The sequence below is a fragment of the Plecotus auritus genome (assembly GCF_963455305.1).
Source record: "Plecotus auritus genome assembly, chromosome: 10".
Classification (NCBI taxonomy): Eukaryota; Metazoa; Chordata; class Mammalia; order Chiroptera; family Vespertilionidae; genus Plecotus; species Plecotus auritus.
The window spans coordinates 27,528,455-27,598,812 of NC_137785.1; the positions used below are offsets into that span (position 1 = coordinate 27,528,455).

General features: G+C 54.9%; 1 protein-coding gene across 2 annotated transcripts; it reads right to left on the reverse strand.

Moving 5' to 3' along the window:
• Nucleotides 1-1,336: 1,336 nt before the first annotated feature.
• On the reverse strand, nt 1,337-58,002 carry CBFA2T3 (CBFA2/RUNX1 partner transcriptional co-repressor 3). 2 transcript variants are annotated; one of them, XM_080643881.1, is made up of 12 exons: nt 57,684-58,002; nt 23,277-23,429; nt 20,041-20,118; nt 16,794-17,035; nt 16,558-16,647; nt 11,821-12,002; nt 10,953-11,173; nt 7,262-7,347; nt 6,543-6,741; nt 5,953-6,021; nt 4,291-4,481; nt 1,337-3,062 (listed from the first exon to the last, which is right to left on the reverse strand). In XM_080643881.1, the coding sequence occupies exons 2-12, from the start codon at nt 23,395-23,397 to the stop codon at nt 2,772-2,774; spliced, it is 1,770 nt and encodes a 589-aa protein (XP_080500007.1). In that variant the 5' UTR covers nt 23,398-23,429; nt 57,684-58,002; the 3' UTR covers nt 1,337-2,771. The 2 variants fall into 2 exon arrangements, with proteins under 2 accessions (XP_080500007.1, XP_080500006.1); XM_080643880.1 differs by having other exon boundaries at nt 23,277-23,426; nt 57,684-57,804.
• Between the last annotated feature and the right edge of the window lie 12,356 nt (nt 58,003-70,358).

A 70,358-nucleotide genomic window follows, 5' to 3' on the forward strand; every position in this document is an offset into this window, starting at 1 on the left:
CTTCCCGATTGCTGGGATGGGAGGGGCTGTCCCACCTCAGGCCCTCTGCCCGTGGTTCAGACCTGGAGGTTGGTCTGACCTGGACGTTGCCAGCTGACCAACATGCTAGTGTCCCTGGCAAACTTGCTTGTCCCCAAAGTGGGGCCATGCAAGGGGAAGGGAAATAGAGGCCTTCAAGGCAAATCTGTAGGTCTCCAGGTGAGGGGCTTCTCCATCAGACCATCAGCCTCACCCCCAAGTCCAGAAGGCAGGGATGTGAGTGATTAGGGGCCTTAGCCCTCTTCCACCAGACCCCCAGTATGTCCAGGGCAGATACTCTCCAGACACCACGTTTAGCAGCAAACCTTATGGGAACAGAGTCCAAAGCGCCCACCTCCAGGGGGAAGCAAACCCATTTCACTGCACATCCGAAGCTGCCGTTTTAATAGGTGCAACGCTTAGAAGAGAGAAAGACGGCAGGCTGGAAACACGACAGCAGCCTTTGCTGTCTTGAGAGCCCAATTCCCAAACTGGTCCTTGCTTTTCTGAAATCCACAAAAGCAAACCTCTGAGAGTGTGACGGACCCACTCACCAGGCATTGGAGATAGTGGCTGGAATGGGGAACTTTCTGGAGGATAAAATAGATCTATCTTGGAATTAGGTCTATTTCAGAATTAGGTTTTCACTGTCAGGTGTTGTTCTGGGGTGGCACCTGGTCTGTGGCAACCAGATGAAATCCATCTTTTCAATACTCAAAGAATGAATTCTTACAACTCTGAAAAAAAGATAACAATAATCAAACAAACCCATTGCTCCCCGTAGAACCACAGTTCAGATTTCTTTGAAAATCGATTTCCTACACTTGACATACTTCTGCAGTTTCTCTTAATTTTTTTTATTTGGCAAACATCTCTTCTTTATTATCATCATGAATATCATTATTTGGACCTCTGCAAGGACTATATACATTCACATTAACGTACACTATTGACTTCTTGCCTCTTGGTGGGGCCCCCCAGGAACCCCGGTTTCAGTAGCTGGTCACTCTCCATATTGCACTCCAGTCCTGGGAACTTCTCACAGCGATGCAAGAAAATGCCAGATCATGGACCATGCTGCTGTTTGTTCTCCATTGAGCACAGGTGAGAATTCCTTACTCCTTTATTTCCTCCTTGAGATCGCTTGGGGGAGTTGAGTGGGGAAGGGAGGACAGAGCTAGAGTGAGGGGACATCCCCACTGATGATCAGCTGGACAGAAACGTGAGGTTATACACAGCTGACTAAGTCTCCAGAAGGCGTGGAGAGGGCAGACTGTTCTTGTTTGGAGTTTTCTTTCTTTTTCTTTTTTTTTTTTTTCTGTAAAAATGTGAAGAAAGAAGAATAGGTTCAGGGGACACTGGTGGAGGGTGGCGATGGGGCAAAGACGAGTTGGGTGGGGCAGCACTGAGGAGGGGAGAAGAGGTAGAGGAGGAAAAACGGAGAAGCAGTCGTTATTGGCGCAGTTGCTGTCTCCTCGTGCTTTGAAAAGCACTCAAGAATCAACCCGAAAGATTGTCACAGTTTTGTTTCAGAATTATGCTCTCTCTGGGAAGGTCACATTAGCACTTTTTTTCACAAGTGGAAGAAATGAAATGTGATGAAAATTCACAGAGGGCGTGAGGACAGATGGAGGCATCTTCCCCTGCACACGTGTAGTGCATGGCTAGGCATGCCCTGTGTGCACATGTAGACACACGCACGGCGGGTGGGGTGCTGAGGGCTTGAGACCCACTGCCCTGTGCCCAGCAAAGGCGTTGCCGTCGAGTCAAAAAGAAACAAAAGTCGCTTCTTGTTGGGCAAAACCCTCCAAACCCCAATATCCCAAACTCTAAAAATAGAATAAAAAGAAAAAACCAACATCTGTACAAACCCAAGAGTGGAAGAAAACAGTGAAAAGAATACTTTGGCAGTGACAAATTTTGGATTTTGACTTCTCGTGTTTGCTTTTTGGATTTCCTTTGGAGCAGAGGTGTGTGCGGCATCCTTGGCTGGCTAGCTGGCAAGGTAGTTTATAGGTATGCTTCCTTTACTTTTTTAAAAAACTTTTTGGATTTCTACTTAAAGCCAAAGAGTTTGACATTAAAGGAAAAAAAAATCTGAAACCAAAAATGCTTCTTGGGTCAGAAACGGAAGTCTTTCTTACTATCTTCACCGAATCAGCCACATACCCTTGGGGTAGTCTCGGTGACGCAGAGGCTCAGATCTCCAGCTAGAAAATAACAGTTTTCTTTTTCCCTTTTTAATTAGGAAGGGGAAACCCCCCACAGTTTTCTTTGTCCATTTCTAAGTGGCTCTTTTGCCATAAAAATCCCCCAAAATTCTTCACTGAAAATATAAGCCACCAAACAATTCGTTTTTTTTCATTAAAGAGAAAGTGTGTGAAAGTCATAAAGACAGAAAAAAAAGGGAGGGGGAGAGGGGGAAGGAGAGGTAGAGAGAGGGAGTGGGAGGGAGAGGGAGAGAGAAGGGCAGTGGACGAGTGGTGGAGCTCCAGCTGGGGTCCGCTCCGTGGTCTAAAGCCCGGGGGAGGTTCTGAGGGTGCTTGAAGAGGTTGTCGCGTGAGATCATCAGGTAGCTGAGGAGGTTGCGTTGAATGCGTTTTTGTTGGTTCTGTGTTTTCTTTTGGAGAGAAGCAGTAGCAGCAGTGACTCCAATGGTCGGGCTCCCAGGGCCGGGCGAAGTGTCCGGCAGCTGGGGCTCGGCGGGGTTGGTGGGCGCATGTCTGTGGGCCGAGCAGCGGGTCTAGAAGGGGTCAGCGGGGTGCGGCGTCCAGTGGGCCAGGGGAGCCAGGGCGAGAGGGCCCCGTGGAGCCAGCTTCACTGGGGCTGGCAGCACCCGTGGGCAGACAGGGGCCCAGGCTGGTGGTGGCGTCGGGCTGTCCTGGCACCGGGTCGGCCACCACGGCTGAGGGGCCCTGCAGGCTCTGGCCGCACACGTGGTGGTGCTTCTCCCAGTCCTTGTGCTGACAGAAGGAGCCGCAGTAGCGCGCTGCGTTGCAGCCGCTGCATGTCTCGCTGGCCTTGCGCCCACAGTTCCAGCAGCTCTGGATTGGGTGGAGGAGATGGTCAGGGTGGGCCAGGGCTGGGCCACTCCAAATCCCCAAAGTCCCCAGCCCAGCTGCAGAATGGGGAAAGATACCCTCTAAACAAATGGGCTTGGACCCAGCCAGGGTGTTAAGTGAGACCCCATAGTGCCTCAGCTGTGGTGACTGTTGGCGAACATGGCCCCTTGGGTGGGGCATGTTGGGGGGAATGGGCTCGCACTACTGCGTTGCACAACTCTAGCCCACCTACAGGGTCCTCACGAGGGCAGGGAGCCACTGCCCCTCCCCTCTCTTCCAGGAAGCCCTCCTGCCCCACCAGGGCTCCAATACAGAATATAGGGGCCCTGGAAGAACAAAGACGGCCACGCTCCAACGTGGGGTGCATGGCAGGCCTGCCTCGGTCACATCCTTCCCCTACCGCTGGGCTTCTGTGGAACAAACATAACCCCGCCCTCCCCCCAGAGCCCTCAGTTTCCATCTGTACAATGGCCATGTGAGTGAAAGGTGGGCAGGGACACTGGGGAAGGCCCCAGGCTATGTGACAGAGAAGCAAACCTGCCATGGGGACAGGCCCAGGTGCCCATTTAACCTCCAAAGCCTCTTAGATCCCAACAGCTCCTGCTGTCCCTGACTCACTCTGGCTCAGCCACATTAGTCTCCTGCAGCCCTTACTCCGCCAGATGTGCCTGGCCCCCATCTGGCCTTTGTCCCTGCTGCTCCCTCCTGGGGTGACACTTTCCCTGATTCCTGCATGCTGGCTCACTTCCTCCAGGACTGCTCAGACATCACTGCCAGGGAGCCATGACTGACACCCCACCCTCCTTCCAATATAGGTCCATAGCCTGAAATGCTGTGGGCTTCACGTCAAATACCAGCATGATGATAACCTCATACCCCTCCCGCGTGTGCACATGTGCCAGGAGCTGAGGAGGTGCTTTAGATGCCACCTGGGGTCTTTACAACCTCCTCTTGCCTCCTGCTTTACAGGTTAGAGAGAGCATGAGCTCCAGGGTCTGCAAGCCTGGCTGCAAATGAAGGCCCTGCCACTTTCCTGGGCAAGCTACCTCCCCCCAGAGCCCTCAGTTTCCATCTGTACAATGGGGACACCCACAAGACCCATCTCACCAGGATGGGTGGGGTCAAGAGGCCCTGAGAGCTCATGGGGATGCCAAGACGGCACAACAGCCCTGGACCTGGACTTGGGGTGGGGTGTGGGGTGGGCACTTACCTCACTGGAGTCCTCCTGCTGGTTGACGACAGTGAGGGCATCCTCTGAGGCCTGCCGCCTGGCCTCGGCCAGGGCCCGCTCCATCTTGGCGCGCTCTGTGCTGATGAGCTCGTGGGCCTTCCGCTCGGCATCTGACACAGCTTTCTGCAACTCAGACATTGCCTGCCGCTTCACCTCATTCACCGCCTCCTCTGCAAAGGACATGTGGCCATGGTCACATGGGCCGGCCTACCCATAACACTGGGGGCTCATAACACTGGGGGCCGGGCTTGTGCATAAGGACCACATGCATCCCTTCATGGGTGTGCAAGCATCATCATGGAGCAAATCTCCAAGCTCATCTCCTTCAGTGTTCTCAAACTCTAGCACGCAGTGCAGATTTAATGCAGGGGTCCTGGGGAGGGCCCTAGAATCTGCATTCCTAACAAGTTACAAGTGCTGCTGCTGGTGGTCTCGGCACCCACTTTGAGAACCACAGCTGTATTGTTCTGTCCCACAGACATTCTGCTTTTCCCTGTGGCCTATCTGGATGCAATCCAGGGAATGCCTGGTCTAGGGCTCTGCATTGTTATTTTCCCCCCAAACCCTGTTATCTCCCCCACATTTACTACCTCTGCCTGTTCATGTCTGAGGATTCAGTGCATTGTTCTTACTGTGGCCAGAGCGTCTGCTCAGATGGCACCCTGCCCTCCGACACTGGGAACAATATGGACCCCTCTGCCCCCACTAAGCCACCCCCATGGCCTTTCAGGCCTGCCTCAGTTTACCTGGCAGTGCTGTTCTTGCAGCATGGTATGAAGGAGGCTGGGGTGGGGTATAAGGGGCAGAGGTGGCCCTTAAGCCTTCTGTTCCAAGTGTTTGCACACTGTGTGCTGAGCTGCTGGCAATGCCAACTGCAGCTACCTGCCCCCATGTCACCACCTGAGCTGCACATGATTGCCACCAAGGGCCCCATGAGGCCCTGCTGTGGGCCAGAGGGAGGTGAAGGGGACAGCCAAGGGAAATGAGGACCCGCCTCTTCCCGTCCAGGCTGCCCCCCTGCCTCGACCTGGGCAGCTGCTGCCTGCCTGGCCCCTTAGCCTCTAACCCTCCACTCTGCTTTCAAAATTCTGAGATTGCCTCCCTCTAAATCATACTCTACGCTGAATCTACCCCATGAATCCAAATATATCGGATCCTGCCTCTTCTCTGCACTGCCACCACCCTTGAGCCCGGCTCTCTCTCTCTCTCTCTCTCTCTCTGCCCACAGGCTTCAGCTCCTGCCCAGCCTCTCCCCAAAGTCTGTTCCCATGATGCAATGAATGTCCCCCGCAGCATTCCCCTGTTGCCATGCTCAACACTACGCCCAGATTCCAGCTCTAAGTGCCTGTCTCGTATGTGTGTGTGTCTGTGCACACTCGTGTGCATGTTGGGCCCTGCTGGTTTTACTGAGCATGGTGTTCTCCGGCAGGTAAGGGTGGCAATCGTCCTACCCTGGATACTAAATGCACTGTGACCCCTCCATTAGCCCCATTTGTGAAACCCTGTGAACTTTTCCCTGAGCTTGGGGCCAGGTGAGCCCCCTATCAGACAGAAGCTCCTTGCAGAGAGGGCAAGAGGGTCTAGTCTAGGCCTGCAGGCCCCCCGCTTCCTCCTCCCTGCCCCACCCCCACCCCCACTTACCAGCCTTCCTCCAGATCTCCTCGGGCATGTAGCTGGAGAGGGTCCTAGGCATGAACTCCCGGTGCACATCTGAAACACAGGGGCCGGTGTCACACACAGGACGGGGCCACAGGGCCATGTGTGAGTGTGTTCTTGGCAGGGGTCCCGAGGTACTCATCCGTTACTGGCTGGGGGCAGGGCAGCGTCATGTAGAGGGGTGCTCAGGACCTGACTGGGAGCTGGGCCCATCCTGAGCCTCTCTTGGTTTCCACGGTCATCACCGAGGGGATGAGTGGAGACCCACAGAACTCTGAGTCTGGGCTTCCTAGTGGGTCCAGGGCTCTGCATTGTTATCTCCCCCACACGTGCCACCTCTGCCTGCTCAGTGTGTTGAGGCCACTGGGATTTGAGTCTGCTTCCTAGTGGGTCAGGCAGTGTCTTTGTACCTCTTTTTCAAATGAAACTGTTTTGGGTGGTATTATATTGTAGAGTCTGTATGTGGCCCTGCTGCCCATGGTCCTGAGCACCCCCTTCATGCACCCTGAAGCCGCTGTACCACCTGTACTGCTCTCTCCATCATTCCCTCTGTCCCCTCCACCCCCAGCACGCACCTAGCTGAGACCCCTCTGCTCCTGTCGAGCTGCTGAGAGGCCGGGCGGTGGTGGTCGAGGGGCCCTTCTTGGTGTCCTCAGCATCGCTGTAGCGCCGGACCCAGTGGTTGAGCTCCTCGCGGTCAGCCTCCTGGCACCGGCGCAGCACGGTGAGTGACCGCCGCGTCTTCTCGGCCATGTCCATGATGCAGTTCAGGAGCTGTGGGTGGTGGTCGGGCAGCCTAAGCGTGCAGGGCCCTTTTCCCACACTCCTGGGCCTTGGCTAGGCCACTGTCCATGAGGTTTGGCCATGGGGGAGCTTAAGGCTTTGTATGGGGCCCTCCTTGCAAACCTTAAGGTACAGTCTGCTCCACGGAGCAGATGTGACCAGCACCACTCTGGGACCACACTTTCTGCCTAGCTTTTCCCCCGAAAGGAAGCAGGGCCAAGGATGAACCTGGAAGTGGTGTTGAAGAGGTCCCACCCCTACACCAAGTGACCTTCCGGGAGACTCTGCACGGGCAGGGAAGGGAAGGTTCTGAGGGGCTGACTGGGAAGTGGAGGGTGGGCTGAGATGGGTGCTCCCCTTACCCCCATACTCTCAGAGCCCACCCTCCCCAAGGCCTTGCCCCATGCCCCCCAGGTGGGCACGGAGCAAAGGGGAGCCGCCTGAGCCCTGTTCCCACAGCCCCACAGGCTGGGCAGAGCTGTGGCTCCTGTGCCCTGGCCTGGACACTCACGTTGTTGAGGTGCTTCCACTCCTCAGCCCACTCGCGTTCAGTGAGCCTATGGTCGATCACTTCCTCTGGCCGTGACCCATGGACCACTGCAGGAGGAGAGTGGACACTCAGGCCCCACCCACCCCATGCTCCCAGGCCCTACCCCACACTCCCCCAAGCTCCGCCCTGTGCCAGGCCCTCTATAGGTTGTGCCCACCTGGGTAAGATGGGGAGGGTGAAGAAGAGGATCCAAGGCACTGACTCTCTGCCCACTGTCCTGAGAGGATCAGGAACAGGCCTGGCCTCTACTCCAGGCTTGAGACTAAAAGACCCATGTCCTCAATCCTTGCTCTGGCTTTGGCCACCCTTCCCCTACCACCCTACCTCTAACTCGCACTGTTCTCACTCTTTCGCCCTCTGCTGCCAACCAAGCCAGACTCAGACTTCACTTCTGGGGTCTCACCACTGCTCAGAAGCTCTCAGGGCCTCCGTGTGTCAACTGCCTGGCTTCAGCCAAGCTTTACCAGTTCCTCTCAGCCAGCTGGACTCCTATGCATCCGTCAAAGCCCAGGTTACAGGCCCTTCCTCCTCAGTAGCTCTGAGCCCTCAGAATTTCTTAAGTTCCGTGTATCTCAGGTTATTTGGTGATTGTAGGTGCTTCCTTGCTTATTCTCGGTCCTCTCCTCACCCAAACGAGCTGTGTCAGTCCGCAGGGCAGGCCTGGCATGTCTATTCTCTATCCCCCGGGCTGAGCTGTGACCCAGCAAGTGCTCCAGCTTATCTGCTGTGTCTCAAGCGAACCGGTCCAACTGTGGTCTCCCGGGAGATAGGGGGGTCAGGAAGCCAGTAGCCCTGATGATCATTCCCCACGGGACCTGGGACCCTCATTTTTCCTCTCCAGGCCTCAGTTTCCCTATCCTGCCTATCTCAGGGGGTGTGGGAAGACTTTTAGGAGGCACATTGGTGGGGAGAGCCCGGGTACAAGCAGCTCTGCGCCAAGTGCTCTACACCTTTCATCCCCGCATTGACCTTGAAGGAGGCTCTGCTGTCATTTCCAATTTACAGAGAACTGAGGGAACTGAGGCTGCTTAAGGGGACATGTTTGCTCAAGGTCACCCAAGGTCAGCCTGAGCAGAGCTGTGCCTTCAGCCACTGGCTGGTATGGCTCCAGGGACTGAAACAATTGTTCCCCCAATCAGAAACAAAACCATCGTGAGCTGTGAAAAGCGCACAAGTGCAGCAGCACCTGTCCCCACCATGGCTCCTCTCACAGTTTCTGACCTACCAAGTGCTCGCGCCCCCACTGTTTTGGGAGCCTATGTTGGGTGATGCAGTGCCCATGAATGCTTTTGGGCTAAGGTCTCTCTATTTAGGCTTTCTTCAGCTCCTAAGGGTCTTTTGGACCCACAAACTCAAAATGCCTCTCCAAATTGCCAAAGGGGTGGGAGGTGGCAGCCACAATCCGCTGTCCACAGCCCTGCCCTGTTGCCTGTGGAGCCAGAGCCTTCGCCAACGCCCCAACCAAAATAGTGGCTGAGATCTGCCCAACAGCTGGTGTCTATTTTTGCATTAGCAGAAGCGGGTGGGAATAGCACCTGCCTGACCCGGCCACATGCCCCCCAGACACTGTCACCTGCTGCCTGGGCCGGGGCCCTGGGAGCTTCTGCAGGGTGGGGGCGAAGAGACGGCCTTGTATGGAGTGAGGCCTCTGCTGACCCTGCCTCGGGGCCCCCTTTCGGTGTCCTGGGCCTCTATCTTAGAGGCTGCTGTTTCTAGGCTGTCCCCCAATACTCTGGGTAGGAGCTTGTCCTGTTCATCTCTTTGTCCCCCAAGAATGTTCATGGTCAGGCAGATGTGGCTAGAAGACTTTGGGCATGTCACTTATGATCTCTGGACCTCAGTCTCCTCATCTGTTATATGGTGTGCTGACATATCACACACATGTCATGGCCCACTTTAAGAACTGAGTTAGGGATACAATGCAAGCAAGAGGTGAGTGCTCCACCCTAGACTTTTTCCCACTATAATCAATAACAGCTGGCCACACAGCCCCCACTCTGCACTGCATTAACTCGCTTGCTCCTTACACAACCCTGAGGGTGAGACTCCTGTTAGAGCCCGCCAACAGAGGAGGAAACGGAGGCACAGAAGTCATGTGACCTGCCCAACGGTATATCATAGGGAGTCCTCGGAGCTCAGAGGAAACGCAGTCCCGAGCCCTTGCTCTCACCATGAAACCCCTGCTCCTCCCAGTGCCCATGCTCTTAAGAATTTGGTGTTTTGGTGTTCGTTTTCATACCGCTTCAAGAGCAGGATGGGCATGTGTGGTCAGTGGGCCCAGTGAGAGCTCTTGAGTCTTAGGGGGTGTCTGCTTTCCCTCAGGGTGCCCAGCCATGCCTGCGGGAGTGCCTTGGTGGCAGGGGCTGCAGCTCCTGTGACTTGGGGGCCCCACAAGCTAGAACTTCCCATAAACGGGTTCTTCTGGCTGGCCTGTGCACCGCAGGAAACAAGCAACTGGTCATTCAGATGACCAAAATATCGCTTTCATATATGGTCTTCATCCAGGGTTCCTGGCTCAGTTCCCAAACCTTTAGAATTTCCCAAGTGTAGAGAGTGATACAGGTGTCTTTTCTTAATGTTAGTGAGCTGACTTTAGAACAAGATGAGGGCTGGTTGCTCAGAGAACCAACCACGGGAGTAGAAGGCTGAACTTTTAGTCCACCCATGACCTCCAGGCTGGGGAGAGGGGTTGGAGGCTGAGTCAGTTGCCAATGGCCAGTGATTTAATCAATCGTGCCTAGGTAATGAAACCTCCATAAAACCTCCAAAGAAGGTTTGGAGAGCTTCTGGGTTGACGAACACGGAGGTTGGGAGAGGGCATGGAAACTCCTCACCCTTTCCCCATCCCTTGCCCTATGCATCTCTACCTGGCTGTTCCTGAGTTGTAACCTTCAATAATAAACAGGTAATCTAGTAAGTAAATGTTTCCCTGAGTCTGTGAGCCATTCTAGTAAATTAATTGAATGGAAGGTGGGGGTTGTGGGAACCTCTGATTTATAATCAGTTGGCCAGAAGCACAGGTGACAACCTGGACTTGTGACTGGCATCCGAAGGGGGTGGGCAGTCTTGTAGGACCGAACCCTTAGCCTATGGGACCTATACGATCTCCAGGCAGAATGTCAGAATTGAGTTCAATCGTAGGACACTATGCAGTCGTCCAAGGATTGCTTGATGTTGTGTGGGAAGCACCCCCCACGTGGAAATTGGGTCCAGGAAGCTAATTTATTGCCCTCTCTCTGCCCCAGCTGGGGGCCTCCCTTTCCTTGTCTCTATAACGAGATGACACACCTATACAGGGACCAACTGCTTGCCTCCATCCAGTCGGGGCCCCAGGACAGGCACATTCACAATCATGTCCCCTGGGAGGGAAGAAACCTTTTGGGCCCTGAAGGTGAGGATGTTGAACCACCCCCAGATGGAGGTCCGGGAAAGATGGCTCTCCCTCAGAAGCTTCCAGAACCCAGCCAGGGTGGGGATCCCCTCTGTGCCCTGGGGCCAGTTCCCCACTCGCATCCTTTCTCTACACTCATCTCTTCTGCATCTTGACATGTGCACACAGTGACTCTTGAATGCTCTCCCCACACACAGGTGCACATGTGCTCCTACTAACATGCACACCCATGCCAACCCCTGCCCCCAGAACACTGCTCACTGAGTTGCCGATGGCGCTCCCGAAGCTCCCGGGGGTCAGGGTGGCGATAGGAGTCACGGGAGTGGTGGGCCAAGGCCATGTCCTCAAGGCGGTAGTGTGGCGGCGTGGGGTGGGGCAGCCCATTGCTGGGGCTGAAGCGCTGGGCAGGGCTCAGGGTGCACGGCCGTTTGCTGAGGGGGTCAGGGTGCAGCGGGTCGCGGTCTGACCCATTCTCTTTGGTCCTGGCCAAGAGAGTGGGCAGGAGGTCAGTGGTCACAGAACGAGGAGCCGTGGATAGAAGTCCAAGCAGGAGGGGTGAGAGGGAGAGAGAGGTGGTGGGCAGAGAGAGAAAGAGTAAGGGGGAGAGATGAAACCAGTCCACTGGGGGCCCAGCCTTGATTCCTGCCCCTGGTGTACCGGCTCTGGGGCCTAGTGTCACAAGTCTGAATGTCTGTTGAGAGAACGAAGAGAGGGGGACACCCTCTCCTGGCAGCAGGACAGGCACCCATCTCTACGACCCAGCAGTGAGGGCCAGCCCATGTGCCCGGGTACCTCAGGCTCCTGGACACGGGGTCCACATCTAGCACAAAGGAAATCACCATGGAATTCCCTCCAGACTCCCCTCCTGCCTATCCCCTTGTCCTCCCAGGGGGACATCCGAGTCCTCAGGAGACCTCCCCACAGCCTGACAGGGCTGCCTCTCTGAGTCAGCCTGTGCAGTGGCCTTGCAGGTAAGGCTGAACTTGACCAGCCTGCTCACTCGCTGCGGGCAATAGCATTGACCCCAATTCTCTCAGCACTGGAACTAGGGTGCCTGGTGAGCTGTGGTACCAGAGCCAGCCGGTCCCTTCACTGTCACCCTCCCCGGCAGCAGAAAGCCCCCGAGTACCTGTCAGGTGTCCTCCTCTTGCCGTTCTCATTGACTTCCAGCAGGAGCTCCGAGGAGTCAATGGGGGAAGAGGCGTTGGCATCCAGCAGGAGCTGCTCGTGCTGGGCCAGGTACTGGGCAGGGGTCTGCTTGGCCAGGCGGGCGCAGTGTAGGAGTTCACGCTGCAGCAAGGGCAGGTTTGCCTGTGGGAGGACACAGGGTGGGCTTGGGCTCACTGACGATGGGGTCAGGGCACAAGGGTGCACAGCCTTGCTCTAATGCCAGGCACGGTGGCATCTGGAGAAGGTGAGGACAGGACCATGATGACGGTTCCTTGCCTGCGCCCGAGGAAGCAGGCACCCGGTCACCCACTGTGTGGAGAAGGAAACTAGGGCTCTGAGCGAGGAAGTGGGCAGCCTTGCACACAGCTACCTATAGAGGAAGAGCTGGGAGCAGGACTCACGTGTCTGCTCTGGACCCCCATATGTGCTGATGGGAAGCCCCTGCACAGCCTTGAATGAACCTTGGCGTTTGGGCTAGGCACATTAGTGTGCCAGCACCATTCTGAGCAGCCACACTTGTCACTGCTCGTGGCTGTACCACCCATGGTCCTTCCAACCTTCAGGGATGGACATTGTGACTGGTTCCACATTTACGGGTAAGGACACTAGGACATCGAGGGTGGAGTGATACGTGGGGATGCACAGGATTCAAATGCAGATCCTGCCTGTAGCAACTATGCCCTCCTGCCTGGGCCCTTGCCCTGGCTCTGGGGCTCCCAGAATGCCCTGCTGGGTGGCAAACGGGCTCCTCATGTGCCTTCCAAAGAGACTTCCCAGAGCCACTGTGGTGAGTGGGGGTTGTAGGGGAGGGGGTAGCAGGCTGGATGGAGGCCCAGCAGCAGGCCACTTGGGAGAGCCAGAGTTCTAAGTATTTGTAAATAATTACAATTCCCCAACTTTCTCATGGCGTTTCAAAGCTGCCACACAGCCTTCTCCTGCCTCTGCCTCCCCAGAACCCACCAGCACACCCGGACCCAATCAAGCAGCCGATGTAGTTTTGTCAAGCAGCGCCGGCTGCCAGGTCTGTTTTTCTATTTGGATAGCTGAACGCGAGCCAGCCCGCCATCTGTCCAACATGTTAGGAGCATGAGCTGGGAAAGGAGGTCCCGGGAGGTCTGAAGACGCCAAACATCCTCCTCTCCCTCGCTGGCCCCTCCTCTCCCTCGCAGCCTCCCTTTGGCTGGCCCAGCAGGGCGGGACTGCACGGGCACCGGCTGGTTGCTGTTGGGGTGGTAGAAACATCTGGATTCTTGGCCGGCTGGGGCCAGCTGGGAGCCGGGACCACGGGTGGAGGCTGGCTGGGCGGGGCAGTCTCTTCCAGCTTCTGGAAAGCCCTAGCACTCAGCCATGCACAGTGTTGAGCTCAGCAGAGGGTGCAGGGGGTCCAGGTTCCTTGGGTGGGGGAACAGGGACCCCAGCCCAGAAGAAATGGGTAGAGACTGTGGAGAGCCATGTCTGGCAGATTCCTCCAGGCAGCAGTTCCCATTGTATCCCCAGAGGCCCAGGTGCCAGGGAGGCCTTCCACTTTGGTGCTGGACAGACTAAACTGGTGGCAAAGATCTCTGGACCTCGACTCTACTGTCTGAATGAAGGTTCTGACGCTGCAGAGAAGCCTGGAACTACCCTCTTCACAGATGGGAACTCTGTTTCAGAGGGAAATCAGTGTTTGCAAAAACCACCACAATAATGGTGTCAGTTGAGCTGACATCTTCCACAAACCGCATGCCTGTGGCCAGCCCACCCTGCTTTGCCGTGTGACCTTGGGAAAGTCACTTAACTCCTTTGGCTTTTGCCTCATCTGCAACTGGAGCTATGAACAGTACCTGCTCCTTCCGTCCTGGACGTGAAGGGCTCCTGTGAGCTTCTTATGAATTAACTCCTCCATTTCAACCCCTCTGAGGTAGCAGTCACAACCCCAGTGATGGGGAGAGGACTGAGGCCAGAGCCTTTCCGAAGCCCATGGGTGGAGCTGGGGTTTGAGCCTGAGCTGCATTCTCAGCCAGAGTTCCTGCCTCTCTGCAGTACCACAGCTCCAAGCGCCCCGCTGTCAGGGGACATCACCGCTGCCCACACGGTGGGCCTAGTGCACCATCGTACCCGCGAAGGTCAAAGAGGAGGTGACACAGTGGCACTCCTGCTGGGATGCCCCACAATGCTATGAGTTCTGAAGGGGCCAGAGCTCCTACAAGGAGGATAGGGGCTGCTCCCCAGGCAGGACCATGGGGACAGGCCAGGGCCTTGTCAACAATCCCTGGAAACAGAACTGGCTGCCCCCCAGGAGTTGCATGTCAGTGAGAGGAATGGACTGTGTCCTTGACAGTCCTGTCAACCCAGGGCCCTGGGTGGGATCCCAGGCCCCAGGCCCCAGGCGCTGCAGGCAGGTTGCTCACCCTATAGAAAGAGCAATCTAGGCACAAAAGTCCTAATAGCATATGAGAACTGCTGTGGACAGAGGGGAAACTGAGGTAGAGAGATACCTCAGCAGGCAGTGCTAGGCTGGGCATGTCCTGTCCAGTGCCTCATTGGGGTGTATCAAAGGGGATGCTGGGGTGCAAGGCACAGTGGGCATTGGGCAAGGCCTGGCTGGGGCAAGCAGGGGACGCGGATGTTGGCCCTACCCCTGCTCCTCAGATAAACAAGGGCAGCTGACGCGGGCGGGCTGGACATCTGCTGTAAATATTTGATCCGACAGAATAAGCAGGCGCACTGTGTCCCCAAAGATGGGGAGTGGTGGAGTCAGCAGTAAGTTGAAAGGAGGAGAGAGAAGGGAAGGGCTCCTAATGAATTGCAAATGACTGCCAGATGGGCCCAAACCCTGCTCCATGCCAGCAGCCTCTTTGTCGCCAGCTTAGGAGTGTGAGCTCAGTGGGGTGTGGGCGGAAGGGCAGGAAGGAGAGAGGGAGGGAGGGAGTAGATGTGGGGGCACAAAGTGGGGTCCCCTTGGCAAGGGACTGCAGGGAACAAGGTGTGGGTCTGGGACATACCCTGTAAAAGCAGGGGGTGTTTGGAGTCTGATGGATCCAGGTTCCAGCCTTGGCTCCATCTCTCCACCAGCAGGGGAGACCTCAGGGCCTCAGTTTCCCCACCTGTTAATCAGGAACTATGCCTGTGCCACCCCTCCTCACAGGGATCCTGGGGACCAGCAGGGGTGGTGCTGAAGGTGTTTTGCAAAGCATGCCTTGTCTGCAAAACATTTTTAAATCCCCAGATGACAAAAGCCAATTCTTCACGTGCATTGCTTCATGCAGTCTTCCCAACGGCCTGAAAATGATTCCCATTTTACAGTTGCAGAAAATGAGGCATGGAGGAGTGGACCAGCCTGGCCCAGGCAACGGGGGCTCAGTTGCAGGGGCAGGGCTCAACCCTGGGAGTGTCTAGTCTGCTCTGTCCTCAAGACCCACCAGGGCCCGGTCATGCGGTGAGTAGGGCCCACTCTGGAAGCATCTCAGAGGCCTGGGAAATGACAGCCCCAGGGAACCCTGACCTCAGGAGGTGCACAGCAGCAACGGGTCACGGGGTCAAAGTCATTTGGGAATTGTTTCCTCTTGGCCCTCCTGGGAGGTAAGTGACCCTCGTTTAGGGGAGTGAAGACCCTGAGAAGTACTGCAGTGAAGACTCTGTTGTAACATGGCCTAGGCCTGTGCTTGTCCTTGTTGAAATGTAGGTGCTGATTCAGTGGGTCTGGGTCGAGCCCAGGAACCTGCATTGCTCATAAGACCCTGGTGCTGCCACCAGACACCAGCTATTCCCGCTGAGAGGCCTGGTCCGTTGTTTATCTTCCACGTTTGACCACACGACCTTTTTTTTTTTTTTTTTTCACATCTGACAGCATTCATTTATCTATCCACCTTTCCACCAACATACCACCCACCATCTGTCTGTCCACCCACCTGTCCCTCCATCTGTCCTCTGTCCCTTCCCCCTCACTATCCCTCAAACATAGCAGGCACACCCTTCTTCAGAGCCTTTGCACATGCTTGGAAGGCTCTGTACCCTGCTCTCTACTGGGGTCCCTCCCTCCCTTCCACAGCCCTCATCATTTGCCCCTTCCTGTGTCACACATCACAGAATTTATAGCTATTGCTGGTTGGCTGTCTCCCATCCCACCAGGCCATTGGCTCCAGAAGGGACTGTGTCTGCTTTGCTCACTGCTATCTCCCTAAGCCTTGCACAGTACCTGGCACATAATAGGTGCTCAAAAAATACTGTACAGTAGACAAGTGCCTTTAGCCAATCCTATATTATAAAAGGCTAATATGCAAATTGTCCCCTGGGGAGATCCACCAGGAGACCGGGAGTTCGTTTGCTTGCTATGATGTGCGCTGACCACCAGGGGGTGGCGTGGAACATGCTGGGCGACCAGCAGCGGTGGTGGGGTGCTGAGGGAGCAGGGGAAGGAGGAGGTGGGGAGGCCGGGAGGTGGGGAACCTAATTGGCCCTGATTGCTGGCCAGGCCTAGGGACTGTACCCATGCATGAATTTCATGCACCAGGCCTTTAGTAAATAATAACAGGACTGATTGGAGAGCTCTCTTACAGAACTGGGTTTGGTGGCTGACTAATCCGGTCTGGCAACTAGTCAGAGATGTTCCCTGAGTACTGGATGGCTGAGCATGATGCCTGGTCAGAGCTGGCAGAGAATGAACTTGGGGCTCCTGGGGGAGGCCTTGGCACGAGGGAGCAGGGTTTGCCGTTACCTTCAGGAAAGGGATGACAAATGGGCGCAGTGGGAAGTTGGTGGCCTCCTGAAGCTTGGAATGAAACTCCTCAATGGTCAGTGTAGAGTTCTGAGGGGAGAAAACCACCACGCATCAGCCCCAGCCCCATCCACCCAGCCCGAAGAGGGCAGGAGGCCCGAGGGCTGGGCACGACCCAGTGTCCCCGTATCCCCGCTCAGCAGACTCATCCTCTGTGGCCATGCTGCCCCACTCACCACAAGCCCCAGCACAAGCGTGCGGACGCGTTCCCCGATCTCTGGGGAGATGTCGCTGCCGAACTGCTGCAGGGTGGTGAGGAAGCGCTTGAGTTTGCTGAGCTGCCGTGCCCCGCAGGCTGGGGGCAGGTGTTGTGTGGACAGTGAGGCTGTGGATGAGGTGGCTGGGCCATTGCTGAAGCCATTGGGCGTGGATGGGGTGCCATTGATGGCTGTTGGCGAGTGGCTGCTGCCGTTCATTACTGTGGGGGGAGGGAGAGGGGAGTGAGGAGCACAGCAGAGTCACAGTCCCTGCCTAGAGCCACAGGGATGCCATGGGAGCCACACCCTTTACAGATGCGTAATCTTGGGCCTGGAAAGGTGGAGCCTCGCCCCAGGTCTCAGTGAGTGGGGGCTGCTTGGTCAGACCCTCCACACCCCAGGCGGACGCCAGGCATACACCTACCTCCCAGCCAGGCTGCTCAGTGTCTATTGTGAACAGACAGAGGGGCTTCTCCACTATCGGGACCTGCTGGCCCACTTCCCCTCTCCTCAGGGGAGGCCACCCTCCTCCAACCTCCTCCACCATGACAGCCCTGCGAGGTGCCCATTCCCAAACAGGTGCCATCACCCACACAAAGGCTCCAATCCCTGTGCTGATGGGACTCGGGTGGGGCAGAGGGACCCAGACACCCCAGGACAAGTGGGGTTGGATCCTGGCTGGGGAGTCCCTGGGCTGGCTGCTGTTGTGCAGGCCGCATGTGGAGAACCAGCAAGTTACCTAAGGGACCCACATGCACACACTGCAGGGGCCCCAGGAGCAGTGCTGTGCGTTACCCAGGCCCTGGGGATATCACCCAGGGTGTCCCAGGACTGGCAGAGGCCAGGGGTGCTGGGAAATGGTCCCAGGACAGGACCTCCTCCCTCAGCCTTGGGTGACAGAGCTTTTACACTGGAGGCTAGAAGCCCTCTGTGCCCGGTCACCTGCATCCCTGTCCCCTAGCCTCAGAAACCCTAGTGATGACCACCAGGGTCTAAAGAGAGGTCAGAGGTCACAGGCTCCCAGGGCCCTTGGTAAGCGTGGAGGGGGTTCGGGGTGGGGAAACTTGATATTTCTGGGAGGTCTGAGGCTCCACTGCTAAACCTGGGGGCCACTCACACCTGGCATCCTTGGCTACCGCACCAGCACCTGCTCCAGGCGGCTCACTCTTGTTCTTACACTCAACCCCTTGTATGCTCATCTGCCTGCTCCCTCGTCCTACACCTGTGGGCACTCCTGGCACGGGGGTTGGGAGTGGGCATCCTGCCTGAGGCCCTATACCACCTGCACTAGCTTATGGGGGTGAGACTTGGGGCCTGGCCTCGGTTTCTTCATATGCAAATGACCCTTGGCTGAAACCAGGGGTGGAGCTTCCCCACTTCACAGGTGCTGGGCCCCTCTGCTCCAGGCTTCCGCGGCTGAAAGAACCACGGTTGCTCTTCTACCCATGAAATGCTTGACCTTGATTGCTTTTACATGTGGGTGATCTCTTATCAATAACTGGCTCCCACTTAGCACAAGTTCAGAAACCACTGATGAGGCCAGGGTTGACACAATGCGTGTTGAAACCTGTCTGCCTCCCTGGTCTGGATGATCGTAGAAGCACCTTCTGGACCCTAGAAGTGACACCAGCTCTGGAATAGTCCCACAGGGAGGTGTGCCTTGCTCAGCCTTCCCTCTCACTCTGGGATGAAGAGAGAACTCCAAACACAGGACAGGAGAGGCCCTGTCCTTCCCCCGTCTGAGGCATCATCCAGAGGACCCTTGAACAGACCAGAAGACTCCACTGTTGTGCTAATTTTCTGTCTCACCAGCGAGCTCCAGCCAACCCCCTCGGTGGACCCTGACACACACACACACCCTGGTCAAGACTGATGACAGCCACCAGCGGTCACACCAGCCAGGCCAGGAGATGGCCCACTGCCATGGGAGACCTCTCCGCAGTGGGGGGCTCATTCCGAGTGGCAGAGTAGGGCTATCACCTGGGGTCTGGACCTTCCAGAGGCTTCTAAGATGTGTGGCTGCCATGCTTCCTGGGTTCCCACCCACGGCCCCTGGCCCAGCCTGGGCCCAGCCTCCCTGTAGCTCCCTTACCAGCCTGCCCTCGGTGCCTGGGTCCTCCCGGAGGCCTGCTTGCCCTCGCTGGCCCGTGCTCCCTCCCTCAGGCTGCCGGGCAGTCTCAGCAGCTTGCTAAAGAGACGCCGAAAATAACCCCCGGCCACAAGTGCTTTCATTCCACAACAGGTGTGTTACTAAGTTAGACCGCACACGTGTCCCCGGCTGAGGTTTGGGGGCACACACTAGCACCCCCGCAGCTCCCCAGCCCTGGGCCTGGGCGGGGGTCAGGCTGGGATGATGAACCAACAAACAGCCTCCCTGCCAGCCCCTCTCCCTGCTGCAGAAGCAGCTCTGGGGCTGGGAATCACACCGTCCTGATAGCGCCGCAGCTCGGGCGACGGCTGGACCCGAGAGTAAGGCCAGGCATCACAGAATAATGGCAAGGAGGACCACGCATCACAGCACATAAATAATGCACAATCATTATGTCACCTCCTCTTGGAGCCCGGAGCTACGCAGCAGCCACGCCTGGGCTGCGCAGCCCAACTGGCTTGTAGTGGGTGCCTGTCCTGACGCTGGCTGACAACAGTCTGAGCATCGCTCCATGAAAACTTCCTGTTATGGACATTGGCTGTGACTGAGCACTTTGATGGAAATGTCCACTAGTGACCATAATGTCCACTGAGCACCCAGTATATGCCAGGCCTCCCGCCGACTCCACCAGCAGCGTATGACGACTTCTTGGTGGGGAAACAGAGGCACGGATGGTGGTACCTGCTCAAGGTCACCCCACTGGGAAGAGGAGCTGAGATCTGACCCGGGCTGGGGTCTGCCCTTGAGATGCTAAGCCTCAGACTTGCATTGACATTCTACCTTCTCACAACTCTGGGATCGGCCATATTCACCCTGTTTTGTGGATCAGGAAAAAGGAACACAGAGGGTATCCACCTGCCTAAGGTCACACAAGTCATGAAGAGCAAGGCGGGAGGTGACTGTGGGTCTGAGGACTCCGACTGCTCTGCTCTCCTGGGCCTGTCCCTCAGACCTCACTGACATGCAGACGCAATAGTGGATTGTGTAGGCAAGTGGGATCATCGTCAAGGCCTTCCCAGGCAGAGGGTGCGGGTGAGGACCTCCTGGGAGGCCTGTGGTTTTTGTTATTTTACTTACAAAGACAGACCATAGACCATTTTAAGCAGCCATGAAAACGGCCGTGGGGCAGAGACATCGCAGGTCCGTCCTCTCGATCTGTAAGCAAAATAAGAAAAACACTCTGTGAGGAAGGGGGCCATGGGCAGGTGGCTCTGCCCTCCGTGGTGTCTCAATTGGCCCCTCCCCTCTCTGCTTTATGACAGCAGTTTTGGAGATTGTGACTGTCACCACCTTAGGCCAGTCATTCCCTTCTGTAGGTCTGTTTTCTCTGTTACATGAAGGGGCTTGATTATGGGATTTCTTAAGGATATTTCTGGTGGGACCTTCCAGGGGCCTACAAGAATTTTGGCATCTCTATCTGCATGAGTGGGGTACCTGGTTCTTAAAATGTTCTCTTCCTGGAAGGTGCCTGGTGACCCCAGTCAGCACCATCCTCAAGGGACCTGGAGCCTGAGCTGACTTGTGAATCAGGGCTGGGGTCTCCATCGACAGACAACCCAATGATGGTTCCAAAACGAAGCCCAGGACCAAACTTCCACGAGGGGAGGAAGCACCAAACAGGAAGGAAGATTTGATTTGTTTGAGCTGGAATTAGTGAGCGGAAGCCAGAAGGAGACAGGCTATGCTGCTGTAATCAGAAAGTGAGCCCCCTGTCACATGGGGTAATCAAGGGCAGGATGGAGTGTTAGCCCTTTGAGGGTCCTCCCAGTGGCAGAGTAGCTCCTTACATTCCTTCACAGAGTTCTCTCAGCCCCCCTGTCCATCTCCCTAGCCACACCACAGCTTTGACTCCCAAATGAATTTGTGCCTAGGCGGTCACTGGGCAAGAAAACCGCAGCCCTCCAGCCTGGTTCAAGGTCAGCCTCTGGTCAGCTTGGCTCACAGGCTGGTCCCAGGGAAGCTGGAGACACTCTTGGCAGGAATCCGAGGCTGAGCACAGAGGCTCCGTCCATTCAGGCTGCCACCAGCCAGGTGCATGGACATGGTTAACCACCCGCTTTCAGGGAATTCTTCGGTAGGGGACAAATCTGAGGCCACCCATACAGATGGCCCCAGCAGCCCAATGAAGCTAAAGCATCAGCTTAGAAAGGAATGACTTGTCTCTTATGACCTCTGTGCTCTAAATAGAGCCGGGACCTCGAATCCAGGAGCATGAGCCCACAGTGGTGGGGGCGCATGGGGATGGGAAGGGTGTAAGGGAAGGACCCTGAGCCACACACAGGCCTTCTGCCCACACGCACACCTGTTCACAGGCCTCCTGAAAGCACACGGGGGTGGAGTCAGCTGACCTTAGCCCTGTCCCCAACCTGAAACATCTGGTTCTCAGACCATTGCTTTCTGGAACATGGGCTCCTGGACCAAGGAGAAAAGTAGGCTGAGGGAGACCCAGCTCGGAGCCTTGGCCTGAGCGCCAAGTGTCTGTTGGCTTCCCCTGCTTGGAACCGAACACCAGGTGGTTGTCACTGTAGGTGGGGGCCCATGGCCTCTTTCCTTGGGAGCTGCTGCTGCCCTGAAGGAGTAATTCCTTTTTCTCCCTGGCTGAGGTGCAGGCTGGGAAGTTAAACACAACTCAAGCCCCCCCTTTCTACCTATGAGGCCCTGACGGGGTGGCATCTGTTGAGTAGATGGAGATGCTGCTTGCATTTCAGTCGGAGGTGAGGACTGACTCTGGCAAAAGAGAGGGCAGGGTGACCAGGCGGCCAGCGCCATGTGAGACTTGTGTGTGGGAGACAGACCCGCCTCTGGCCCCTGCCGGTGTGGCTGACAAAGGCAGACACGGACCTGTGGGCTGAGAACTGTGCAGTGAGAGCCATGCTGCCCTGGGCCCCGTCCTGGGGCAGGAGGCAGGGCTGAGGACCTGTTCCAGTCTCTGATGCACGGGGACCCTCGCTAAGACCTGGTAGAAAGGGGGAGCTGGAACCTTCTGTGCCAAGTGAAGGTGTGGGGAGAGGTGTTGGTCACCAAGTTCCTACTGTGTGCTGAGATGTCCGTTTTCAGGCTGCTACACATGGCAGCAGGTGATACCACTCCATTTATCAAACAGGCTTGGAGGGTCAGGAGACTGGCTTAAGCCAATATCCTAAAATAAGGGGCCGAGCCTGACCCCACAGCCAATGCCTTTTTCCTGAGGGAGGCTGGTCTACAAAGCTGGGGCCAGCCTTGGGTGGCAGACCCAGTGCCCTTTGGGTCTAGACACAGAGATCTAGACCGGCCTTGTGGTTCACCCCACGCTCTGGGCAGAGCTGTGGGTTCTGGCTGGAGGCAGCAGCTCTTACTTCTTAGCCCAGTGAGGACCAGGAGCCATAGGCTAAGGAGTCTGAGGCTTCATTTGGGTTTCAAAGCCTGGGGAAGGGTCCTTAGGTGTGGGGCTTCTGACCTCTGAACATAGGGGTGGGGGTGGTACACGGATTCTCTCCAATGCCCATCAGAACCCTTAGGACACACTGCTAAGGCCCTGGCCCAAACCTGAGGATTTCCTTCCCAACCGTTCAGGACCCCAAATCACTGAGTCCCCAACTTCTCTGACTCTAAGGAACAGGACTCCAGCAGTGGTGGTGGGTTCCGGAGGACTCAGAGCTGCTGTGAGTGTCGAGACACTCAACCTAAGGGTCTATTCTACCCAACCACCACACTGCTGGCAGCTGAGGCCCTGCTGACCTCAGTTTCTGGCCAACCTGCGCCCCCCACTGAGGCCTGGCTGCAGAGCCCCTGGTGTTAGAGCCAGAGCGGAGCTCCGCTGAGACCAGAGCCGCCCTGATGGGCTCTCCAGCAGGGTGCGGGCCTGACTGAATTCACCTGCACTCTAGTAACCTGCTGTCTGACGGGGGAAGTCCCTGGCCCTCCCAAGCTCCAAATATAACAGCCAACTTTGATGGAATGTTCACGATATGCCGGCCATCGGGTAGGAACTTCTATTAACTCACTTGTCTTCACAGCAGCTCAGCGAGGCGGGGGCTATAGCCAGCTCTGCTTTATAGATGAGGAATGTGAGGCCCAGAGAGGTTCTGTAGCTTGCACAAGGGCCACAGCTACGAAGTGAAAGAGTTGGGATTTGAACCTCAAAGCTTGGCCTCTGAGCCGTGATGGGCCCTCCCTTCCCAGGGCCCAACAGTGGGTGTTTAAGGGTTTAGGGCACAGGGACCGTGGCACTGGCTCTATTAGCATGAAATGAGGTTTGGCCCCTCAGCAACTTCAAGGGCCCCAGAGATCTCTCTGCTCTGCCCCATTTGGTGCCCAGCCCTGGAGTTACTCACTTGTGTGGGGTGTGAAGGAGGAGTGCCGTGTGGTGCCCTGGGACGCAGAGGGTGGAGGGGGCGGCATGCTGGGGGGCGTGGACCGGGGCTGTGTCTTCACCTCAGCGGGGGAGTCAGGCATCGCTGCAGCCTTCTTCTCCTTCCTGTCCACTGCTGTGTCGGGGGTGCAGGGAGGGAAGAAAAAGAGAACGCCAGTGAAGCAGGCTGAGAGGGGAGGGGTCAGCACCTCCCCAGCCACACCTAGTGCCTGGCCAAGCTCCCGGCCCCCAGCAGCTGGGTTTGGGGTTGTGCTGCTGGAGACCCGGGTGAGGGTTACCCAGCTGGACCCAAGGTGGCTCCGTCTCTGCCCACAAAGCCAGATCCAGTCCCAGGGCCTGGCCAATCCCAGATAAGCCCCAGGTGTGTTCACAGGTGGCTGATATCTCACCCACCTGGGGCCAGAGGGTGGGCTTGGGTCAGCCCATTTCAGGTAGGCTGCAAGAGCCCTAGGCTGGCCAGAATGGGGGCTTGGATCCTCACTGGGCTGGAGGTGGTGGGGGCTCTGGTACTGCAGACCGGGCAGTCGGGCAGCACCCACTGAGGCAGCCTCCACCAGCACTTCCTGAAGGGCCTGTTCAGAGGCACATGCCGGCCTCCCAACCCCCATTTCTGATTAAGCAGGTGTGGGGTGGGCATCTGTTTCTATCAGGGCCCCAGGTGAGGCTGCTGCAGTGGGTTGAGGCCCCATTCAGGCTGGAAAGGGGGTCTTCCAGGAGACACTGGGTGGTGGAAACTTCTTTTTAACCACCTCCTGGCCCTGGGCAACTCCTGGGAGGAGCCAGGCTGGGGACATGGTCAATTTCAGGCCGGTCTAGGTCTGACCACTCAAAGTGTGGTGTGTAGATCAAGGGTTGTGGCCCTGGAAACTGTCAAAAGTCCTATGTGGTCTGATGCCCTGCTAGGGGCCAGCTGTGTGGAGAGGGTGGAAGTGGCAAAATGGAACCTGGGAGGGGGCCTGAGCTCCCGGCCCCACAGGGCAGGACCCAGAGGAAAAGGCCTCCGAGTTACTCTGGCCAAGCACACATTCCCTGAGCCAGCAGCTGCCTGGGCATTCTTTGCAGGTGGAAGGGGGCGAACACTGGACCTCCCGCTCCATCTTAACACAGGGTCAGCCAGGGCCCGCGTTGGCCACAAAGACCTGTGCAGTGGCTGGGATTTCGGGTGGCCCAGCTGCTCAGGGCCGTGTAGGTGGACCTTCTCTACCTGTGACATAAAGAGGCACAGCCCACCCTGCCCCGAGCTCGTCTTGCTAATGCTGATGGGGTCTCCTCCCGAGCCAGGGGGATGGTGGAGCAGAACCGCTGTCAAGGCTCACTGCCCTCAGCAATCACTATGTGGCTACAGTTCTTTTCCCTCTGCTCTCCCCCCATTTGCCCCTTGCTCAGGGCAGACACATAGACATGTGTGTGGGGGGTGGCCCGCCTCTGGAGATGGTGATGAATAATGCTCACAAATGGCATTACCATTATCTCATGCTCAATGCTGTGCAAACCTCCCTTCATCTCTCCCTACCTCCTCCTCACAGAGAGGAGATGCCCACCGTCCGCAGCGCCAGGGAGGGGCTCTCACAGTCTTCCACACTCCAGGACCCCGGGGGGTGAGAGGGAAGCCCCCGCCCTGCTGGGCCCCATGGAGGGAAGCAGCCAGAATCAGCCGTCACCCAGCCTCACAGCACCTGCTGTCCACTCAGCTGCAGCCGCTGGCCTCCCTCCCGCCGGGCACCCCGCTCCCCCTTCCCCACAGCCAGCCTGTCAGGAGGCTGAAGGCTGGGCACATGTGCATTGCAGCTGTGGGGCCCGTCAACACCATGCCTGGCTGCAGGGCCGGTGGCCAGTCCCTGGTGACAACCAAAGAAGGCAAGCGTGGCTGGCCGCCGTGGGCCTTGGGCTACCCCTAAGGGTGCAGGCTGTCCTGGCCAGCCCTTCATCTGACCAGGCCACTCCAGGGCAGGCAGTGCCACCAGCATGCTTGGAAGGGTGTTTTGGATGCCAACCTGGGACAAGGGCCTGTTCTGACTTTCCAAAGCCCTTCCACACTGGGGCTTGGCGGAAGCCTTAGAGACTAAACAGAACAGAAAAGCAGATAAAGGAAAACCCCGTTGGGGAGGGCTACTCAGTGCACTGATCCTCCTTACACGGTGCTTGTTTAACAAGCACCTCAATGGTCAGAGAGAGGCGGAGGAAGGGTCCAGGCAGGACAACTCGACACGTCGCACTATCTCCACAGCCCCTGAGCGGGGGCTCTGGATACACTCATCCCACAATGCCTGCTGGGACTCGAGGATGGAGCAGGCAGAGCTCCGCTGGTACCCAGCAACTTTTGGTGAAAAGGAGAGGGAGGCAGGCACAAGGCCATCTGTTTACTTGGGAGAGGAGGCAGGTCCTGCTCTCGGCACTGGACAGTCATCCCTCCTTTTATTCTCACCAAAACCCTGTTTTGCAGGCACAGAGAGGTGCAGTAATCTGCCCAAGGGCACACAGCAAGTATGGGTGCATCCCTGCAGAGTCACATGGGTTTGCACGGTTTCGTGGTTGTCACCAATAGGCACTCTTCTCCTCTAGAAGAGGCATCAAGTTGCCCCAGCTCCTGAGCATGCTAGGGCCATAGGTGCACCATCCGGGATCTCATGAGTCTTTCTTGAATCTTGTTTGAGTCCTGGCTCTATTTCCCTCCAGGCAATGTGACCTAGGGCAAGTTGCCTCATCTCCGCTCCTCCATAAGGGGGCAGTGGTGAGCATCCGCCACAGGGCAGCTGGAGGTTCGATGAGATCAGGTGAAGGGACTGGTGCACATATGAGCACTCAGTGAAATTCGGCAAAGGTTTATAGAGCAGCTCATGTGCTGGGTCCCTCCTCTCGAGGCTGCCCGCAGCACAGACCCCGCCTCAGAAAGGAGAAAATGATGAGGGCCCTCAGTGAAGAGCAGAGGTGGTGTGGAGATGAGGAGGAACGGCACTGTGGCCAAGGAACAGAGAGCACAAAGGCCAGAGGCGAGTGTTCAGGGCCTCTAGTTGTGCAGAAAAATGGGGAAGGAAGGCCAGTCGGGGCTGGGCCGGGGAGTGTAGACTGCCTGCATGGCAGTGGGAGCCACTGAGGGCTCTGCACAGCAGCTGGGCGGGTCTTGAGTGTGCACATGGTTTCTCTGGCCTAAATCCCTCCAGTGGCTTCCATGCACATGGGGCTTCACCAGGTCTTACCCTGAGGGCAAACAGGTGCCTCTCTACATTCTAAGGAGCCACCAGACAGGGGTAAACTCTGTTCTCCCTGTGCTGGCTTCCTGCTCTGCCCCCCTTCAAGGCCTCATACTGAGACCCCCCAGACTCACTGGGAGGCTCAGACCCCCAGCAGCTCTCACACGACCTTCCTGCCCAGGGCAGCCAGCGTAGGGACGTCAGGAGGGACCCTGTGCCCATAAGGCTGTGAGAGCAGGAGCGGGCTGGGGCATGGGGGAGTGGGGAATGGGAGAGTCCAGGGGAGGGGCCCTACTGTTGGATTCTAGGTGCCAGTGAGAGGACCACCCCCTTTCCCGTTTCCCACCAAGGCTGCTGAGGGGGCCAGCATGAGCCGGCTCAGATGGCAGAGCTCCCAGCAAGTTCAAACCGCCATCCGGAAAACCTGGGCCAGCCCCACAAGACACTCTTTTGCTCCCCATTCTTTGTCCCCTTCATCCTCCAGCGTCCACTCTCAGGTGTCCTCAGACCCAGTCGGAGCTGGGCTCGTGCCCTGCACGTCCACACAACATCTCGGTGAATCCTCACCGTCTCCCTGGAAAGTGCTGTCAGGGCCCAGGTGTTGGCTCCCCAAGGTCACCGGCCTATGAGAGGCAGACCAAGGCCTGCCCTGGCCACCGGACCCCTATGCTTATTCACCTTCTAACAGTCTGTCCTCCAACCCTACAGGGGCTTTCTTTGTTGTCTTTCCCACCATGGATGCACAAGGGATGGGGCCTGCTGGCTCCTGAGTGGCTGGTGTCTTGATATTGTCTGAGTGTGCAGGAGCCGATTGACGACATCCTACTGAGAGGGGAGAGGGTGGGCAGAGGTGCCCTGTCCTCTCCAGCCCCTGGGATCTGGGCTTCCTGCTCCAGCTCACGGTCAGAGCTCCCCACCCCCTGCCCGCTGCTCCCAGCACGAAAGAACATTCCCAGACCCTGTGCTCCCAGGGCCCGAGGGACAGCCTGTGTCTTTCCCAGACGGCGTATCCAGTTCCCAGCGAATGTCACTAATCCATCGACAGAGGAAGCAGCTCTCCAAGGCCAGGCGGAGTTGGTGGGAAAGAACACGGAATGTGCCGGAACAAGCCACCCCATCCATCACTGTCCGTGTCTGCCTGTGGTTCCCAGCCACACTGCCTGGCTGAGAACTGGCCATCGACCAGGGCTCCCAGCCCTGGGGTTCTAGAACCCTCCGCAGAAGGAGGACCTGCTAGCATCAGCATAGCTCATTTTCCCGGCTCTGCCCTCCTTGAATCCACGTTGCTGCTGCTTTGATCTTTTGTAGTCTGATGCCTACTGTACCTCATTTGACCCTCACAAAAGCCAAGCCATGGGAAGTAGGAAGGCAGCAGGTAAAGACAGGTAACCCACTGCGGGCTCCGTGCACAGGCACCAACAGGTACTGACAGATAACAACAGGTGAGCTCAGCTGTTGCTGCCTCAGGCCCTTTGCACAGGGACTAACAGGCAACAATGCCAGGGCCCTGACCTAAGCACCCTGCATGGACCCCCTCATCTTGTCCCCACAGCAAGCCTGTGAGGTGAGCAGATGAAGAAACTGAGGTACAGGGTGGGGAAGACTTGAAGCCAGGCTGCCTGGCCCCAGAGGCCACTCTTTTTGTGGCAGAAACTGAGTAGGTGTTGCTCCTAGGTTGGGTACAGCTCCACCCCATACCCCTCTCCAGGAGCTGACTTGCAGGCCAGGGTTCCTGAGGCCCATGGGGGGCTGGGGAGGGGCCCTGAAGGTTTCAGCCCCTCTCAAGACCCCAGCATAACAAAGAGGCCGGACTCAGAAGTACTGAGTGTATGAGCAGAGCCTTTTCCAGGGCTGCCGGGCAAGCCTGGTGCGGGGGGCCCTGCACCTGAGGAAGGACACTATGCCTGTTTCCTCCTCTCTAAACAAGCAGGGGCTCTGGGCATACTGCCCAGCCTCAGTTTCCACATCTGTAAGCAGGAGTAAGGAGAGAGAGCACTAAACATGCGCAGCAACAGTCACTGGCGATCTCAGAGACTCTGATGCTGGTGAGGACCAAAGGAAAGCAGCGTGGAACAGTTGTCCAGTCATCTTCCTTCTGAATCTTGCACACATTGCCTCTTCCTTGCAGGGAAAGTGCAGATGAGCAAAAGGAAAGGAAGCCCCTTGCGAGGTTGCCTGGCCAAGACTAGCCTCACCACGTCACCAGGTGAGACTGACAAGCCCGTACCCACATCCCCACCATCCCCTGAGAGGTGAAGGCTCTGCAGGTGGGTGGGGGGCAGAGCCAGGAACCGGCCCTGGTTTCTGAATTCCCAGTTCTGCCTCTGTGGGCAGCGGGCCACTACCTTGAAACTCCCGCCAAGGTAAACCTGTCTGTTGGACTTTAATGGGAACCGGAGTGCTAAGTGCCCTCTAAGGCACATTTCCTAAGCCGGGTAAAGGTGGCTGCCTGCGTCTCAGCCCTTGAGAGCACACATGGTGCTTTGTGACTGGCTGTCCCCTTTGCCCTCACCTCCCACACGCTTCCCTGTGTGCTAGGCTGTGTCTGCCTCAGGCCTTTGCCTGGCTGTTCCCACTGCCAAGAGTTCTTTTCCCTGGATACCTGGAGATCTGCCTGCATCCTCCACTCAATAAATACCTGTTGAATTATGACCAAGAGGACCCCGGGAGACAGCCCATCAACAGGAGATTGTTCCAGGCTTCCCGACCCCACCCCACAGGCTTCCTCTTACCAGTCATGATTCCTGACCCCTCTGCCTCAAAGTCCGCCCCTAAATACTGTCACCTCCCTGGCCACCTTCCATGTGTGGCAAAGTCCTGATCCAGGTGGGTGTCCGGGGCAGGAAGGTCAGGGTTTCAGCCAAGGCCACAGCTCAACGAGGCTGCCTGGCTCAGAGTTCTGATTCCTAGACACTACTGTGCCTACTAGGATTTTCATCCATTTGCCAGTCCATTCATTCATTCATTCATTCATTCATTCATTCATTCACAGACCTCCTATTACAATGGTGCTTGGCCCCTTCTAATGACAAATAACCCCTGACCCTCCTACAAGCCTGTCACCAAACTCATGGAAGAGACAGAAGTGTGAGTGTGTTTGAGGAGAAATCAGGCTACACATGCGTCAGGGTGTCCCCCATGGGCAGGATCCCTTAGAACAGTGGTCGGCAAACTGCAGCTCGCGAGCCGCGGTTTGCCGCTCTGTTGACTAATGAGTTTGCCGACCACTGCCTTAGAAGATGGAACGGAGCCATGGGCACCAAAGCATCTCAGTGAGCACGGGGTGTCAGGTTGGGGACAGCCATTGGGATGCCATGTTTGGAGCAGCAAGCAGTTCTGTGAGGGCTGGAGCCGGTCCCCTGGTTTTCGGAGCAGCCCTCCTGAGTGCTCAGTGCCCACCGGTCCCTTTGTGTCCACACAAAGAGTGGGTGTCCTTCTGGCTCATGTGGTCCCAGGGAGGTTTTCTGGCCTCATATCCATGGGACCTTGAAAGCCATGAGAGACACAGGGTGGTGCAGGGAAGTCTTTCTTTGAAGGCCTGGACGCCCTGAATGCCCGCAGGGCCCCGTCACTGGGAAGGCCCCACGCACCCTGCGCTGACTGCTGTGCGGGCCCGGGGGAGGTGAGAGAGGCTACACTACCAGTTCACAGAGGGGCCCCGTCCCCAGAGTGGCCAGAATTCAAGATGCAAACAGGAGGTGCAGTGGGAGAGGGGGAGCCAGATCTCTCTCATGGAGGAGGGGGCATTTGAGCCTCCAAACCTTTGCTTAGGCAGTTCTGGTCCCTAGAATGCCCACCCTCCTCCCCTCAAGGCTTGCCTGGAGGGTGGGTGGGGGCTCCTCTCCTGCACCCTTGGGGTCTTGAGTAAGCCAGGTGATCTCCTCACTGAGAGCAAACTTCTTGGCGGGGGTGGGCACCCCGACTCTTCTGGACCCTCTTAATGGGAATAAATGGAGGGAAAGTTAGGCCTGAACCCTCAGGCAGCAGCCACATCTCAGAGGGGTCTGGGACCAGAGATGGCAGGGGGCTCCCGGGCTGGGGCAATGGTGAAGGGATGTGGAAGGGCTGCCTGTGTTCAGGGCAAACCCTACAGCCAGATGGGTGGGTCTGACCAGGAGGGACCCATCCCCCACCCCCCCAAGGCCAATGTCAGGGGGACACTCATCTTTGATCCCAGACCTCGGCAAAGCAGGGGATTTTGGGGGTGGCGCAGCCTAATGAGTCCCAGACGCTGGAACTTGAGTTACTTCCCACATCTGGTTTCTATTAAGGCCTCCACCACCCGATGAATAAGTAATAATATAAAAACACAAGGATTAGTATTTTCCCTTCCATTGCTCCAGGCGGGCCTCCTGCCCAGCCCTTCCCAGTCCTTGGGGCCTGACCCGGGTGGGCTGTTCCTCTGCCTGCCACCACCTTTCCCACAGCACAGTATTGAGCCACCCTCCTCCTAGCCCCAGGGACCCCGACCTCCAGGCCTATGGGTGATGACTGTGACGATTGCAGGTCACCATGACAACAATGTTGGCCCAAGAGTCAGGAAACCTGGGTTCCCATCCTGCTCTGTGACCAACTACTGTGAACTCGGGGAAATTACCTCAGCTTGCCTCTGAGCCTCAGTTTACCCACTGGTAAAAGGGGGCCTGTAACTCTGCTTCTTGGGGTGGGGATGGTCTTAAATAAGGAACCCGGAAGGGCTTCGTGAACTGGAAACTACGTGGCTCGGGCCATCGGGGGCAGGTTCTGGTTGGCCTCCCTCCACCCTCCTTAGTCTCTCAGCCGCAAGGGCAGTGGCTTTTCTACTCTGGGCCTGAGTTTTCTACCTGTGGAATGGGGATGGGAACAGAGCCCCCTCCACAGAGTAAAGGAAGGGCAAAACTCGTTAATCCGGGGAAAGCGTCCAGCATGCACGGGGCACGGAGGAGACTCTGCTGTGGGGTTCTGGGAGGAAGGATCTGTCCTCGGCATGTGTGCACAACTTTGATTTTATTTATTTATTTATTTATTTATTTATTTTAATCCTCACCTGAGGATATTTTTTCATTGATTTTTAGAGCATGGAAGGGAAGGGGGAGAGATTAAAAGAGAGAAACATCGATGTGAGAGAGACACATTGATTGGTTGCCTCCCGCACACACTCTGACCAGGGCCAGAGCTCAAGCCTGCAACCGAGGTACATGCCCTTGACGGGAATCAAACCCGGGACCCACAGTCTGCAGGCTGATGCTCTATCCACTGAGCAAAACCGGCTAGGGTACAACTTTGATTTTAAATAGTCTCTCTTTTGCTAAGAGCTGTTTCTGTGCCCGGGGTTTTGAAACACCTCTCCCATTCAACTCTCCTGACAAAACCCTGAGGTGTTAGGATCCTGAGATACATATGGGGAAACTGAGGCACAAATTAGTGATGTCACTGGCCTCAGGCCACATGGCCATCACACAGCAGATCCCATGTGTGTCCAGCTCAAAGGTTGAAGTCCCCAGCTGGTTGGCGGCAGTGCCTGTCTGTGGATGTACTCAAAGCCTGCCCAGAAGGGGACAGCCAGCCTCTGTACAATGACGAGTCCACAAGAGAATGTCCCAGGGGCACAGTGAAGCTCCCCGCAGATACAGGGGGACACTTGGCAGTGGCCAGGCTGCCCCACCATCATAAGCAGGAGTTCATGACCTCCTGTCAGTGGTGAAGGGAGCTGGTATGCCTGGTGGGAAAGTCCCTTCTACCACTGAGATGCTGCAAAATTGGACCAGACCCAATCCCACGAGAACTCCCCTCCAGCAGGGTCCACCCCCCACTTCTGAACTGGAAAAGCACCGCCTATGTTATGCCTATAAATGAGTCTGGGGTTCATCAAAGAAGCTGGGGCAAAACTGCTCGATGGGTGGCAGATGGACTACGTGTAGCCTGCACATCTCCTGTGCTCTGACTGCCTTACAGTCCCCGGGGCCCAGCACTCGCTCTCGTCCTGCGCGGGACCTCTGCACCTGCTGGGGCGCTTCCCCATATCGCAGCAAGGCTCTCTCCTTCTCATTATTCAGGTTTGGTCTCAAATGCCCCTCCTCAGAGCAGCCTTCCCTGCTCACCCAAATCAAAACTGCCCCCACGCCTGTGCTTCCTGCTACGTCTCCCAATTTTATCTGCTTTGGGACACTTGTCAGCACCTGTAATCAATCATTGGCTGTGTTGGTCCTTGTGCCTACTGCCTGTCTTCCCAATGCCATGGTCTTGTCTTCCTCTGTACTGGTCCCAGAACAATCGCCTGACACTTAGTGGGTCCTCCATGAAGGTTTGTTGGCTGAACACTAAGAAAGAGTGTGCTTCCTACCTGCCCTCTGTTGCCCTGGATCCCATGTATGCATGCTTGAGAGCTTGGCCCACGGTGGTGGGAGAGAACCTGGGTCGGGCCTGGGTCAGGACCTGTGCCCCTGCCAGTGGTCCCTGCAAGCAGCTCCCATGTGTGTAAGTGGGAAGGACATCCATCCCTTCATGGTGTGTCTGAGGACCAAGGAGCTATTGGAGCCTATCCCACAGCAAGGAAGCTTGGTTATAGCTACTAAGATCCCCTCCACCTCTGAGGTGGATGCATTGCAAAGTGCCTCAATTATTTGCTCTTTTGGACCCATGCCCACTGCAATGTGACTGCAATTCTACCTATCCAGAGACAGAGTTGCTTTCTGCCCTTGGACCTGGGCTGGCCCTGGGACTTTGTATGGCTAATAGGATGCAGTAAAAGTGATGTCAGCCAACTGTGAGCATGGACACAGAGGCTGGCTCCACTTGCTCTCTTGTTGACCCTCCTGCTGGAGGGTGAGACATGCATGGGGCAGTTGTCCCAGCTGAGGGCCTAGTCATGTGGGGTGCCCAGTCACAATCAGCAGAGCTGCTGATCTGGAGCCCACAGCTGACCACAGACCCACATCTTACCACAGTCCCAAAAGCAGGCCCAGCCAGGATCAGAACTTCCAGATAAGCCTGACTAAACTGCCAGCCCAAACAGCAGAACTATCCTATCTAATAAAAGATCACTATGCAAATTAACCACTACTCCACTATACCCACAAGCCACGCCCACCAGCCAATCAGGAGCGAGTATGCAAATTAACCCCAACCAAGATGGCTGTAGCCACGGAGCAAGCAGGAGGCTTGGGTTTCCCTGGCAATGGAGAAACCAAGCTTTCTACACACCCTGGCGGGCCCAGGCCTCCACTCAAGGCTACAAAGTTTCAATTATAGAAGATAAATAAATCCCAGATACCAGGGCCTCCACTTGGGTCACTGGGGGGCATGGCTGGCCTGCAAATCACCACAGGCCCCTCGCCCAGGCCACCCCATGCCCCAAGGGAACCCCCACCCTGATCCAGGGCACCCTTCAGAGCAAACCAGCTGGCCCCCACCCGTGCACCAGGCCTCTATCCTATATAATAAAAGAGTAATATGCAAATTGACTGTCACTCCAACACACAAGATGGCTGCCCCTATGTGGTCAAAGATGGCTGCCCCCATGTGGACACAAGATGGCTGTGACAAAATGGCCAGGAGGGGAGGGACCAGGCCTGCAAGGGAGGGCAGTTGTGGGTGATCAGGCCAGCAGGGGAGGGCAGTTGGCAGGGACCAGGCCTGCAAGGGAGGGCAGATGGGGGTGACCAGGCTGGCATAGGAGGGAAGTTGGGGGTGACTGGGCCTGCAGGGAAGGGCAGTTGGGGGGGACCCAGGCCTGCAGGGAAGAGCAGTTGGGGGGGACCAGGCCTGCAGGGGAGGGCAGATAGGGGCAAACAGGCTGGCAGGGGAGCAGTTAGGCATCAATCAGGCTGGCAGGGGAGTGGTTAGGGGTGATCAGGTTGGCAGGCAGAAGCAGTTAGGGGCAATCAGGAAGGCAGGCAGGCGAGCAGTTGGGAGCCAGCAGTCCTGGATTGTGAGAGGGATGTCCGACTGCCCTACTGGGATGGGGCCTAAACGGGCAGTGGTGGGATTGGGCCTAAACAGGCAGTTGGACATCCCTCGAGGGGTCCCAGATTGGAGAGGGTGCAGGCTGGGCTGAGGGACACCCCCCCCCCACCCCTGTGCACGAATTTTGTGCACCGGGCCTCTAGTGATCCAAATAATGGTAGTTGTTTCAAGCTACTGTTTGGGGGTTATTTATTACACAGTAGTAGCTAACTGATACATTTTAGTATTGAGAACTACAACATATTGGAACTGGAAGGGAGCTTAGAGACCAACCAATCAGAACTTACAGATGGCAAACTGAAGTTGAATCAGGGCCTCCTGCCTCTTGGCTCCCCACTCCTCTTGAACTGGAAAAGCACAGACCATGTTACACCTATAATATGGTGGTGGTGACTTGGCTTGGACAAGCAAATCCACCTTAGCGAATGTGTTCAAAGGACATCATCACGATGCCAGCCATAGCATTATAAGATTGAAGAACAGGGAATAAATAAGATGACCACAATAGAGGGCTTGTTAAATAAACTTTCTGGTTAATGCAACATTATGGAATCTTCAAAATCATGCTATAGTTACATTCACTTTGGAAACTTTTTCAGTATCCAATAGCCTGAACTATCACACACCCATGCCACAGTGATTTTACTCCTAGGCCCAGAACCAACAGATGTGCAAACCCATGTGAGTCAGCAGCAAGAAATCAGAGTGTTCATCAGCCACCTTGTCACAAAGGCCCAAAGGGAAGCCCTCCAAATGCCCATCAAGAGTCGAATGGTCATGAGTCACGGCAGATCTAAATGGTGGAATACTAAATAGCAAGGAAAAAGGACAGGAACAACCAAATGGATGCATCTCATCAACATGGAGCGAGTGGTTGCCACCAGACCCCAAAGAGCACATGCCATGTGCTTCCATTTATATGAAGTTCAGAAACAGGCAAAATGGTCTATGGTGTCACAGTCAGGATGGGGGTTCCCTTGACAGAGAGTGACTGGAAGGGGATCAGGGCCTGAGGGCAAGGCAGGTAATGTTTGTTATCTGGAACACTTTATGAAGTTCAAGCTGCACACTTTTCCATGTGTGTGTTATATTTTAAATACCCACTACTAGCAAAACTGATGCCATGAGAGAGAATATTATCTAATGATCTGGAAAAGTGACCCATGAGTGAGAATCAAAAGAGGTGACAAAAGCATGTAATTCCATCTTATAAGTAAACATATGCACAGAAAAATGATGACAAATGAACTGTGACCATGGTTCCTGGGTAGAAAGCAGGTCAGAGCCATTATGTTCTTGCTGGTGTCTTCAAGAAGAGTCTGGGGTTTTGGATGGGCTGCAGAACCCATAGCTCCACTGACCACTGATGCCCCGACCCCGTGGCCCTGAGCCCTGTGGGCTGTTACGGAGTCTGGTCTTCTATAGCATACTGGCAAAGAGTTAAAGGTGGGGGAGGGTGGAGAGCTCAAAGAGCTGGAATGAAAACCTTCCCTGCTCTCCAAAGGGCAGCAAACGCAATCCAGATGTCAGGCCTGCTCACCCTGTAGCTAGCACACAAAGGAAGCACATTCCTCACCCAGCTGCTGGGGCTGAGAGCTGCGGGGGAGGCGCCCTGACATCTGGGCCCCTGCTGCAGAAGGAGGGGCTGCCAGACTGGGGGAGGGGCAGCAAAAACAGCGGACGCCCTCCTCTCCCAGCACTGGTCCTGGTACTCTGGAGTCTCCTCTCATCCTCCCAGGTACATTGCCACCAAGGGCAAGTGGCCATCTGGAGACTGGTCTCCTACCTGAGAGACCAGTGTGAATGGGCTATGACAATGAATGTGGTTGTGTGGCTGCCTGGGTGGGTGGGCTCAAGGGGGTGTGGGTATACATAGAGAGATAAGTGGGTAAGTAGGAGGCAGATGGACGGGTGGGTAGATGATGGATTGATGAGGGGTAGATTATGGATGCCTGGATGTGTGGGTGGATGGGTGGACAGAGGGAGGAGTGGGTGGATGGATTTTTGAATGGATGGATAGGTGGGTGGGTGGATGGATGGATGAATGGTTGGGTTGGATAGATGGAAGGATGGATGGACAGATGAGTAGGTGTGTGGGTGAGTAGATGGATGGTGCTCTGACCTGAGTGTGATGCAGATGAGTCCCTTCTCAGGTGCTCAAAGGTGGTGGGGCGATGGAAACACAGGCCACTACAGTCATGCAGTGGTGGGAAAAGCCCACTTTGGGGTTAGACAAGCTCAAGATCAGCCCCTGACCTCATCTCCTAGGTCAGTGGTCGGCAAACTGCGGCTCGCGAGCCACATGCGGCTCGCGAGCTGCGGTTTGCCGCTCTGTTGACTAATGAGTTTGCCGACCACTGACCTAGGTGGCTGTGGGCAAGCCTTCTTGCTTCTCTGAGCCTTGGTTTACTCATCTGTGCACTGAGGAGGATGTTGTGAGGAATAAGTAAGAGACTGTTAAGCGAATACCCACAACTGCTTTGCGCTAACCTCCCCCCCTCCCCCCCCCCACACACACATACCTATCTAGGACATGTTGGTTGGGGGCTGGGGACTCCAGGAGAGTGCCTCACCTGGCTTGAGCGGATTCAGTGAGGGCCTCCTGGAGTAAAGGACACCTACGCTGCGATTTGAACAGAAGAAGAGTCCAATGATAAGAGTTTGTCCCCCTCCCTATTATGGGCTGCAACAGAGGGACAGCATATGTAATGTGTGTGTGTGGTGTCTGCTTGTGTATTTCCTATAGGGAGGGGATGTGAACCCAAGAAAGGCTGCAGAACACCCCTGGGATATTTAAAGCATGATCTAATATGTACATGTACACAGTATCTCTAGAAGGAAACAGAAACTGCACCTGGGAAGAAGGGGAGCAAGACTTCCTTGTCTCTACATTTCCTCTGTAACAGACCCCCCTCCCCATTTAAACCATGTACTTGATTTTTTATTATTTTTTTAATCCTCACCTGAGGATATTTTTTCCATTGCTTCCTAGAGAGAGTGGAAAAGGGTGGGGGGAGGGGGTTGGGAGTGGGGAGAAAGAAACATCGATGTAACAGACACATCAATTGGTTGCCTCCATAACAATCCCTGACTAGGGCCAGGGAATCAAACCTGCATCCCAGGTACTTGACTGGGAATAAATTCTGAGACCCTTTGGTGCAAGGGCTGACGCCCTCATCACTGAACACTCCAGCCAGGGCCCTTGATTTATTCTTTAACTGCTTGCTGCCTACCAGCCCTGTGCACCACCCCACCCAAGAAGTAAACAGTCACAATAATTAACAGATAGATAATTACAAACTGTCATATAAGTTAATAAAGATACATTGTATAGTTTATTTATTTTAAAAAAGGAATTGATGAAATCTAAGGAACTCATGGGGCCATGGATGCGCGTCTGGGTCTGCCCTCTGAGCTCAGAGCTGGATCAAGTGGAAAGTCCTGTAGACAGCTGCAGGCACACCCTGGGCTGGGGGTGGAGTGTCAGAGCTCCTAAGAAGAGGCGATGATGCTGCCGCTGGGTCCTGAAGGCTATAAACCTGCACCCTGAGGGGAAGGCGTCCCCAGCAGAGGGCATAGCTCAGTCACAGGCATGGCAGTTGGAGTTCAGGAACAAACCAAAGTTCTGCCACAGGCAGGCGGGAGTGGGCAGGAAGGCCGGAGCAAGGTCCAGTCTGTGGAGGGTCTGGAAAACCAGGCCCAGGGGTGAGGATTTCCCTCTGCCGGCAACGAGGCGCCACGAAGGCTTAACCAACTCCCAACATGTTTTCATTGTTTAAAAAACGTGCAAATTGGCTGCATATCACCTTGAACTCTCCAGAAAAATGCTGCCAAATTTTAAAATAATGCTGCGCATATGAATGCTAAGTAATAATTAGGGACTGGCGGGTTCTCCTGCACGTGTTTCTCCTGAGTGCCAGGTGCTTCTCCCGCCAGCCCCAGAACAGCCACTCATCTACATGACCTGTGAGGCCCAGGTCACCTGTGATGTGTACACTGAGCCACAAACACGGATGAGGCTTATGTCATCCCCTGAAGGGTGGGGACACAATCCCCCTGCTGACAGGGCCTGAGGGACTGCAGGCTGTGATGCACGCGAGCTTTCAAATACAAGCGGCTGAAATGGGATTTTAGAAATAACCTCCTGGGAAAGACAGGGACACGAAAAGGCAGTTTGGGCTGGTTTTGCTCTCAGAGTCGTCCCTAACCTTTCATCTCCCCACTTTCATAAAGATGACCCTTGAGCTGGTGTGACTGAGCTGAGGCAAGAGTAGGCCTCATGTGGCAGCACCTTGACACCCCCACAGGGAGCACCCCGGGGATCGAGGACCCGGGGCTCCCTTTCACCCCCACCCAGAAGCGCACACATACCCTACTGTCCCTGTGTCCTCTCAGTTCCTGGCACACTGAAGGCACCAACCAGGCCCGCCCTGATACCGCAACCCAGGGACAAAGGCAGACCGTGAGAAGACCCCACCACTTTGGGGGCCCTAGGCCCTTCTCCTCCTGTGATCACAGGGTGGTCCTCCTACCTAGCCTTCGTGGGGGGTCCTGGGGGTTCTCGCTTCCTCTTGCAGAATGGGCAAAGGCAGGAGGGCAAGCCCCATGCTGGGAGCTTTTCAGCTAACTCATTATTGAGGTCAAAGCTCACAACACAGGGAGGCCATTACTGTCCTCACTTCCCAGATGCCCAGACAGGTCCAGAGCCTCACCTAAGTCACCCAGAACTGGTACAGGGCTTGAGTTCCCAAGGACACCACAGGCACCGTGGCCCCAGCGTGCTGCTCACCTCTTCAGATATCCATGGCTACGGTGATTTCATGATTTTACTCCAGCAGAGCCAGAGGGGCCCTGGAGTCAGGGTAGCCTCATACCACCTCCAGGAGGGGGGACCGAGCCCCAGCAGCTTGGTGTGGCTGCGGATGACACACTTTGGGCATTCTGAGCTTGAAGCTTTGGGTTTCTGACTTTCCAGGGCTTTTCTCCCCAATGGATTCCAGAAAGTTCCATCTTCTTGCCCTAGGGACCATCAAAATGTCCCAGAAATTCCAACTGTATGTCACCCAAAGGGCATAGGCCAGACTCCCCCTCTGCAGGTGGTGCCAAGAGCCTTAGGAGCACCCACACCCCCAGCTTTTGGTGCAGAGCTTTTGTGCATTTGCTGTGTACCGTGGGCCAAGTTTTCACCTGCATCACCGCTCACAAGAACCCCACTATTTACCCCAAGTTAGCAACATGTCCTTGGTGAACCTGGCAGCCTGGCCCTGGCCAGGACTGTCACCGCTCACAAGAACCCCACTATTTACCCCGAGTTAGCAACATGTCCTTGGTGAACCTGGCAGCCTGGCCCTGGCCAGGACTGTCACTATCACACAGGAAAACCCAGTCTTGGCAATGCTCCCCCAGCAGAGAGCGAGAGAGGGGGCAAGGAAAAGGGCCCCGGCTCCTCCAGTCCCTTGACCTGGACTCACCTCTGCTGACAGTTCTCTCTCCCAAGCGCCAAGGGCCCTTCTTTCGCCTCTGTAACTTGTTTCCTGAGACCATTTCTTCTAGGCTCACTTCTTCTACCTCTGGGACTTTCTAAATAAACTTTCTCTTATAGTTTGAGTCTTGGCTCTGAATTCTCTCTTAGCCAGAACTCAAGTACTGAGGTTGCTGAACTGAGGTCCAGTCTGACTCCACTGGTCTAACTGGTGCCCTTCTTGTTGCCAGAGACGGGGCGAGGAAAAGGGCCCCTGCTCCTCCAGTCCCTTGACCCGGAGCCACCTCTGCTGACAGTTCTTGTGGATCCGTCCAGATATCTCTGTGTAAATACAATCCAGTGCATGTTTACCTTTTAAGAAAAGGCAAATAAAGGTGCCTACAAGTCAGACACTTCTATTATCAGCGTTTCCCCTGCTTGACGACGTGTCTTTTCCAGTGACAACCTGGAGGTTGCGCTCGGGGTCCTCACTTGTACGATGGGAATAATTATCTCTTCCCTTGAGGGTTAACAGGAGAATCAAAGTAATACTGCACACCCGCAAAGCTTACCGCTGCTGCAGCCAGGCATACAGCAAGGGCCAAATTAGTGCCACTCTACAAAGAGGCAACTCCCTGAGTACTTGCTTCCTCCAAGGCCCTCCTGGGAGCTCTCCATGCAGATGGGCTCGTCTGTCCTACCCCTGAACCCAGGCGGTGAAAGGTTTGGACCCTGCAAAGACAGGGTAGGTCAGGCCCTAGGCCCACTGCTCGTGCTCAGCACATAGACACATGATATGCCTCCTCGGTCACGAGAAGCTCCGACACGGTACCGACGGACAATGTCTGTCGATGGATGTGTGGTTTGCAGTTAGATAGACATGAGCAGAGCAAGGAAGATGGGCCAGGTACAGAAGGGCACCAGGGTGGAAAGCCCCGGTGCCTAGCAACAGGCAACACTGGCAAAACAAGGACCCCACCCCCCAGGGTAACCTTTCCTCCCCTAGCATATCACTGGTAATGAGGTTTAGACACCCCCCCCCCCGCCCCAATCTTTCATATTGCTGGTCATGTGAGTCGGACCTTTCCCTGACCTTTCCTCCCCTGGCATGTTGTTAGTCATTCGTCATTCAGGTTAGACCCCCTTAAAGGGGGAATGAACAGGGGGCTGGAGAATAGCCCTTAAGCATTAAGCCCCCAGGACAATAAGGTTCTGACCCGAATCGAATACATCTAGGCCTCAGTTGTGTTTCAGCTCCAGGCCCAGAAAAGCAGCAAATCCAGACAAGTGATGTCATGGCTGACCTCAGGACCAGCTGCATTGACTAATGACCCCCTGCCCTGGTGCCCACCAATCAGTACAGACCATGAGCCTGAAAGGACCCACCTGGAAAGCTGGTGAAAATTTTATTGGGGTCCTCCCCTGAGACCTCAAGATGAGGACGGCCCTGCTTCTCTCTCCCAAGCGCCAAGGGCCCTTCTTTCGCCTCTGTAACTTGTTTCCTGAGACCATTTCTTCTAGGCTCACTTCTTCTACCTCTGGGACTTTCTAAATAAACTTTCTCTTATAGTCTGAGTCTTGGCTCTGAATTATCTCTTAGCCAGAACTCAAGTACTGAGGTTGCTGAACTGAGGTCCAGTCTGACTCCACTGGTCTAACTAGTGCTGTCCTTGTTGCCAGCAGATGTTCTAGGTCTGCACTCTGCATCACGGTCATGTGAGCAAGGTGGCCGCGTGTGTTATGGGGAACCATGGTGAGTATCTGCAGGTGTGGTCCGACTGTGCAACACCAAGCCTCCAAAAACGTAGTGGAAAAGGTAAGCCTTCCCAGGCTTACAGCAACGCCCCACCCAGAAGGGCACCAAACTTGGCAGGACAGGGCCCCCACCCTTTCCCAGCCCTGCTGGCGTCCCCGCAACCTGGGAACAACACCTCCTTTCTCTGAATTTAAGGAAAACAGCCTCCTCTGGAAGCAAAGCTTTTAAACAGATGTTTCCTCTTGGCCTGAACCTCCCACACCTCCCCCAGCCGGGCCTCCCCTCCAGGCGGGGCCTGCTCAGCTCTCATAGTAGGCAAGGCACAGGGGAGACCAAGTGACTTCAATTCTTTTTCAGAAGGGGGAGGAAAATATTAAAAAAACGTGTTTTACAAGCCTGCCTTTGCCATTGTTTATGTAAACAGGTAAATTGTTTCCTGCCTCAATTAAAAACATCTGCCACATAAATGAATACCAATTAACTCATCCTGTTTTTAATTACTCTGTTAATTACACGCAGGCAGCAGAAAGGATGGCTGGAGTAGAGAAGCCGAGTGCCATCCCTCCCCCCAGCTTGGCAAGGATCCTGAATGTGTCTGGCTCCTGGAGGATGAGGGTGGCAGGGAGGTGGTGGCACAGAGCCAGCTGGGATTCCCCGAATTGGGACTGCCCAGTGGGCACCTCCTGCCAGGGTCCTCCTGCATAGGGGCCAGTGGTCAAGGGTGTCCTGTCCTGGTGCACACCAGGGAGGGTGAAGCCCCCCTCCTGCATGCCCTTTCTGCCCCACCTCTTCCTGCCCCTCAGCCTCCTCCAGCCCCAGACTCCATCTTTAGGCCCTGCTGTCACTGAGAAGCAGAAGGGACCTTAAGGGTGCCCCACTTATGTCCTGGCCATATTTTGTTGGGGCAGGGATCAGAGTCCCCGCTAAAGGGCACCACTGCTCACTGAGCACCTGCTGAGTGCTCACAGTGTTGTACATGGCTGGAGGCTCCCGGGAGCGTCCTCACCCACCCACCCCTCACCAGCATTTCATTTGGCTTGTCCTCCCCCTCAGCCTTCATTGGGTTTGTAATGACACAGCGTCCTCTGCCTGCTTCACTGTCACCTAGCCCAGGGCATGCAGGAGGCGCTCAGCACATGTTCACCAAATGAACCAGGCGACCTCACCATGAACATTCCTACTTACAGCAAGAGACCCGGAGGGCAACAACCTGTCCAGGGCCACATCACCTGCGCTTGCCAGAGCAGAATTTTAACCCGGGACTCCAATTCCAGGCTTGTGGTGTGTACATTACCTTTATCACAGTGGGCCAAGCTCACATGCCAATGCTATTCCAGGGAGTTAGGTATGGGGTGGACCCTCGAGTCTGCAAGTCTGACAGGTCCTGGGAACCACACTTTGGGCAGCTGGGCTCCACCTCCATGCCCCAGGTCTCTCCTTCCAGGGACATCTCCCCGTCCTTATTCGGCCCAGGACAATACATCCTGCCTCCCACAGACATGTGTGGTTGTCAGACACTCTCCCCATCTTTACGCTCAGCTAATGGATGCTGAAATGATCAGAGCTGGCTGGCCCTCAGAGTCCATCCATCTAGAGTAGGTAATAGGTTTCCGCTAGAATGCAAGTACAAGCAAATGGGGCACCAGAGCTGCTCCAGAAGAAAGATGCTGCCTCAGCAGGTTCAATGCGAAAGGAGTGCTGTGATCAGTTAGTGATGCCTGCCACCACCATGAGCATGGGCAGAGATCGACTAGCAATGTCTGCCACGGGCATCAGATTAACAGCGTGCAAAGGTACCCCACATACTGGTGCATTAGGATTCATTCAACCCCTCCCTTTGCAGATGAGAAACTTGAAGCCCACAATGTTCTACAATAGTCTACTTCTCGAACTACCTGTTAGTGTCTGCTCAGGGGCTGTCTGCACCAGGGGCCTTCTCTGAGGGATGGGTCAACAATACACAAATGGACAGGCCAGAGTTCATATCACACTTGTCCCCAGAGGCAAGTCCCTTCCACAGACTGCTTACATCCCTTAGACATGAGCTGCACATCTCCGCCTGAAATCCTGTCCCAGCATTGGAGAGAGGAGAGGCGAACAGCCAGTGCAGTGGCCAACAAAATATTAACTCATTTAATCTTCCCAACAGCCCTGGGAGGTCATTCCATTACGATAGTAGTGATGAAAAAGTAAAACATATTACACTCCAATTTTATAAATGGGACAAGTGAGGCACAGAGAGGTTAAGTAACTGCCCAAAGCACACAGGTAGGAAGGGCAGAGCTCAGGTTCTGACCCAGTTAGTGCAGCTCTGCAGGGGCCCCAGCCGGAGCTCACACAACTGCCTGGATCCACTGGGGTGTCTCCAAATATCCAGTCTCCCCAATTTGGCAAATGGGGATGGAAAGACCCAGAGGAGCCCTGGAATGGTGAGGGCTGGCTACAGGCTAGTGAGGGGCAGGCACAACTTTTGAGTGTGAAGGTAGGTGTCCATTCACTGTCTGGCCATGGGCTGTGAGTGGGTCTCTGGGCCTGAGTTCTCCTCCTGAAGTGGGGGGACCCTCACCTCTGTCTTGAAGCATGGATGTGAAGATTCTAGGGCTTTCCTGCAGGCCTCTCTGCCCTCTGTTCCCTGCCTGCCTGCCCTTCCAGACAGGCCACCAAGCTGAATTCCTGCATGTTGCCTGGTAGTTTCCTGAGCTGCTGTGGCTCCACCCTACTCATGGCTTCAGGATTTGCACCCGGAGACCTAGATGGGGCGGAAGCCTCTTTCAGATCTTCTGCAATGCACATTTCCTTTCAACACCCACTAGCCATCATAAGGGTTGGGGCGTTTCTCTGGGGCCTTTTAACCAAATTGAGCAATAAAACAACCTAATAGCAGTCAAGTCATTAAAGGGCTGGGGCTCCCCCACAGCCTGGACCTGTCAGAGAAGGAGTCCTGTGTCAGCTCACCCCAACAAAGCTCACTCCGGGCCTCTTGCTGTGAGGAGCAACCAGGAAGCAGAATCTACCCCCAAGGCCTGCTCTTTGGTGAGAGACACCCCACTGGCAGTCCCAAGCCCCGGGTGGTCCAGACATCAAGGGGCCTCCACACTTGTAGGGAGGATCCCGGAGAACTCACTGGCTGGGACTTCAAATCGCAGATGGCTGCAGAGAAAAAGACTGTAGGGATCTCAGATCCAGCAGCACTGAGGGGTGAAGGGCCAGGCAGGGGCTCATGAGGGTGGGCCCAGAGTCAAGGGCTGATGCCCCACACCCAAGAGGTTATGTTTTCTGTGGAGAGGCCACATTACCAGGTTTAAACCCCAGTGATCCTGGGCAAGGACTTAACCTCTCTGTGAATGACCCTGCTGGATGAATGAATTAGGGGTGGTTGACCTCACTGAAACCCGAAGGTGGGGCCTCCTCCCACCTATCTAAATATTTCTCATTCAAAGTCACAGGTGATGTTCTCCATCCCCTCATGGGTGACATGGGCAGTGGGGCAGACAGTTATAACAGAGGGACAGTCTTGGGAGAAACTAGAGGCCACTGGCCAGTGAGTGCTCACTGTGGCCAAGCCCAGGGCTCATTCAGAGTGTACCAGCCCCCAGGTAGAATCTCAGCGCTGATTGCAAGCAGCACAGAGAGGGCAGGAGCCTGCCTCAGGGCACACAGTGTGGCCTCATCCATGAGCCCACACCTCCCTGGCCCCAGAACAAACGGGCCATTTCTGCAACGGCAGAGGGTCTGCTTCCAGCTCTGCCTGGGCCCCCTCCCCGTAGACTTGGGAAGGTGCCAGGCAGGCAGATGGGCCTGATGCTGGTGCAGCCGTGGTGGCAGCTGCTCTGGGGGAGAAGAGTGAGGAGCCAGGTTCCATTGCCTTCCTTCTGTGTGTGGGAGCCTTCTGGATATTTTGACTCTTTCCACCAAATGGTCCCAGAACCTCCAGGAGATCCGGGTGGGGCCCTGCTGAGTCAAACAGCCCTCAGGGGGTTTCTGTGGGGGTGCGAGAGGACCTCCCTTATGCTAAGGTGATAGATAGGCTGGGAGGCTGGTGGAGGATGCCACCTCCCATTTTACAGCAGGGAAAACTGAGCCTTTGAGAGGGCAGGGACATGCCTGAGGCCACACCAGGGTTTCCCCTCTGAACCCTGACACATTGGGCCAGGGCATGTCTGGGAGCCTCTGAGGCACCTGCAAATCGGGCCATGCATTTTCCTGGGGGGCTCCAGAGCTGCATTAGCTTCTTGGGGCCACTGTACCCTCATCTCCAGTGCGTCCCTCGGGATGGTCTTCCTGAGGCTGGGAAGTAGGAAGACCCTGCCTGCTGCCAAGGCCATGGGGTGCACACCCTCCCCACCTGGGTAGTGTGAACCTTTTCATATGCCTGTTTTTACGAGAGAGGCTGAGTGGGCAAAGACCAGGCTCCCCATCCATTTCCAGAGTGTCCTCACACCTGCTGCCCCTGCCAGCAGGTCCCCAAGCCTGGCGGGAGCAGGGTCCCAGGCTGCAGGGTGGCCTCTGCATGCTCCAGGTGTGTCTGTAGGACTCACTTCCCCTTAACTCAGACCTGACTCACCCACCAGAATACAGAGCTTCTGGAAGCTGGAGCGAGTGGGTTTGATCGGGGAGTAACACGCCCGATGCTGAGAAGTGAGGAGCAAATCAGGGTTATTCTGGCTCCTAAAAGGGATAGAGAATTCCTCCCCTAATACCCAGCTGGACAAGCCCCTCCCTCCAGCACCAAACTCCACCAGATTGCCAGCAGGCCCTGCCTGGTCTCCGAAACGTCCATCTTCTGACCGTCCCTGTGTAGTGCAGGCTTCGGGAGACAAGCAGCCATCCCCCCACTTCCTCGCATTTGGCAGTGGTGACCAGGCCAAACCGTGGGACATGTTTTGACACGGAGGTTCGCCACGTGGCACATCAACACAGATGACCTGTGGTCAGCCAAGAGCTTTATTTAGGATGGACATGGGTGAGCCCCGAACCTGCCAGCTGTGGGGCCATGACAAACCAGTGGGACTGTTCCAGGTGTCCTGTGGGCCTCAGTGTGGGCTCCCGCACAGAGGGATGCGGTTAACCTGAAGGGATCCCACAGGGCCTGCACGCTGGGGATGCCATCCGGAGGCCTACAGGCCCAGCTCTGAGCGGGAATCTGGCTCAGAGACAAACTGGTCGCTGCTGTGTAGTTATCAGGATGGCGAGTCAGACAGACCTCCCCCGCCCCCAGCCCCCGGATGACAGGACAAAGCCGGGCACGCAGGACACTCACTGCCTTTCATGCTTTAGTATTCACACCAGCACCTCTGCCTACACAAAGCCCACAGCGCCTACAGCATGGCTCCCAAGCCGGCCTTCTGTCACCTCCTGCCCCCGTCCCTGCACCTTCCACCCACAAGGCCCCCTTGCTGGTCCTCAGAGGTACCTCCTGGTCTCTGCACTGCTGTCACCTGTGCCAGAGAAGCTGTGCTGATGGCCACCTGGTTTCCTCCCCTTCCAGGCCTCAGGTCACTGTCACTTTATCAGACAGGCCTGACCTGACGGGACAGCGACCTCCCACCCAGCCCGTGACCCTCCTTGGGCCCTTGGTGAAGAAAATATCACGTGTCTCCTTCATTTATTGTCTGTCTCTCTCCTAACAGAGTAGCAGCGGTCTGATGCTGGATTCTGGAAAGCGCCCATGAGCAGCAGGCGCTCAATGGTTATTTGTGAAAGAAATAAACATGCACCCAAACCAGTTACATTCGGATGGGAGACTTGTCTCAACTAAATGTCACCCCGCTCCGTGCCTGTGTCTCACAGGCCGGGTAGCAGCGACCCCCACCCGGGGTCAGCCTCTTGGGGAAACAACAGTTGGAAACTAAGGTCACTGTGGTCCACAGTCCGCATCCCACCAGGCGGTGTGGTGAGAGGAAGAGGGAGGGACTGAATTTCTGCTGCACATTGAGGGCTCCACTGTTTTCTGATTCGGAGAGAAATGAAAAACAACTCTCCCGTGCACTCCAGCCAGGATATGGTTGTTCCAATTCCTCCCTGTGTCCAGACAGACTGGGGGAGGGGAGGGTCTAGTCATCCTTCTCCGGGGACCTCCTCAGGTCTCCTGCCCTATGTGGGGTCAGCCTGGGTGTCCAGGGGGACAGCAGCTGCATCAGCTGATGGGGCCACACTGCCAGGGTCCTGTCCTGATTTCACATCTGACAGCTTCCATACTTCCCTCCCTCCTCCTCTGACCATACCTCACAGTGACCTCCCTGCAGGAGGTGGGCTCTGGTCCCCTCCCACCCAGGTCACATAGGCTCTGCTCCTTATGTACCAGGAGTTCCCGCCTAGGTGGTGGGGGAGGGGCCACATGGAGATGCTCTGTCAATAGCCAGCATACACTGCCCAGGACGCCCTGCAGAGCATGGCCTTCTGTGCCAGTAGCCCCAACTGCCAAGGCCACTAGCCAAGGCTCCAGACACCCCGAGGTGGAGACACAGCGTCCCCGTCAGGCCTTGTCCGAACTCCTGACCCAAGCACCCGGAGCACGGTGTGTTCATGGCTGTTCACACTGCTGTGCTTGGGGTGGGCTGTTTGGCAGCAGTTGGAACTGGTGACCTCTGTGAGCGAGCACCCAGGGCCTGCTGTAGTGAGTGTTTCTGGATCACTTGGATGTGCCCTCTCCTGCCTCTGAGCGAGGACTGGCTGAGCTGAGCTCTGGAGAAACATCTGTTTGGGGGTGGACAGTGACAGGTGTGCAGACTGCCCAGGATGACCCTAAGCTGCCTCCCTCCATGACCCCTGTGCAGGCAAGTCTCAGCGACTCCGGCACTGGGAAGCAGACTTGGCGATGAGATAACTGTTGGTGGAATCAAATACAGCGACAGCTTGCAGGCAGACGAGCTGCTGTTCAAACAAGCCTCTCCAAGCACACAGCGAAGGCGTCCCCACCAGCCGGGGACCCTAGGCATCGGCGCCTGGGAGATGGAGTGGGGGGCTCCCAGGTGGGACATGTTCCTGTTCCTCAGGACCTCCCGCATGAGGGGCCTGTCTGGGCTCTGGGGGGTGGTAGGGAACAAACAGATAAAAGTGCTGCCCTCTCAGAACTGACCTTCTAGGAGGGAGCCAAGCAGTGATCCACAGAAGAAAAGGCACAGCACAGGGAGAGCGGGGGTGCCTTGGAGGAACAGCAGGGGCAGGCCACTCACTGAAAGGAGACCCCTGAACGAGACCTGATGGAGGGCAGGCGGGAGCCAGGCAGGTGTCAGGGAGAGAGCACTGCAGGCAGAGGGACTGCCAAAGCAAAGGCCCTGGGATGGGAACATGCCTGTGTGTTTGGGAACAGCAAGAAAGGGATTTCAGTGAACAACTAGGGGCGGGGGGTGTGGCCTCAAAGCCGCTGCAAGAATTTGGTCTGTCCCTAGAGCTGCCTCATCTGACTGGCTTTAAAGGGGACCCCTCATGCGAGGACCCCAATCTTCCTCCCAAATGAGGGACAAGGATAGAAGCTGGGAGACCAGATGCGAAATCTTGTTCATGCCATGAAGGTTAGACGCAGGTGCTGGGGAGATTCAGTAACTGTTTGTGGAACCAAATACAGTGACAGCTTGCAGGCAGATGAGCTGCTGCTGTTCAAACAATCCTCTCCAAGCACCCGGCAAGGGCGTCCCCACCAGCTGGTGACCCTGGGCAACTGTGTTCACCACCCCAGGCCATAATGTGGTCACCTGTGAAAAGAGGACAGCGGTGGCCACTCTCACAGGTGTGTGGGAGGACCCAGTGGCATTCAGGGAAGCCTGGGCCACCAGGGCAGCCAGCTCTTCTTAATTCATCCCTTGAAACCCAGTGGACAACGAGTTGAACTTAGAGTGACCACATGACCCAGCACTTCCTCTCGGTGTTAGACCTAAGAGAATGGAAAACATGTCCACACAAAAACTTGCACCTAAAAGTTCACAACAGATTATTCACAACTGCCAAAAGGGCGAAACAACCCAGATGTCCATCAACTGATCCACAAAACGTGTCTACCCTGCAATCAAACATCAGTCATTAAAAAGGAGTGAGGTACTGACACGTGACAACATGGACAAACCTCAAAAACATCATGCTAAGCGAAGGAAGTCAGCACAAAAGGCCACATATTGTATGACTCTATTTATATGAAATGTCCAGAACAGGCAAATCCATAGAGACAGAAAGACAACTAGCGGCTGTCAGGGGCTGGAGGGAGGAGAGTGGGGAGTGAACACAAATGGGTATGAGGTCTCTCTTTGGGGTGATGAAAACTTTGGGGAACTAGATGGTGGTGATGGTTGCACAACCTTGTAAATGTGCTAAATGCCACTGAATTGCACACCTAAAAACGGTTAAAATGGTGGAATGGAGGTTCCTCAAAAAATTCAAAATAGAACTACCATATGACCCAGCAATTCCATTTCTGAAGACATACCCAAAAGAATCAAAAGCAGGATTTTAAAGAGATATTTTACATCCACGTTCACAGCAGCATAATTCACAAGAGCCAAAAGGTGGAGCAACTCAAGTGTCCATCGATGGAAGAAGGGATCTACAACATGAATGAACGTGGGGGACATTATGCTAAGTGAAATACGCCAGTCACAAAAAGACAAATACTACGTGATTCCACTCATATGAGGTCCCCAGGAGTCAAATTCACAGAGATAGGAAATAAATCGGTGAGTGCAAGGGGCTGGGGGAGGGGAAATGGAGAATCAATGTTTAACGGGACAGGATTTCAGTTTGGGAAGATGAGAAGCTCTGTGAATGGATAGTGTTGATGGTTGCACAACAATGCGAATGTGTTTAATACCACTGAACTGTATACTTAAAGTGATTAAGATGGTAAATTTTATGTTCTGTGTATTTTAGCACAATTAAAAACACCCCACTGGGGAGACTGAGGTAGGGCAGGCTGCAACATCTCCACCCCCTCCATGCAGCAGCCGGTCTGTGTTACTAACAGCACAGGGTTGGGGAGCCCAAGCTCAGCGTGAGGGACACGGGTGTGTGAGGGGCCAGGCTGACCTTCCTCCCTTGGCACCTGGGGCCCATCCTATGGTGGCGCTAATGTGGGAAGGCCACAGCCCCCCTCTTTCCAGACTCTGTGCTCTTTCCCATCTGAGAGACTGAGCAAGTGGGCAGGCAGTACTGGGAATGAGGGCAGGCCACAGCGGGCTGGTGATGTGGAGATCTTATTATCTCTAACTCAAAACACACCCCATACATGTAGGCATGTCCTTAGGGGGCCAGGAGGGACCCTATGGGAAGGTCTGCCCAAATAATCTCCTAAACCAGGAGGTCTAACTGGGATGAAGGCCATTGTGATGTGAGGAATACCACACAGGAAAGGGGTCCAGGGTACCTGGAGGGAATCTCAGGCTCTATGAGAATCAGATAAAAGCCCCCTGTACACATGACATTAAGATAAATCAAGTCCAGGATTTCACAGTTATTGCCTCAACCTAGAAGCCCCCAGGGTCAGTATAAGCTCTGACTTCGACTCAGAAAGGAAAATCGAGTCCGTGCCAGGTGCTGTGATGGGTCCTGCTACCAGATATGTAGCAACTATGATTGTTGAAATTCCAAAAGGAGGTTTCATGTGGACCAAGAAGCCACAAAAATGCCAAAGTGAAGGGCTAGCACATGGGCTGGCTTAGAATTTAGGCATCTGACTCCCCAAACTAGGCTCTCCCATGACAAATTCATGTAGATGTAGAGTGACAGGCATCCTGGGACATTGATGTAGATATGTAGTGACAGGCATCCTGTGCAGTCCGTGTAGGTGTGTAATGACAGGCATCTGGGGACAGTCCATGTAGATGGTAGTAACAGGCATCCTGGGACAGTCCATGTAGGGCAGTGACGGACGTCCTGGGACAGCCCATGTGGGTGTGTAGTGACAGCCGTCTAGGGATAGAGTTCTATCTCTGAGGCCTTTGCTGGTCCCTTCAGTGAATGCTGACTTCAGTCTCCAGGGTGCGGGGCCCTGGGTGGGGCAAATCTGTTCTGACTTCGGTGCTGGTTCTCACCTGAGCTTCGGTTACACTTAGACAAAGTTCCCACGTTGTCACAGTGCAGTTGGGCCTGGAAGAGCAGGTGGGGATTAAGACCTGGCACGCACTCTTGCACTGTTATCAGTTCTGGCCGTCTAGATGGGCATGGGCTCTCCTATAAATGCCCCAAGGCAGTCAGGTGGAGGTCACACTTCCTTCTTCTGCCTGGTTTTCACACTTGCACACACACACGTTATATGCTCACACTCAAACTAACATCCATGTGTGCAGTCACACACACAAGGGCTCCTGAGGCCAGATGACAGTCCAAGCAAGCGGCCAGGGCTTGGAACCCCAAGGCCTGGTGAGAAGTCACCACCAGCTATTTGGAGACTTGGTGTGGCAAAGACACAGAGGCTCTCGAGTTAGATAACTGGATTCCTGAGTGAAAATCCCACCTCTGCCACCAAGGAGCTATGGGAAGTATGATCCCAGCCTCAGTTTCCTCTCTGTGAAATGGGAGGGGAATGCAGTTGGGGAATGAAGCTTGTGTCCCCAGGTGGCACAGAGCACAGAGAGCTTGGCTCTGAGCTCGCTGTGTCGTCATGTGTGGGGAAGTGGGTCAGCAGGTGCAGGGGCCCGGCTGCACAGGAGCTCATAGGTGTAGGGAGAGTAGGCCCTCACCCAGTGCTGTCTGGGAGGGAGAAACAGGGTTTGAGTGCAGAACTGTCTGATGCCCCACCCACCAGTGAATCCCAGGACAGCACTGGGTGTCCGTCTAGAGCGGGGATGTAACGGCCATGTCCCCAAGCCAGTAACCACATGCCAGATCACATGGATCTTTTATACCTTATCACAACCTGAGGAGACAGGAGTCCTGTGACTATATTTTGCTTTTGAAACCAAAGACACAGGGAGGGTGAATGATTTGCTGATGACCACACAATCAGTGGGAGAGGAATCACGGTTCAAATCTAGCCAGTGGGACTCAGAGAAGCCAGCATGCTGCCCCTCCCCCTCCCCACTGCCCCAGAGAATGGAGCAGGAGCTCCTGGAGCTCGGCAAAGAGGTGTGGCCCCCTTGCCTCTCAACACCTCCCCTCCCTTCCTGTAAGAGGGGCCTTCGGCAGCTGGGGGACTTCCCTTTCCTGGCTGCTCCCAGGTCAGGACCACTGGGCGAGAGCTTCCTTGTGAGTCCCACATGTCACCCAGGGCCATCGGAACATGAGGAGTTCTCCCCACCTGCCCCTGAGAGGCCCAGGAGCGTCTCATCTTGCCATTTTCCTCCCGCCCTGCCCCTATTGTGGACTTTTCTCTGCTCAAGTAAACAGAAGAATATCCCAGTGCCCAGTGCCCGGACGTCCTCCCCAAACCTCCTTCTGCCACGTCCTCCACCACACTCCCAGCCTCAGGGGCCGCCTGGGTGGCTCTGAGTCTGACTCTGGGAGGCTGACAGTGTGTGTGCACAGTGAACAGGACGGATGTAGGCGGCTGAGAGTGTGTGGCTGAGCAGCAGAGGGGGCGCTGGCGCCTTGGCGAAGAGACATCTTCCTTATTACGCATCTTTGTTTTCCTTCCAGTGACATCTGGCTCACCGTGAGGTCCCACGAATTACGAAAAGCAGAAGTCTTAACTTCTGTTTTATTGCTGCAGGAAACCGTGCTGCAAAGAGCGCGGCGGGAAGCACGTCCTCGCATGTCTGAGGCTCCAGCCCAACCCTGCACCCTGCACCCTGGGTCTGGCTGTGAACTCAGAAGTGGGAACCAGGCACCAATTATTTATCACTTTCATCATCATAAGTTTCCATCCCGAACGCCAGGGCTCTGCCTGGGTCTTTCCACTGATGCTGCAAGGGCGGCTTCCACTCCAGGAATTTGTTTCCAGACAGCAGAGCCCTGCTTGCATTAGCGTTCTTGGCTAAAGGCGGCCCTCAGAGGCACTTGGGGGCTGGGCCTCTCCTGCAGCCCCTGCCCTCCATGTGGCCTTATCTGGGCCTCATGTAAAGAGGGTGGTTGGTGGGGGGGGGGGGGGGGATCCCAGACTCAGGGAACCATAGAAGTAGAAACAGGCCTGTTCTTTTTACCCAAAGGCCTGAGGGCATGACCCAGGAAAAGATGTGGAGGTGTGATTCTCCGTCCCAAACAGTCCTGAGGAGACTGAGAGCCACAAGCACAAGCTAGAATAAGCCAGGGAGCAACTGGCTTCTTGTAATACACAGCATGGTGCCTGCCTCCTGGCCAGGACCTGGGAGACCCAATCTCCCAGAAGCTGTGCCATAGTCCAGAAAAGAGCCTGTCAGCCCCTCTGAACTGCCCCCAGTGAGCCTCGACCCTCAAAGGCCGCACCCACCAATCATGAGTTTCCAGCCTCCTCCTGTCCCTCCCTCAGACGACACAGTGGCTCCAGGCACAGGTGCACGTCGTATCTCCAGGGGCTCTGAGTAAGCAGGTACCTGTGGGCCCCACACTGGCCCTCAGGATTCTGAACTTGGAGGTTGCTCCAGGGGCCTGGCCACCTCCACATGGGAGCAGCAGTGTGGCACCTGCCCACCTGCCTCTGGTGAACCTCTCTGGGCCTACACATCCCCATCTGGAAAATGGGACAGCAAGGGTGCCCACCTTCAGGCTTGTTAAATGTAAGGAAGCGTGAGAGCACATAGCTTAGCACAGTGTGAGTTTTTGTTGGTGCTGCATTATTACCACGCTGCCCCCTGCCTGGCATGACACAGGTGTTCATTCACTGTCAGCTCAGTGACTGAGCCGTGGGTGGCAGACACTTCCCGGGGCATTTCTTTGCAGTAAGTGCAATCACGGCCATTCTCTTGCATTTACAGATGACAGAGTCCAGGTCACCTCTCTCCTCCCAGGCCTGGGAGGTGACACCAGCTGCCCAGACATGGATTCCTATCAACATGATGCTATGTTTGGATGCCCTGTTATAACAGCCAGACAATGTCCAGTGGCTTCTAGGAGGTCTTGAACACAATGATCCCCTCCCAGCTCTGTTGTGAACTGAGAACAGCTGGGATAGGGCTGGCCTTAGGCACTGTGACCCAGACAAGGCTGAGGTGTTCTTCCTCCCCGACCTCAGGTGCTCCTGATGTCAGCTACAGCTGTGCTTCATGTGCCTGAGGCGAGTCCAGGTGAAAGTTCAGACATCTGAGGCATTAACCCCAGTCAGCACCAAGCAGTCCACCACCTGTCCCCACAGGTGTAGAAGGAATGCTGACAGGAAGGCCAGGATGAGGGCAGGAGGGCCTTGGGCAAAGGGAGGCCGATGCAGGGGCCGGGGCCAGAAGCCAGGCAGCCGCTTTCACGCAGTGTGGGGGAAGGGGGGGCAGCAGAACCCAGACTCCCTCCTGAGCCTGATGGGCCTGCACCATGCTGGGTATTTGTGAAAAAGGGAAGGTCCCACCAGCCCTGCAGGTGTCACGCAGACTCAGTGAGTACGAGCAGGGCTTGGCCGAGAGTAACTGCCCAACAAGGCGCTGACACTTGGGCTGCTGTGACTGGGAACATGCAGGCACGGGTCGGAGCAGTGCAGTGGGCAGATGAGTGCAGGACACAATAAGCAGGACGGAGATGCCCCACAGAAATGCCAGTTCCCTCCCTAAGAGCTCCATTAATTAAGCACTTACTGTGTGCAGCTTTTCACCATACTCCAGGGAAATGGGTCACAGAGCCTCTTCCCTGTTTTGGAGTCCAAACACACATGCACACACTGACTGGGGAAGGAATTCAGATCATTTGAATTCAACCACCATCCTGAGGATCCTGGTGCCATGGGAGGCTGAGGATGAATCAGATGACCCCAAACACAACCCACTCACGGAGCCACAAGGGATGGGGAGGTCAGCCAGGAGCCTCAGAAAGGATTCAGTCAGCGGGAATGCCTTGCCCATACCCCCCATTCATGCCCCCCCCCAGTCTCTGCGGGTGGCTGGTCCTCTGAGAGGTGGCAGCCCTGCTGGCTTGAATCTTTCAGATTAGTGACCCAGCCTCCCGGCGTCTCCAGATCCTTGCGTAGGAAGGAAAATTAATTTCTTCCAGTCATGCAGAAATGAAAATATGTGGAGCCAAATCAGAGAGATTTCCTGGAGGTGGTAACTCAATTATGCGGATAACCGGGTGACAGAGGAAGAGCGTGTGGACCCAAAAGGGCTGGTGGGTGGCCCGAGGCAGCCCCAAAGGGTCCTGGAGGGAGACATCTTGCTGAAATCCTTCAGCCCACCAGCCCTAGCTGGGCTTATGAGTAAACGAGTACCGCGCACGTGACTGTCCCTTCCTCCCATCACACACAGATCAAGAGAGAGCTGGATTCCCCCAGAAAATTGGTCCTATGTGACGCTCTCCTGCCCTGTGTCTGCCTAGCTCTTGGGGAGCACGTAATGCCACACCTGTCCCCACTGCTCAAGCTTGTCTCCTTTCTCTCCTTTTCCCTTCCAACATAGAAGTGGTCTGGCAGCACAGCCCTCCAGACAGCGTGGCTCTTTGGGTATGGCAGTGTCGGCTGCACAGAACAGAACCCTCTGCCTCCTGGGCCCAAGTGAGTTTTGGGGCTTCCCCCATCCAGAAGGGCAGGGTAGGGGTGGGGCAAATGACACAGCTGGACCCCAGTGCATGTCATAGCACCAGCTCTCTATAAACAAATGTGCCCAGGAACTGCGGGTAGGACCTTCCTGCCCCGGTGCCTGCGGCAGAAAGGATACCAGGGGCCGCCTTGTACCCGGGACCGGTGAGAGTGGGACTCTCACCGGGCCCAGCCCACCTTTCTCCTGGGTTCCAACCTTAACAAGTTTCTCGAACCTTGCAGCAACTTGAAAGAGCAATGCTAGGATGCAGAATAGCTACCCCCCTTTGTCCCCAGCCAACCCCTGTCCTCTGAGGGTGGCCGCCCTGGGAACCTCCTGTTTCTGGGTCTAGGGGAGGAAACACACACCCAGTTAGACATAATGAAACAGTATCCTGGCCACAGGGTCAAAGACAGGGCCTGACAATTATTCAGATCTCCCTACAGAGGCGCATAAGGTCTCCTCTATTCTCAAAGGAAATATTTTTGTTCTTGGCCTCTGGAACAGGCCTTGGCCCTAATGGTGGGGAATACAGTTTTTTTTTTTGGGGGGGAAGGCAAGGGTCCCCACACCTACAGGGGTCTTCCCACTACTCTGTGGCTCCTAGGCCCAGCACACACAGTTCCCAGGGGCTGGGAGGAGGGACAGCCTGGGGCTGTGTGTTCAGAGCCCAGTGGCTCACAGTGTGGCTTGCCACCGGCCCCACTGCCTTCTGCTTCACGTAAGCCCATCTAGGGCTGCATTTCCAGCCATCTGTCCCTCCACATCGGCTCACACCTCCCTCCCTGCGGTTCCCACAGCCTGGCTCCCAGCCTGCCCTACACACAGATGGACGGTTCCCAAAGGGTGTGAGCATAATCACTGCCATGGGGCTGTCAGGACCCCAGGAAAGCTTTCAAGCTCCTCTCCCCAATCATCCAGAGGGGGGAAGGCCCCCCTGGGGGTGTCTGAGGAGACTTCCCCCAAGACCATCTAACTCCTGACCACCACTCTCCTGAATGGCAGGGCCAGGAACCAAAACAAGAGGGGCAAGGGCTCCAGAGAGCTTTGACCGCCCTCCCCAGCCAGGCCACTGGACCCTCCATCTATCCTGGCGTCACCCTCTAGGCCCCCTCCCCGCCTCTGTCACCTGGCCCAGGGCCTTTGTCAGGAAGCCCAGATCCGCCAGGGGAGCCTACAGGACTCTCCACCCTGCGACGCAGTCCCCACCTTAAGTTTGACCACATCCCGGGCAGGTCAAGTTCTCGGTTCACCTGGAGAAGGGGGGGGGGGGGGTGGTGGTCATTCAGTCCAAGTGGGTGGGCGCTGAGTGGGTTGGCCCCACCCTACCGTGGGCTCCAACTTTGCAAAGTGGAAAGAGGGTGCCCGTGCATTCGGCGCGGCTGCAAGAAGACCCCTGGACGGCAGCCGCGGGCTAAGTCGGGGTGACAGCGGCGGCGGCGCACGGGACAGACGGGGCACTTACGGTCCAGAGGTCCGGCCGACGGAGGCGATCGCACGCTCTCGACCTGGCTCCTGAAGTGGCTTTTCCCTCGAATTCGGTCCCCGCCTCCGTAACTTGGGGGCGATCCGCGCTCCGTCTTCTCCCGCCGCGTCAGACTCAGGCGCGCGGCGGGGCCGGGGCGCGCGGGGCGGCCGCCTGGGCCATGCCCGGGCTCGGCTCCGGCCGCTCGCTCCGCCCTCCCGGCTGCCCGCGCGGGAACAAAGCGCGAGCGCCGCCCCGGGCGGTCTCTGGCCTCCGCGGCCCGCGCCCGGTCCAGCCGCCGCGCCTTTGGCTCGCGGGCGCCCGGCTCCGGCTGCCGCGCTCTCGCCCGAGTGTCTCACGGGGCCCCGCGGCCCCCGCCCCGCGCGCTCTGCCTCCGCCTCCTGCCCCCCGCCGCCGCCGCTGCGCCACCTGCCTCCCTCTCGGCGCCCATCGCGCTCGGCTCCGCCCCGGGGCGCCGGCCGCGAAGAGGGGCCCGGGCTCCGTGCGGGCCGGCTCGGGAGTGGGGCGCCGCCCGTCGCCGTCCCCGTCCCCGTCCCCGTCCCCGCCCTGGGGCAGACGTGGACCCCAGGGAGCGCCCTGGCAACTCTGTCCGAGGCTCTGGGGGGCCCAGCTGGCGGCCCTGAGTGTGTGTGCAAGTGTGGGGCTGATCCGGCCGGTGGGAGTGGGGTGTGTGTGCTGTTGAGCCCGGTGCCGGGGTGGGGGGCGCCGCAGAGTCCCGGGGAAGCGTTTTTTTGTAGTGGGGGAGAGCGGGTGCGGTGGAGAGAGGGATGCACACTGCTCTGTAGCACGGGGTTCCCGCGAGGGTAGCGCTGGATGCCGTGGATGGGGAATTCGAGTGAATGTGCGGGAGCGCGGGGTGCCGTGGGGGTGCGGACGTCTTGGGGGTAGTAGTGTGGGCGCCGTGCGGGGAGCGCAGGTGCCGTGCGTGGCGGACTCCACGCTCGGGCCAACCCTCGCCGGCTCCGCAGGCCGCGCCCCGCGCGGGCGGGGGCCTGGAGCTGAGCGTGTCACCACACACACCCACCTCTGGCTGTCGGTGGCCGCCCGCCTAGCAGTTTTAGGAGTCGAGGCGTCTGGCGCCCAGGCTGGAGGCGAGCTGCAGACTCCCTCCCCCGGCCTCCCGCCCGCCCGCCGCGTGGCCCGGGTCGTCTCCGCGCTCGGCCGGCAGGGGGCGCCTTCCCTCTGCCGCCCGCCAGGGTCCGCTTGCCCCACGCGCGGAATTCAGGAGATAACCAAGACGAAAATGCTGGAAGCGCAGGATCGCTCGCTCTTGGGCTTGTCGGGCCCTTTGCGCTCATTTGAATATCATTCATTTACTGCCAATCCAAAGAAATGCCCCAGGCTGCTGCCCGGGGCTTCTCAAACCTCACTTCACTCCTCTTCCCCTGCACGTCCCCACCTCCCCTTCCCCACCTGATTTACCTCTTTTTCTTAAGTGCTTTGTGGCATATCTGATGCATTTGCCCAGTTAGTACATTTTAGTAAAATTGATGTTTTTTCTTTCCTTCCTCCCCCAACCCATACACACTTTATTTCTTTGAAGCAAACTGAGGTCCCAGGGTCAAGGTCTTAGGAGACAGGGAGGCCAGGACTTCAGAAAAGCGGGGCCCTGATTTGCATCCCATTTGGCATAAATCTGCATGCGAAGGTCCAAGGTCCCCAATTCTCAGGTATAAAAATACAGCAATGTGCCAAAAAATGTCCCTCTTCTTCCAGATGACTCCACAGGCCTGTTTCTCCCTAACCCTTGCCTCTCCTTGACTGAGCTCTGCCCACCAGAGCTGAGCTGGGCAGAGGAAGCCTCCAGAAACACAGACTGAGGCTCTGGGAAGATGGACTGCTTCTGCTATATCCTTCTGTTCCATCCTGAGAGGCACCCGGCACCAGGCAGGGGGCAGGGGGCTAGTCAGCTAAGTCACCAGGCAGCCACCTGCCCCCACTCCCTCCCCTCACCAACCCAGTCATAAGAGGGGTGGTGGTGAATGATTTAATTGTAACACAAATGCCTGGCATCAACTGTTCCTCTGGCTTTCAGAATGTGCTTCAATGTGGACTCAGTCATTGCCATTTCACAGAAGAATGTAGATCTAAAGGTGGTCACATTGCTTAAGCCGCAGACTTTATGCACTAACATTTATTGATACTGATTCCCTCACTTCATGGACTCTAAGATAGCATAGGTTTTAAGATGTACCAATATTTTATGAGCCACTAAGAAATGAGAACATGCTCTGAGTTATATCCTTAGATGCCTCTAGATTCCAGAATGTTAACATGCAAAAAAAAAAAAAAAAAAAAAAAAGGGCCAGGTAGGGCGATGAGCAGTGAACAGACAGCTTGAAGCAGCCTCAGGGGCTCTCAGCTGGGTAGGGAGGTAAGCACCTCCTCAACCACTGCATTTACTTAGAGCATTAGCTGAAGCTGGACACAACCTGAGCCTGAGGCCCCCTGCAACTCAACCCTATAAACATCTTGTCTCAGCTCTTTGTGCTAAATTACCAATTGTAATGTCACTGATGGAAGCAAGGTGCTGAAAACCATTTGAGACACAACAGACCCCAAAACCCTGAGAAAAAAACTGCAATCATCGAACACCCTGCTCTGTGTCCTGTATCAATCTGAAAGGCTCCTTTGTCCCCGCCTGAGGTAGGGCTTCTTCCTGTCTTGCCTGGCTGGATGGCTCAGTTGGTTGGAGCATTATCCCATACACCAAAAAGGTTGTGGGTTCGATTCCCAGTCAGGGCACATACCTAGGTTGCAGGTTCAATCCTAGTTGGGGCGCATACGGGAGGCAACCGATTGATGTTTCTCTCACATCAATGTTTCTCTCTCCTCTCTCTCTCTCCATTCCTCTCTCTCTAGTATCAATAAACATAGCCTCAGGTGAGGATTAAAAAGGAACCATCTTCCCATCTTTCTGGATTTTGGCCTCCCCAGGTGAAGCCAATTCTCCACTAGCATATAGTTCCCCTCTCCCCTCTGGAGAGAGAGCTTCTGTTCCACAAAATACACTATTAAGAGAATGAAAAGAAACGACAGACTGGGAGAAAATATTTGCAAAACATGTATCTGATAAATGATTGTTATCTAAAATATACAAAGAACCCTTAAAACTCAGCAATAAGAAAACAAGCCAACTAAAAATTGGGGCAAAAGATCTGAGCAGACACCTCACTAAAGAAGATACACAGATGGCAAACAAGCACATGAAAAGACACTTAACATTATATGTCATCAGAGAAATGCAAATTAAAGTGAGATATCACTATCCACCTCTTAGAATCGCCAAAATCCAGAACACTAATAATACCAAATGCTGGTGAGGATGTGGCGCAACAGGAACTCTCATTCACTGCTGGTGGATCAGCCACTTTGGAAAACAGTTTGGAAGTTTCTTTCAAAATGAAACATATTCCTATCATATGATTCAGCAATTTACCCAAAGGAATAAAAACTTACGTTTACACGCAAATCTGCAAATCTGCACATGGGTGTTTATTGCCCAAACTTGGAAAAAACTGAAAAGTCAGAGGTAAAACAAACTCTGGTCCATCCAGACAATGGAATATTATTCAGCAATAAAAAGAAATGACCTATCAAATCATGAAAAGACCCGGAGGGAACTTAAGTTCACATTGTAAGTAAAGCAGCCAGTCTGAAAAGGCTACGTACCGTATGATTCCAACTCTATGACATTCTGAAAAGGTAAAGCTATGGAGACAGTAAAAAGATCAGTGGTTGCCAGGGATTGGGGGAAGCAGGGATGAATAGACAGAGCACAGAGGATGTTTAGGGAGGGAAACCACTCTGTACAAACTATAATGACAGGTATATGTCATTACACGTTTGTCCAAACCCAAAGAATGTACAACACCAAGATCGAACCTTCATGTACACCATTGACTTTAGTTAATAATAATGTATCAATATTGGCTTATTAATAACAAATTGTCAAACCAATGAAGGATGTTAATAATATTAATAATAGAAGGAACCAGGAGAAGCGGGGGAGATGGAGACATTTGAGAATGCTCCATGACTTCTGCTCAATTTTCCAGTAAACCCTAAACTACTCTAAAAAACAAATTATAAAAACAAACAAACAAAAAATTATATTAATTTAGAAAAGCAGCAGACTAGCCCGGCTGGCATGGCTCAGCGGTTGAGTGTTGACCTAAGAACCAGGAGGTCATGGTTTGATTCCCAGTCAGGGCACATGCCGGGGTTGCATCAAGGAGGCAGCCTATCACTGATTCTCTCTAATCATTGATGTTTCTATCTCTCTCTCCCTCTCCCCTCCTCTCTGATATCATATATATATATATATATATATATATATATATATATGCAGCAGACCAAAGAAAAAATATATTCATGACATTTTAAAGGGTGTACATAGTTGGAAAAACACACCAATAGCCTCTTTAACACCTGAATTTTTACACTGCTCCATTTTCTCTTAATGCATATTTCCATTTCACCCAACGGAATTTTATCCTAATATGTTTTCAGTCTTTTTTTGTTGTTAATCTTCACCTGAAGATCTTTTTCCATTGTTTTTTCAGAGAGTGGAAGAGAGAGAGAGAGAGAGAGAGAGAGAGAGAGAGAGAGAGAGAGAAACATCGATGTGAGAGAGATACATCAACTGGTTGCCTTCCATACGCGCCCTGACTGGGGGTGGGGCACAGACCTGCAACCCAGGTACAGGCTCTTGATCAGGAATTGATCCTGAGACCCTTCAGTGTGAGGGCCAACGCTCTAACCACTGAGCACCCCGGCCAGGTCTGAAAGTCTTTTGATTCCCCCATCACACAGAGCTATGTAAATACATTCGAATGTCAAGACTTAAACATTTTCTTGTGTTAAAATTTGTCTTCTGGATTGGGTTATCATTATGATTATTAGTATTATGATACTGATACAAATGATGTAAATTTAGTATAAATTTGAGAATTATTAAACATAAAGGTATATTTTTATTGAAAATACCTCTTTTAAAAAGAGGGGTGAGGCAGGTATATTTTTTTTTTAGTAGTTTGTATATTGGTGCATTAACATTACTTATTGCCAGGAGAAGACAGGGTTGGACATTAATTCCATTTCTGTGTGGGTTTTTAATGAGAAAGCCCGAGAAACCTCAATCATATAAATCGACCAGGGTGAAAGGCAGCAGAGCTCTAGTGATAGCACTGTGGCCTCCTCCCGACAGTTAGGTGTCCTGAACCACATGGTGACTGCTCATAAAAATGATTTTGAATGACTATCAGCTGACATGTCCATAGCCCCCTTCAATTTTGCTGCAAGCAAAGCCTGGAAATTGCCAGCGTTGCTAACAGATGTGTTTGCTGCAATAGCAGAGGTGGAGGTGAGGCATCATGGCTGGACCCAGGACTTCTTTTGGGAAGTGAGAGACGGGTGACTATACAAAGGACTCTGGGGAAAGGAGCAATGCTCAGGATCAAGTGTGCGGGGGCATTCTGCCCTGGCTAACAGGTGTAGGCATCAGGTTCCAGGGCTTTAAGTCAACTATGAAGGGAAAGAAACGTAAAGCTGAGGAAGTCCTGACTGTAGCCAGGAAGCTTTTTGCCCCCAGGAGCATCTCTTGGCTTTGTCCCCTGGCCCCTGGTCCAAGACTGACCCAGAGCATGGCAGAAGGGGAGGTCCACCCAGAGCCCACACACCAGGAAAGCCGAGTGGAGACCACCTGGCATCAGGGCAGCAGCATAACGTTGTGCAGGAAGCGCACTGCGATAGCCAACGGGCAGGAAAGACAGGTGCAAGAGCTTCAGCGCACAATGGTGGCTCTGCCTGTCAACAAGGCACCCACTGTCAGACTCACATGAAATGCCTTCTTGGGGTGTCCACGAGGAGCCCTGCTGCCTGGGCCCTGGCCCACCACCCCACCCTGTACTATCTCCCTCTTCTTGCTTGCAAGCACAACCCCAATTGGTTTAGGTCTTCATGTCTCCTTACTCTAGTCACTCCAGAAGTTCACCCAGCCCAGGACCCAGCCTGGCCAGCTCCCACCCTTAGACCTGTTAAAAAAGCAGCTCATTTCTTTGCTGGTGATTGGCTCAGGTGTGGACATGTGATCCAACTTCGACCAGTGAGGTGTGAGGGGAGGGGCTCCCACGTGCAGTCTCTTGAACTGCAATGTCTGGAGGTGACCTTGAACTTGCTGCTGCTCTGTGCCTTCCACCCTGAGGATGATGCTGACATTGGAGAGGACACACATGGACAGAAAGACAGGGTTCCTCGGAGCACTGGTTAAGCTGCTGAATCAACCAACCTCAAAACCCACTCTACTTCTCAACTTGCCATTTTGATAATAAATTTCCTCATTATTCAATATAGTTTTAGCTTAGATTTCTGTTTCTTGCAACCAAAAGCACCCTAACAATATGCCTGCCTTTTTAAAAAATTATTTTTATTGATTTCAGAGAGGAAAGGAGAGGAAGAGAGATAGAAACATCAATGATGGGAGAGAATCATTGATCAGCTGCTTCCTGCACCCCCCACACCAGGGATCGAGCCTGTAACCTAGGCATGTGCCCTGACTGGGAATTGAACTGTGACCTCCTGGTTCAGAGGTCAACGCTCAACCACTGAGCACACCAGCCGGGCACACTATGCCTTTCTTGATCTCAGCCACCTGAGGCCGCTGGAACTTATTAATCATCATTCTTGATGCACAGGGTCTCCAGCATTAATACATACAAAATTGCCTGGAGTGACTGTGAAATGAAGACTCTGGAGGCTCGGGACTAGGGTGGGAAGCAATCAGGAGCAAAATTTAAGGAGGCACCAAAGAACTAAGTATCTGAGATAAATTACATTTTAACTCAGCATTGAAAATATTAGAATCAATGACAAAAATCCATGATCAGCAAAATATCCAAAATATCAAAACGTTAAATGAAGGCAGGATTTCCTGTAATGATTTCTACCGTTGGGAAGGCTCCACATGGCTCAGCCTGGCGCTGCCAGCTCCTCCCCCTGGGATGGGATTAAAGGGCTGGCAGGACCAGGAACCTGCCTCTTACTATCAATCGATCATCAGTCTGCTTTTTCCTGCAGGTGATTCTGGGTGATCAAAGTCCACATTTTGGGAAATAGGGCCCCAAAGCATGTCTCAAGCCATTGAGGGGCAGGCTGCCCCTCCTTATCACACGAGCCCTGCAGGTGGGCCAAACTCCTGCCTGGATTCTGAGAAAGGGTAACAGGCTCGGGAAGGCGAAGTGCCTTGTCCAGGGGAGTGGGAATGAGACCAGAAGGGAGGGAACCAACAAAGGTAACTCCACATGGGCTGCAGGAGCTCCATCCTTTGGGGGTCCCAGGAGACCCTGAAAGGCCCTCGGAGCCATCACCTGAGAGGCTGGAGGAGGCGTATTGATGCAGCAGCTCCTGTCCCTTCTCGGTGAGGGCTGCCCAGACTCTCACTCCGCCTGTGTCCTCCTATGCGGTGGCCAAGGAGAGCCACAGAGGAGGGCAGAGGGCAGGTGGCCAGGAGCCAGAGGATGTGTGCAGAAGTGGGGGCATGGTGTGTGGGCAGGGAATAGGATGTGGGTAGGGTACAGGGACAGCTAGCACCAGCAGTACCCCCCACCAGACCAGGCCCCTGATTCCTCTGCGGGCTCCCTCCAGATAACTCAGCACGCCTCAGAATCCTGGAGTCTGGGAGATGCTTGTGGGGTTCCCAGCCTTTTGATTCCAGGTCATTTGTGTTTAGGTATGTCGAAGATTTAGTTAGGAACACCAAACTAAGGATCAGGATGGTGGTCGTGTTGAGAGAATTGTGAGGGCAAGTTCTCCTGGCAAAGCTATCCATTACTGTGTGCCAACCAGGCAGCTGAAACCCCAGCTCCAGGCTGGGCCAAAGGGGCCTCCAGCCAGGCAGCCTCAGAGAAGGAGCTTTCCTGTCCAGAGCAGCTGCCTGCTGCCTCCACCAGTGCAGGTGTGGTGCTAGGTGCTTTCAGACACCCTGGAACAAGCCCTGTGGCAAGTTATCAACAGATAAGGAACTGAGGCCCAAGAGACCCAGGACTTGCAGGGAAGGGGCAGTGCCAGAATGGAGGCAACTCTGCCCAGGGCCAAAGCCCACACCTCTTTATGCTGCACTGTGGCATGCCCTCCTCTGCTCCCTCCTCCTGTTATCTGGCTAGTCACCCCTGCCACCCGCTGGCTTGCTTGTCTACCAGCCCATCTACACTGTGGGTGATGGTCACGGGAAGGAGGGCATGGAAGGGTGGCCCATCTCCCTTCCAGATTGCAGAAAGGAAGCAAGCACGAGTGGCTGAGGAGGAGGGGCCCGGAGCTGCTGCGGAGGGGTTGGGAGACCCAGATGTGGTGTCAGTGGCTGGGTGGGAACCCTGTGCACAGCTGCAGCAGCGCCAGCCCAGCCCTGGGCTGCTCTGTCTGCAGGACCAGACACTTTCACCACCGCAGTTGCTTCTCTGCACCCTACACTCCTGGTGGCATCCTCACCCGCAGATATCATAACTTCTGGTTGAAGTTAGAGAAGGAAGGTTTTCACAGACTTGTCACCCAATAAGGGCCCTGAATCACAAGGTGTGATAAAATATTGAACCTCATTGATCCAAAGAACCATGGGCTAAGTAATCAGATAGTGTTTCTCACCTACAGAAAAGGCCAAATTTAAAAATGAAGATATCCAGGGTGGGTGATGGTGCGGGTAAACAGGCCGCAGGAATGCTCACTGGTAATATTTCCCCACTGGGCATCTTGGCAATAGCTATCAACAGCTGTACTCTGATTCAGAAATTTCTGTGCTCAGAGGATGTACCTTATATAAACAGCACTATGTAACAATGAAAGTTAGAAGCGATACAAACGTCCACCTGAAAACTGTAGTTAAATCCTAGTACCTCGTGTGGAATGCCATCCCTCTATTTAACAAGGGAGTTCAGTAGGATATGCTCATGTTCTCTCATCAAATGAAGGGCAAGGAACAAATCAGTGTGCAGGTAGAGGCCTCCGAAGGGTCAGGTCAGGAGGGAATGCCCAGCTGCCCCAGGGCTCTGCCAATGGCCGACTTCGCCCTCCTCCCCAACTTCCTGCTTCTCTGATATTTTTCTAGAAAGCAGTACTGTTGTTTCTGCAGCACAAAGCAGCCTCGCTGGGAAGCGCCCTGATTCACTTATTCATTCCTCATTTCCTTCGCTCTCCCAACCAGAACCGCAGTTTCCTCTGTAAGATGGGAATGGTAATTGCTGACTGGCTCCCACATTTGTGGGGTGGCCCAAAGACGAGTTCCGAGGTCTCTCTCATCTTTTTTGTTCAGCTTTAGATGAGAACCAGGCTACGCAGTGGAAACGTTCTGCAGGAAAGTCGGCCACATACACATAAAGGGGAGTGTCAATGGGACCCCGGTGGCATTTAACATCCCAGGAGAAGCATGCACTCTCCCACAAATACTGTCAGGACAGCATACCATTCCATTTGGGGGAACAAAACATACATTCCTCACGTCATTCGCAAACAAGTAAATTCCACTCGTGTTTAAGAATAAAGTGTGAAAAACCAAACAGTAAAATATTAGAAGAAAATACAGAGCATCATATAATATTCATTTATAATAAAGGAAACCCGGAAACTTGGGGGCAGGAAAAGATGGATAGACTTGGCTACATAAGCATTAACAACTGTGTACCAAAGAGGCCCATAAATAAGCCTAAAAAAGTAAGGAGTAGGCTGGCAGGATATTAGCAACATGTACAACAAAGGACTAAGCATTATACACAAAAACTGCTACAAAGAAGTAAGAAAAACATAAACATATAAAGTAAAAATGGGCAAAGTATATGAATAGGTATATCCCACAAGAAGAAATACAAAAGAAACAATAAACTTTCACTGTCAGGGTTTTCCTCCCAAACTTCCCTTGAGAGCCAGTGATTACAGTTGGATCACATTTCCTGGGTGTGATGAAACTAAAACAATTACTCTGTGCTGGAACATCGCCTGCCTGAGTGCCCACCCGCATTGCCCTCCACCAGGAATACCCTCCCTGTCCTGTGCTGCAGCCTCAGAGAGGCCAGGGCACCCTCTCGTTGAGCTGGATCGTGGGACCTGCCCTTCCTTCACTGCACTTCTAGGCTATTTATCTGTGGTCTGTTTGTTCACTATTTCTTTCTTCCCCACTGGACATGCCTGACTATTTATCATCCTGTCCTCAGGGCCTCAATGAGTATTTGCTTAATGACTGCATAATCTCATTTAATCTTCATGTAACTCTCTGAGAGGTAGCACTACTCTCATTTTGTTTTATTTTTACCTTCTTTCCTCTTATCTGTATATTTAGATTTTTTTTGTAAGTATTTTTTTGTTTGATTTTTACTTAAGAAAAAAGAAAAATAGCAGCTAGTTTTGAAAGTGCACCTGCAGTATGTGATCGACCAGTGTCAGGCCTGGGCTTCTCAGCTCCTGCTCAGGTCATGGGCCTGCCCTGTCACATGCCTGCGGTCACAGAGCTCAGAAAACCAGTCTCCGCAGCTCAGTAGCTCACCCCACAGCTGCAGTGATTGGGCCAAGAAGAGGGCATGTGATCCAAGCTGGGCCAATCACAATACTTCTCTGGAATTTTTTGAACTGGGACAGAGGCGCTTTCTCTTTTCTCACTCAGGAGGCATGTCTAGAGCTGCCTGGGCCATCTGTTTGGAGAGAGCAGGGAGCGTGTGGCTGGACCTGGAGGCCCTGAGGCAGTCCCATCCTGCCCTTCCTGGGGCCCATTACTTGAGCCAATACTTTTCAGGTTCTGGGTTCTACCTGCATTCCCGGAGTGAGAGGGACTGGGGGAGTGTTCTGTCACCTGCCACCACACATCCTGACTGACACACACCTCACCCCATGGCCCCCGCAGGGAGGTAGTTTGTGTCCCCTCTCCTCGCCAGTCCTGGCAGCCCCGCTGTGCCCACTGAGCCCTGAGCCCGGAGCTGCTACAGACTGCTGAGCTCTGTGAGTGTGAGCAATAAGAACAGGCCTGCCTGCTGCGGTGCCAAGGTGGAAGAGGTCCATTTGTCAGCCTGAGACCTGGGCAGGCCCGGGGATGGATGATCTCCAAGTCCACATACATCTCCCTCTCTGACAGGTCTGTTTGTTATCTCTTGGGCCGGGATGCCTCCACTCCTTCTGCAGGACACCTGGAGAGCTTTCCACAAGATGAATCTGGCCCTGTCACTCCACCTGAGGTAAAGTCCCTGCCTCATTGCCCTCTAGCTCCGACCCTCAGATCCACAAGCAGTGCCTCTGAAACCTCCTGTGGCAAGCTCGTCCCAGGGCTGCGGAGAAGTCCTCCGGACTGGGACAGCCCAAGCCAGCTACTCCGGGACTCTCCCAGGAGGTGAGGGGCCCCTGATGCTACGGCTCTGGCTTTCTGCCCCCATTGTGTTCTGGGGTACGCAGAGTCCAGAGCCCACACAGGGCTCTCTCCAGACCGCCTTGCTGTGTTTGCTGTTGAATGAGTGGCTGAGGGAACCAATGGTCATCCTCACCCACAAAGAAAAACCCACCTGTTCCTCGTTTGTCCCTTAAACATTCCCAGGAAAGCCCCCTGCCCCAGGGGCAACAACAGAGGGTGAACAACCAGGGCAGGAATGTGTGCTGGTGGTGGACTCCCCAGCCCTCTGGGCTCCCCAGATTCCCCTGGTCTTCCCTGTCCCTCCATCTGTCCACAGTATATCCAGGGCGCCAGCACTGTCCTCAGCCTGTGACCCTCAACAGCAGGACGCAGAGAAGGAAAGATGCCGCCAGCGGGCTGCCCTGGCTCTGAGGAGGGGCGGGCTTGTCATACACGGGAAGAGACCCCTGAGCTGGCCAAATTGGGAAGCTGGGCTCAGAGAGGAAAGCCCTGTCTGTGTTCAGGCCAGGGGTCTCGGCTCCCTCCTCCTGATCCCTGCGTCTCAACTCTACGAGGCGAGCCACTGCAGGGGTCTGACCAAGGAGCCAGGCTGCCTTGCTTTCCCGAGCACCACACACCCGCACCGTCTGCTTTCCAGGTGCTGCCAGGAAAGCTGTTTTCTGGACAAAAGAGACTGGCCCAGCACGGCAAAGGCCCCTCCTCCCCTTCTCCTTGCCCTGCCTGCCACCGGTGGAACAAAGGGTGGCAGAAAAGACCCGAAGCAAGCCCTGGGTCCCCAAACTCAGACACTCCCAGCAGAGGAACCACCACACCACACCTTATTGCTGCCTCCTGCCTCGTGTTACTGGTCCAGCCAGCTCCAGGGGTTAAGGAAATGAATGAGCGCATCAAGTGCTGATTCGTGCACCCGGCATCTTCCCAGAAAGATGAGCATGGATCCTGCCCCTAGGATGCTCATGTAGTGGCTGACATATTTCTAGAAACGCCTGGAAGGGAGAGAGCATCGGGCAGGATCGAATGCAGGGCAGTGGGGCAGCTCCTGGCAGGGCTGGAGCAGGCACAGGGCTCACCTGGGGAGCAGGGAAGGGGCGTTGATGGGGTGAATATCTCTGTTCTTAGGCTCGTGTGATAGCTGGATGGCAAAGCACCTTTCATTGCTCTTCAGTGCCTCAGGATCTGGATTTCTGTCTATTAAAGTCCTAATTCACTCCTGGGAAAATCAACATTTGGGTTTGTTTTGCTGTGACTAAGTCTCATGAATCTTAACAGCATAAAGT

Coding starts and splice junctions, on each gene's coding strand:
- CBFA2T3 (XM_080643881.1), bottom strand. CDS start 23,397: ATGCCTGACTCCCCCGCTGAGGTGAAGACACAGCCCCGGTCCACGCCC. Junction 20,119..23,276: donor CTCCTTCACACCCCACACAA/GTGAGTAACTCC, acceptor TTTTGCTTACAG/ATCGAGAGGACGGACCTGCG. Junction 12,003..16,557: donor TTGTCATCCCTTTCCTGAAG/GTAACGGCAAAC, acceptor GTCCTCCCACAG/GCAAACCTGCCCTTGCTGCA.